The sequence below is a fragment of the Triturus cristatus genome, chromosome 4_1 (genome assembly GCF_964204655.1).
Source record: "Triturus cristatus chromosome 4_1, aTriCri1.1, whole genome shotgun sequence".
NCBI classification, from domain to species: Eukaryota; Metazoa; Chordata; class Amphibia; order Caudata; family Salamandridae; genus Triturus; species Triturus cristatus.
Genome location: NC_140585.1, coordinates 496,893,434 through 496,965,522, shown reverse-complemented (window position 1 = coordinate 496,965,522; position 72,089 = coordinate 496,893,434). Strand labels below are relative to the sequence as shown.

The 72,089-nt window shown below is 42.7% G+C and overlaps 1 long non-coding RNA gene across 1 annotated transcript; it reads left to right on the top strand.

Moving 5' to 3' along the window:
• Positions 1-28,212: 28,212 nt before the first annotated feature.
• Positions 28,213-57,781, top strand: LOC146855148 (uncharacterized). Its single transcript, XR_014980791.1, has 3 exons — positions 28,213-28,268; positions 35,026-35,079; positions 57,487-57,781. It is a non-coding gene; the product is annotated as an uncharacterized LOC146855148 (long non-coding RNA).
• Positions 57,782-72,089: the final 14,308 nt, after the last annotated feature.

Sequence of the window (72,089 nt, the reverse complement as noted above, 5' to 3'; positions counted from 1 at the left end):
CACGAACAAATCGTTGGTGAAGTGCACGGCTTAGGATTCTGCAGACGCACTTCACTGCTGGTCCTGTCCTTGTGCCTGGAGCCAAATGCGAGAGATTAGACTGGCAACTTTATTGGCGTTCCTCCACTTTCGGCATGCTCTTCCGAATACCCTGCTATGCATGACAACCACCTTGAATCTCCTGCAAGCCGGTAAGCGTTCTGGAATCTGACAACCATGAGTTACGGTGGCGCAGTGAAGCTAGTGGGTTCTTAATTTCTGAGCCCTGACAGTATAATAAGAAACTCTAAGACACACACAAACAATCAAGCAAACCTTCTCAACTTTTGTAGGCATCTCAATTAAAGTAGTAGACGGTTAGGTGAAGATCAATGTAGTTTAGGGCTATACAATTTGGTCATGTCGATAATTGTTGTTCAGAGTTACACCAGCATCTAGTGGACTCCAGTCTGACAGCTTATGGGATGGTTTACACTAGGGTGCTCAAAAAGACCTAAAGGTGTGATCCCAAGAAGGGGATGTGAGGCCCACATGAGGGAAGGGATTGGAGCAACAACCCTCAAAAAGAAAACTCCTTCAGGCCCCGGATGTCTGAGAAGGGGAAAGAGTCCCAACCTACTCCTGACAAGCTGGTGAGTGGGAACCCAGGTAGAAAGGTACCCATTGAAAGGAGTAGGTGCCTTGACTGTCAGCTGCCAGGACACAGAAGGGTAGCTTCCTTAGGCTCCAGACTGAAGGCCACCACTGGTAGGTACTCCACTGGAGTGAATAATATAGCTTTGGGGGTGGATTAACCAGAGGGGATCTTAGTAGTCTTTAATTGGGAAGTGGACCCAGAAGGTGAGATGGTGATCCTTGAGGGTGGTAGGAATCACTTCTACACCATCACAGTAAATGGGGTTCCTGTCACTGATTTGAGGGATGTGAGTCAAACTATGGTGTAGGAATGGCTGGTTTCACTAGATCAGTATCTGCCAGGAGAGGTTTGCAGGGTAAGGAATGTTCATGGGCGGGAATCTGTTCACCCTGCGACCTTGGTATCCCTAGAATGGGAGGGAGTAGTTGTCAAGAGAAGGGTAGTTGTCAGTCCAGACCTACCCCTGAACTGCATCCTTGGTAGTGAGCTCCCACAGGAGAAAAAAGATTAAGTTGGTGTAGCCACTGAAGGTGCCCCAATAATCCTTATTTCTGGAGGAACTATCCTCATCCGAATACTACAGAGGCCCTGGTGGAGGAAAGGGTCGGAGGAGGTGACCACCCATAGAGGGAGGACCATGGTGCCATCTCCATTAGGAGAGGACACCAAGACTGGCACAGGTGAGGCCACTGCTGATATTGAGGTGCAGCCTGCACTGTCAAAGCGACAGTACACAGGGGATCAGGGGCCCTGGGCCAGAACGACTCCCTCAAGACAACACCAGAGTATCACCAATGGGGGAGACTGTGTGTCCACCCTAGAAATCCAAGATTGTCAGGTGCCTGCTCATTTCCAGGGTCCAGGCTCTGAGAGGGAAGTAGTGAGAGTGGAAGGAGGGTGTCTGCAACTTGTGGGGGTAATATTAATAATAATTTGATGACTAATTATGGTAATTGTGTAAATCTTTTAGGTGCGGGTTGTGGGGTTTATAGGGGTAAAGGGTGGGAAGCAATTTATTTTCAATTAATCATTAGTTGTTAATTAATATTAATTATTTGACAATTTATTATGGTAATTGTGTAATTTTCTTTCATTAGGTGTGGGTTGTGGGGTTAATAGGGTGGGAAGTAATTTATTTTTAATTTTTTTATTTTTTATTGATTATTAGTTGATAATTAATATTAATTAAATAATTGATAATTAATTATGTTAATTGTTTAATTACATTTTTGGGGGTGTGGGCTTTGGGTTTAAGGGGTAAAGGATGGGGAGTAAATTAGTTTTACTTAATTTACAATTAGTTGTTAAATACTATTAGTTATTTAATTGAAAATTAATTTTAATTGTGTAATTAATGTTTTTAAAGTTCAATTTTGGTGTGGGTCGTGGGGATTATAGGGGTAAAGGGTTGGGAAGTTAATTCATTTTAATGAATTATAATTTAGTTTTTAATTCATAATATTTGTTTAATTGATCATTAATTATGTTAATTGTGCAAATAAATTACCTTTGTTTACATTTTAGATGTGGGTTGTGGGATTTGCAGGGGCAAGGGATGGGAAGTAAATCAATTTGAAGCAACAAATATTTTCTTTTCTTTTATAAGAAGGATTAATTTAATAATTAATTATGTTGTGTGTTTTGTGGGGGTATATTGTGGGAAATACATTAATTACAATTAATTAATGATGGATATTGAATTATTGAAAATTAATTTGTTGATGAACAATTATAATAATAGTGTAATTATTGTTTTAGATGCAGGTTGTGATGTTTGTGGGGTTATAGGGTGGGAAGTAACTAAACTGATTTTAGTTAATGATTAATGTTTTTGTTAATAAATGTTTTCGAAATAAAAAATATTTATTTGAAAGAAAATAATGTTTCTATTTTATTTATAATAATATTTGTAGGTATTTGTGATATGTATTTAATGTTATATGTTTTTTTAATATGTTTATTATTATTATTATTTTTTTAAATCGAACCTATTTACATATTTTCTTATTTACTTTGTTTTTAAAATATTTGTATTCTGTCGAAGATATTTTGTTTGTTTTTAATGTCTTGTTACTTACCAGTAATATTTATTACTCCGATTAGGGTCCTCCTCGTCCCAGTCCTAACTAGTTAAGCAATCCTGTCTCCCGCCAGCCAATCAGAATGCTTAAACATTTTTCAAAGGATATATAAGCCCCTCCCACCCACCGCCAAGCCTGTTATCAACAAGTCTTGACACAAACACAGCGGGAGAGATGGAGGGAACAGGACTGGGACGAGGAGGACCCTAATTGGGGTAATGAAGATTACCGGTAAGTAACAAGACATTACCCCCTCATGTGTCCTCCTCGTCCCAGTTCTAACATAGTGAGGAACTCACAAGCAGAGACCCCAGAAGAATAAACGCAGGACACCAGGGATCCTTGCAAAAGTACAAAACTTAATCAAACAAAAATTAAGGAACAGCAGTGTGCAAAACGCCAAAAGCAAAACGAGCCACAGAGGCTCGGAAAACAGCAAAGCAATAATGCCGAACAAATGTGTGAAGGGACATCCAAGTGGCCGCTCCACAAAACACCGGGACAGAGACCCCCACCTCCTCAGCCCAGGAAGTGGACCCAGAACATGTTGAAAGACCCAGCACCAGAGATGGAAGAGGCAGACCCACAGGATAGGCACACCACCAAAAGCACATAGCAAGTGAAGGTGGAAGGAGAAACCAACCATCGCTGAGCCACACCCCCACATGAGAAAAACAGGGCAGGTGAAAGACAAAACCCCAAGGTACGGAGGAAGTAAAAAATTAAGGGTGCGAACAACCAAGGATACAGAAACAAAGGAATTCCCATTGGCAGGCAAAATAGGAAGGGATCACCTCCAGCAGCAAGTATAAACCGGAGGAAGCTCAGGGAAAAAAACAGGTCAAGCTGCAACACAACCCCATCCAGCAGAAACTTCAAATAAGGGAAGGAGAGAAGCAAAGCACCCAACTCGCCCAACTGCCACGGGGAGGAGACGGACAACAAAATATCCACCTTTGCGGACAACCACAACAAACAACCTCCAAAAAAGGCACAAAAGGTTGCAACTGCAGACCTTGCAAAACAGTAGGCAAACCCAAGGAGGTACAATCACAGGAGAGAGTGGACGTGGAAGCCGAAAGCAACACAGAATCCGACTCACCTAAGGAGCAACAACCTCCAAAGAAGCCCCGAGACCCTGACAAGCCTGAACTACAGCCCAACGAGCAGACAAGGTGGAAGGGGAAAGGTCCATCAAAAACCCACCTCGGAGAAAGACAAGAAAAGAAGCCGGACCACCAACCACGGATCCGACCAAGAGAAGAGCATCAAGAGACAAAAGAGCCTCGACATTCACCACAGTCCTTAAGTGTTGACGGCGGATGCAACAACGGAATGCCATAGGCCACCACAGAAGAACAGCCCAAAGTTTCAAATGGCATTTCCTGGGATAGAGAGCGAGGTTCTTAGCCTGCTAAATCGGTCACTTGAAACTGTCTAGGTCCTGACCAATTTAAAGGAGGCGAGAGTCCTTCCCCTGCTGAATAAACCGGGGGCTGATTCAAAGAATCTTAAGAACTTTAGGCCATCTCCCAGCTCCCTTTTCTGGCAAAAGTGCTGGAACAGCATGTGCTGAAAACCCTATCGCACCACATAGAGGTAAATCAGCTACTCTAGATAAAACAGGCAGTTTTAAGAGCCCATCATAGCACAGAATTGGTAATGCTGGCAGTGACAGATGAACTTAGGACCATGGCCGACAATAGGAAGCCTTATGCCCTGGTCCTATTGGACACGGTCAATCATAGCCAATTCCTGTTACGAATCTCGGAGTTGGGCATCCAGGAGACGTCTTTCTCATCCTTCTTGTCAGACCGATCCCAACGGGTCCAACTGGCTGATCAGATGTTCAACACCGGCGATCTCTTGTGCGGGGTACCCCAGGGTTCGGCCTTGTACCCCTCCTCTTCTATGCCTATCTTCAGCCTCTGGTAGCTGCACTGAGCCGTATGGAGTGGCAAGTTTATAACTACGCAGACGACATCCAAATTATCATCCAGATTGAAAACTCTCCCACGGGCGGGTGCAGAATATCCTGAAGTACACGGTCAACTGGATGACTGCCAATTCCCTCAAAATTAACCCTGATAAAAATGGAGGTCCCAGCAATCACCATGGACACCAATACTTGGTGCGACCTCTTTTGGCCACAAGAGCTTGCCACTATCCCCAAACCAGCCCAAGAGTGTCGGCATAAAAATTAATGCCAAGCTCTCCATGGCTCACCAGGTATCTTCCGTGGTGGGAACATGTGTGGGCCTGTTAAGACAGCTGCGATGACTCGCCCCCCCTCCTTTCTTTTACGGCACTCCAGATGGTAGTGTCAGCAATGATGGTGTCACGCCTGGACTAAGGTAACTCCCTGTAGATTGGCCTCCCGGAGAAGCTTTTAATGAAACTCTAGTTAGTCATGAATGATGCTGCCAGATTGATTTTCAGACTCCCATGGCGGGCGCACGCCACCCCCCCTACTGCAGCAGTTGGCTCCCGGTTAGACAAAGAACCATGTTCAAAGGACTATGCATAGCCCATAAAGCTATCCACGGCCAGGCTCCAGCCTACATCAGGGACCGACTGGTAAGTTATGTGCCAGGATGGTCCCTTCGCTCCTCGGATGCTGGCCTGCCCCCGTTTCAATGTTTCGTCTAAAGGCGGCAGAGCTTGCTCCACAATGAACCCCCAACTCTGGAACAAGCTACCTGCTAGCTTCCGTAAAGAACCTGTCCTCCTACCATTCAGGAGGAAACTAAAAACACTTCACTTTGTTGAAGCCTGTGCGACCACCTAAGCCAAATCTTCATGGCACACCCCTGTAGATGTTCCCAGGTTGGGCTCTCTTTCGCAGGGCTTAGAGACCTGTCGGTAATAATGCGCTCTAGAAATCCCAATTAACATTAACAATAACAAAGATGCCAACGACAGCCACTCAAGAGCCAGGCTGACAGATGCAGGCGACAAAGATAGGGCTAAGACAGGTGCAGACACAGAAGCTGAGCCGGAGTCAGGGAAAACTGGCCAAACCCGCCCCCCTCCAGCAGCAGCAGGAGCGGAAACCAAAGGCAGCAAGGTCAAAAAGGTGCAACCAACAGCACAGACACCTTCACCCCCCCAATCCTCTGCAGCACACCTAGGAAGAGGGAAATAGGAGGGAAGGCATACAGAAAGCCAGAGGGCCAAGGAAACAAGAGAGTAACCCCCAAGCCGGAGGACAGACCACCTCAGAACAAAACCAGGGGAGAAGAGCATCGTGAGGGGATGCAAAACGACCGATCCAGAGAGTCCCGATCTGAAGATAAAGGTACCAGAACAGAGGAACAGACAGATGGCATGAAACAGAGGACAGGAGGAAGCAGCACAAGCCGTCCTTACGAAATTCAGATGCCTCTGAACGTAAACAGCCCTCAATGCCAACAGATGAGAATTCACCCAGACCCAAATCACGGAAGGCAGCAGGTACAGAGACCCGCACCTGGACCCCCAAGAAGGCACAAGTAACAGCAAGCTACCCGATAGTCGAGACAAACCAACAGACTCGTCAGCCAATAAGGACCCCAACACGGCCCCCCAACCCCAAGGACAGGCGACTGAGGTCAACAAGAGGAGATAAGGAAGCAGAAAATGCACCCCCATAACAGGGTGGGAGAGCAAAGCCACCAGACCAAATTAAGAACCAGAACACAGGAGAGAGGAACCAGAGCCATGCAACCTGTATGGGAAGGGTCCCAACGAGCCAACAGAAGAATCACCAAGGACACGAGGCTCAGGCGAGCTCAAGAAACCACAGCCGTGGAGGCAGCCACCAACCCCCGGACCTGCAACCAACCCCGAGCAGGGGCAAAAGGGCGACCCAGCAGGGACCGCAGAAGAGTCAAAACGGCAGAGAACTGAGCCGGAGGGAGACAACAGCCCCCAGCAAAGCGTCGAACAGCCTCAGAGAAACTGAAGTCCCAGAACAGGAGCCAGATTAGAAAACGCCAGATCCAACATGAACCCCAGATCCTGGAATAAGGCCATCAACGCCACCACCGCCAGAAGAGCCACAAGAAGGGTAGAAGCAGAAACCAGACAAAAGCAACATAGGAAAACACAGAGAAACCCAGACTCAGCAAAACCCCCACAGCAGGAGCCAACACCGCAGAAAAACCCATGGAGAAGTAGAGATGCCGAAAGGCAACACCTGAAACTGGTAATGGAACCCGTCCACCGCAAACCGCAGGAACCGGTAACATGCCAGAGAGACGGGAATGAGAAAACAGGCTACTTCCAAACCCAGGGAAGCCAAATAATGGCCCACCAGGATGAGGGGAACGACAGACAGCAAGGGGATCATCCAAAAATGACCCAGCCGCACCAAACTGTGGAAAGCCTGGGGATTCAAAAACTGAGCGGAAGGAACCATTGGGTGCCGGGACCAGGAACTGAGAGAATTAGAATTCCAGGCCCGCTCTGTTACCAGAACCAGCACAACAGTGCCCCAGGGCAAAAAAAGGCCAGCGCCAGAGAAGAAGAGCATCACAGGGCCAATGGACAACGGGCTAACCTTGAAAACAGTCCAAAAGGGGGACAGCCACGAAACGGAAGCTGGTAACCAAGATCGATGAATGACAAGACCCACCAGGCAGAAATCAGACCATACCAACGATAAAGGAAGCTGAGTCCCCAAAATTGCAACATCGCCAACAATGTAGACAGAGAACTCACAACCAGTGAAACACCAGGAGTTGAACACATAACCTTTTGAGGAAGAGACCGCTACCGGAACCACCAGGCCACGGTGACTCCTCCTGGGAATACCAACATCTGACCAACACCCAGGGGCAGCAGCAGGCACTGCAGAGGCCAGGAACCAAATGGAACGCAGCCCCCTGATCACGGTCCCAGCCACGAAAGGGTGGATAAGAAGACAGAGTATCCAGAAACTCCAGAAGAAGGAAAAAAGACAAGCCCCTCCGCACAGACAGCCTTTGGAGTAAGCCAAAAAGCTGGAGAACCACAAAAGGCAGGTAACGGACCAAGGCGTCTGCGCAGCGTCAAGGCAACAAAGCCCGGTCCAGAAAGACTTCCTACCGGCCACTGCCACCCCAGCAGCTGAGGAGAGGACCCTCAGGCCAACAAAACACAGCAGACAGAAACTGAGCCGAGACCTCCATCTGCATAGGAGTGAGATCCCCCGGATCTGGAAGACAGAAAAACAGGTACCCAAGCCCCTAGAATGGACTTGCGTAGCAAAGGAAGTGCAAGCACAAACCCTAAAACGAGAAGCAGAATAAGAATGGATGACAGCAGAATCCTCCGAAAACAAAGATGAGGAAAAAGACATGGAGGTGAAAATAGATAGACCCCAGAAACCAGAGGAAAGTGAGTATCAAACACCATCAGGTGATACCGCTTTCCCAGAAAATGATTAATCCCTCACATGTGACCTCAAGCCATGCGACAACCAGAACCTCCCAAACGACATAATGGAAAGGCAGGTCATGCACCACCAAGGAACAAAACAGGGAGTCACCCCTCCGCAGACTATGAAGCAGGAATAAAGCCGAGAACCTCATGAAATGGACCAACATGACCGGAAAAAAGAAAAACTTTCACAGGACATACCCCCCAGCAGGGAAAATGACCACGTACTCCCACCCAACGGAGAGGAGGTAGCAGAAGACTCAAGCAGATCAGCCCGCATGGGAAGGCATGACAGCAGAATGAACCAAATCCCACAGGCTAGACCAGGAAATCAGCAACAGGCCAACCACCTGCAGCTCCTGAAACATGATGATGCATAAACAAAGATCCTGCAGGCACTGGAGCGGAAACCTCAACACCCCTGGCCACATGCAGCAGCATCAGGAAGCCACAGCACACACCAGGAGGTGCCCAGCAACTCCCCTAAAAAACCTCCCCAAATAACCAAGTCAATAGCAACATGGGACCTTGGAAAGAAAACGTGACAGGCCAGCAGTCTCCTCCACAGCTACAGAACAAACATTATGGCCGCTGGATGCCGCTAGAAGACCCCAGCACTGGAACGACCCGAGGCCAGAACGCAAGAGAAAACTCCCCGCCCCAGCTCAGCACAAGCACGGGGCCGAGGAGCAGGAACGCGGCTGACCCGAAAACCTGTGTGGCCACATGCAACAAAATAATTAAAACAAACACTTCAATAGTAAAGAAAAGAAAAAAACTCACATCAGCAGCCCTTCAAACTCGGGAACCAGCAAACAGGAAACACGGAGCACACCAGCGTTCCGACTGACGTGGGACAACAAAAATTGCAGGCATTGCGGTGGGTGGGAGGGGCTTATATATCCTTTGAAAATTTTAAAAGCATTCTGATTGGCTGTCAGGAGGCAGGATTGCCTCACTATGTTAGGACTGGGACAAGGAGGACCCATGAGGGGGTAATGTTGTACTGACTGGAGTGGGAATAGTAAGTTTTATCCCTACGCCATCCAACACTTTCCCTATTGTTGAGCTCACTGGAGTGGGAATAGTAATTTGTACTCCTCCCCAATCCAACACTTTCCCTACTGTTGGACTGACTGGAGTGGGAATAGTAAATTGTATCCCTCTCCTATCCAACACTTTCCATACTGTTGCATTTACTGGAGTGGGAATAGTAATTTTTACGCCTCCGCAATCTAACACTTTCCCTACTGTTGTATTGACTGGAGTGGAAATAGTAAATTGTACCCTTCTGAAATCCATCACTTTCCCGACTGTTGTACAGACTGGAATGGGAATAGTAAATTTTACCTCTCTGCAATCCAACACTTTCCCTACTGTTGTATTGACTGGAGTGGAAATAGTAAATTGTACCCTTCTGAAATCCATCACTTTCCCTACTGTTACACTGAAAGGAGTGGGAATAGTAAATGTGACTCCTCGCAATCCAGCGCTTTCCCTACTGTTGCACTGACTGGAGTGGGAATAGTAAATTTACCCCTCCAAAATACACCACTTTCCCTACTCTTGCACTGACTAGAGTGGGAATAACTATTTTTTTCTGTTAATTATACATTTTATTGTTGTGTTAAGTGTAGAGGGAGTAGTGAATTTTTGTCTTTTGTAATGCTATATTTTATGTAATTTTATATTTATTGTAGTTTGAATAGTAAATCTTATTTTTGTGTGGTGTGAAATATTTTATTACTGTAGTATTATGTTGTGTTAGGTGGGAGTACCTATTTTTATATTTATTTAGTAGAAATACTTGTTAATGTGGTGGGAAATGTATATGTATTTATTTTAATTTGTAATAATTTTTTTTATGGTGTAATTTATAAAATTATGTGTTTGATTTATCAGAATAATAATATAATTTGCAATATGTTAAACTTTGTGTGTTGTTTCATTTTTAGTTTAAATTAAAGTGATTCCTTTTTTTAATATTTTATATTTTTGGTATGTTTAAATATGCTTAGATATATTTTTGATAATATTATGCTGTACAAGATTTTGTAAATTACATTAATAGCTAAAATATTAGATAATATTTTGTATATATGTATAATTATATGCATATATATTATATATATATTTATATATATATAAATTATTAAAAGAAAGTGTATTTGTTATATTTGTTAAAATGCATTAAATTATTTGTTTTATAAATTAAAGTTAGTCTTTAATTTATTTTAATATTTGAAATTATATATATTTTAAAGTCAATATTTATTACAACATTGTAAACAATATCTTTTTTAACCCCTTCGCTGCCAGGCCTTTTCCCCCTCCTGTGCCAAGCCTTTTTTTGGCTATTTGGGGCAGTGCGCGATGAGGCCCTGTAACTTCTTGACCACATAAGGTATCCACGCCAAATTTGCGTCCTTTTCTTCCAACATCATGGGGATTCTAAAGGTACTCAGGGTTTGTGGATTTCCCTGGAGGGGTCACAGAAATGAGCGAAAATACAGCAAAATTTGTTTTGTTTTTTAAAAAATGGGAAAAACAGGCTGCAAATGAAAGCATCTGAGTTTTTCCCTGCAAATGTTATCAAAAAAGGATTTGTGGGGTTGAAATCACCATTTTCCCAGCTTTTAGGGGACACCAGACTTTTGTCAGAAACCCAACATTTTTTACACAATTTTGGCATTTTTCTGGGACATAGCCTATTTTTGCAATTTTTTGTGCTTTCGACCTCCTTCCAGTTAATGGTAGAAATGGGTACAAAAGCAATAATGGATCCTGGAAAGCTATACATTTTAGAGAAGTAGACAAAATTCTGAATTCAGCAAGGGGTCATTTGTGTAGATCCATCAAGGTTTCTTTATAGAAACTAACAGTTAAATATAGGATAAATTGAACATTAGTTGAAAAAAACAGCCTTTTGTGTCAACGTTTTCACCTGTAACTTCTTTTAATTATGACAGCCCTTTGAAAGCAATATACCGTTACATCCGCTGGACATTACTGGTTGTGGGGATATATAGGACTTGTAGGTTCACTAAGAACCCGATGAACCCAGAGCCAAAAACTGAGCAGCAACTTGCAATGGTTTTTTATTATGTATCGGGTATATAGTAATTATTCTGTAAAAATTTGTACATGGAAAAATCGGTATGAAAGACACCTATGTATTTCTGAAATGGGAACAAAATATAGAGTTTAGAAATAGTAGATATTTCCACATTTCCCAAATTGGGAATACTCATACTAGCATGAGAATTATCGGTCATTTTTTAGAATGACTTCTTTTTTACACAATGTCTTTCATTTGGAAGGCAGAAATGCATCGAAAGTCAATAGGTAATAACAGTTCCTTTACAAATCTGAATTACCCTAAGTCTCACGATAAAAATGGTACCTCACTTGTGTGGGTAGGCATAGTGCCCACGACAGGAAATGGCTCAAAACCCAACGTGAACACACCACATTTTCACAATTAAAATGTACCCTTTTTTTGCAAAGTGTCTAGCTGTAGTTTTTGAACACTAGCTCTGCCGGCACCGAGTGAAATGTTGCAAACCTATACATTTTTGAAAACTAGACACCCAGGGGAATCCAGGATGGGGTGACTTGACTGCCTCCCACCAGGTTCTGTTACCCAAAATCCCTTGCAAACCTAAAAAATTGTCCAAAAAAAACAAATTTTGCCCGCATTTCTGTGGTGGAAAGTTCTGGAACCTGTGTGGATCTACAAGTTTCCACCCACCCCGCGTTCCCCAAAGTCTTATGAGAAAAATGGTACCTCACTTGTGCGGGTCGGCCTAGTGCCCGCGACAGGAAACGGCGCAAAACGCAACGTGGTCACACCTCAATATCGCTGTGAAAAATGACCCTTTTTTGGCAAAGTGCCTAGCTCTAGTTTTTGAACCCTAGCTCTGCCGGCACCTTGGGAAACCTAGCACAAGTGAGGCACCATTTTTACCGGGAGACCCGGGGGAACGCTGGGTGGTGGGAAATTTGAGTGAACCCGGTGATGCCACAACTTTCCCACACAAAAATGTGTGAAAAATTTGATTTTTTCAGCTAAAATTGAGATTCTGGGTAAGGAAACGTTGGGGGATCCATGCAAGCCATACCTCCCTGGAAGCCCCCAGGTGTCTAGTTTTCTGAAATGTATGGGTTTGATAGGTTTCCCTAGATGGCCGCCGAGCACCGGGCCAAAAACCCAGGTGACCCCCTTGCAAAACCAGGTGGTTTTGAGATAGGCAATTTTGATGTCACCTCACTACGTTTTGGGCCCTTGCCTGTCGCGGGTACTTGAGCCTTCCACACAAGTGAGGCACCATTTTTACTGGGAGACCTGGGGGAATGCTGGGTGGTGGGAAATTTGAGTGAGCCCGGTGATGCCACAACTTTCCCACACAAAAATGTGTGAAAAAAGTGATTTTTTCAGCTAAAATTGAGGTTTGCAGGGGATTCTGGGTAAGGAAACGTTGGGGGATCCATGCAAGCCATACCTCCCTGGAAGCCCTTGGGTGTCTAGTTTTCAGAAATGTATGGGTTTGGTGGGTTTTCCTAGATGGCCGCCGAGCACGGGCCAAAAAGACAGTTGACCCCCTTGCAAAACCAGATCGTTTTGACATAATTAGTGGTTTGTTTCTACAGCGTGAGAATTTCGGCACAATATTGCAAGGAAAATGTGACAGACATTTTGAGGTTTGCAGGACATTGTGGATAAAATAACTTATTGGAATTCACAAGAGAGACATCACCATGAACTCCCATGGGTTTACGACAATATCTACAGTTGGTGGGTTATTCTTACATGGAACATACACCTTGGCAGAGAAACTAAAAAGACAAAGATTCCTGCACAGCCATCTATTCCTCAAACACACACACATACTGGTTGGATTTGGCACGAGGGCGAGTGATGGTTCAGTATATTAAATTTTATTAACAAGAGATTTCACAAAAATGAAATGCACTGTCAATAATTAAATGGACAAAAAACTGAACCAATGACTCGCAGCTCGTGAGCTGTAAAGCCACGGCAAGGCACCAACCGCTTTACAGGCCATTCACACACCTTTCATACGTGATACACACAAGACCATTCACACCACCAGGCACAAAACCAACACATCACAACATTCACAAAAAGGGGCAAGGTACACCCTGCTTCAGGAAGACAAAAAAGACAAATATTACTGCACAGCCATCTAATCTTAAAGCACACACACATACTGGTTGGATTTGGCACGAGGGTGAGTAATGGTTCAGAATATACAATTGTATTAGCAAGTGATTTTACAAAAATGAAATGCACTATTAATAATTGAAAGGACGAGAAACTGAACCATTGACTCACAGCTCGTGAGCTGTAAAGCCACGACAAGGCACCAACCTCTTTACATTCCAGATATGGTGGAGTCCACCGGGTAGCTCTAGACTGGGGCCTAAGTTTGTCACTGTTGTCCATCAAAAACTGTTCAGCATACAAATTTGTCTGCTCAACAATCTCACCCAAAAATACATCATCCATAAACAACTGAAAAAACTGTATAGGCAAAAAGTTTTCACAATCCACTCTTCACCCTGCATCACCGCTAAAGGCAGCAAAACCGGCTGCACCATGTTTGGATCAGCCCAAAGTCCAGCACTTCCAGTAGGAAGCCTAGCAGCCTCAGACTGCAATCCAGATGCCTCTTGCACCATCGGCACAGCAGTTTCCTCCTCTCAGACAGGCACTTTATCCGCACTGAGAGTTGCTTCATCCACACCAAGAGTACCTTCATCTGCACTGAGAGTACCTTCATCATCCGATGATTCCATGTGGAGAGAAAACTCACTGCCAGAATCTTCCCCTCCCTCCTCTCCCTCAGACGCACTGTCAGTCTCATAATCATGCTCAGAGGAAGATTCAAGAAGCATACCAACCACCTGTTGAGCAGTCATTCTACGGCAAGCCATAATGCTTTGTAAAATAAGTAATAAACAAAAAGCACCTTTATCAAAAACACATATATACTCCAAAACAATACCACTCACTTGCCAGAGGCAGCTAAACTACTCACCACCACCTACTCTGCACAGACACAGTATGGATCAACAATTTCCCACTAAAAAAGAAAGAGAAAAGAAATTACACATAAGACTATGCAAAACACGTCGCAAAGAATTTCATGCTCAAACCACTAACTAAATATGCTGCCATTATGACATCACTTACAAAAAAATTCATTCAAACATTACAATATTACTCATTTGGAGTAAATACAACAAAAAAAATTATTACCAAAACAATGCAACTACACAAAACTGCAGAACAACCACTGTCGAAACCGGAAACAGGAATCAAAAGCTTTAGACTAGAATAAAAAGGAGAAAAAAACATTAATGTCACATATGCATATAATGCTCTAGACCATCACGTACTGCGCAAAATTTATTGCTTGAACCTCCCACTTTCAAGAAGGAAAGATCGATGGCCCAATCCTTTACAGGCAACGCGGCGAGAATCTGGAACTCAGCCTCAGCTCCGGACCACCCCCTCTTCCTAGTCCTTCAAAACTGACCTCAAAGTTCTCCTCCTGCAAAGACACTTCCAGACTTAATTCACCCCCTCTCTATTGTCTGAATGAAGTCTTTACATTAGAGGAAATTCTGTTCTCTATGCCTATAGAAGTGCCTTCCCAGTGTGTTCCTGTGTTTTGAGTGTCTGCCATTTATTGCACTTTTATACCTCTACTTGTACTTTGTACTCTTTTGTAACTTGCACACATGTCACTTTTCCTCTTGTACCGTATTGTTTGCTACCTCTTGTATTTTGTTTGCTTTTGATAAATGCACAATTACCACCATTGCTTCATGTAACGTAACGTTTGATCTTGTTTTCTGAGTGTCTGCCATTTATTGCAGTATTTTACCTCTACTTGTATTTTGTACTCTTTTGTAACATGCACACATCACTTTTTCCTCTTGTAACATATCGTCTGCTACCTCTTTGATTTTGTTTGCACTTTAAAATATTTAAAAAATAATGTGGCCATAAGGGGAGTGACCCTTGCCTAAGGCGCCGCTCCCACAAACAACCCCAAACCTAAAAAACGAGAAAAAACAAACCCTGGCGCTAGTGGCCATTCCTGCTGCACGATCGAACGATCGTGCAGCAGGAATGCGTAAAAGAGACATCGGGGGCAGAGGCGTAGCTAGAGCTTGTGGCGCCCGGGGCTATCTTTCAGATTGTCGCCCCTGGGGAGGGGGGGTTGCTGGGGAAAAAGGACGGCGACCACTTGAAAGAGGTCCGAGAGACACTTAGTATCGCCGCTAATAGTTACCTCGATCATGCAAGTTACATGCACATACATGACACGGTCCAAGGCTACACAGTTGAATACACTGGTGACTGGCAGTACAAAAGAGAACACACAGACTGCATGATCTATCTGGGGACTCAGAAAAACCGCATGTGACATCCATCAGGAGCTGCGTGAATAATTACCTGGTAATCCCCTCCGCATAATGCAAACATGCACATACATGACACTGTTCAGGGATCCATCATCTACAGCTGACATTAAATGACCATTCATCATGGTCCCCCCATTAAAGCAGTGCACTTTGTGATCTGCATGGTACATGTTCTTTGCAGCAGGCACATTAACCCTCTGTGCTACCTTTCCAGGAGTCAACCCTTCCACTAGACAAATCTCCATATCTCTCTAGGAAGAACATTAATCACCAAAGTTATCATGACCTTTTTATTGTTTCTGAAAACTGCTGGAGGACAGGAAGGAGGCAGCAAGTTTTTTTCAAACCATAATATACTTGCAAACACTACGCACCCACCCGAAATAGGTACCCAGTGAGGTCACACCGTTCGCATTGCCCTAACCTGCTCAAGGTTCATGTGACCTCAGTGACAGAGTCACAGCGACTGGATCACTGTTGCTCTAGGGTGTGCTGCTTCGTAGGCCTGCCCGCAAGACTGGGGATGGATTGTGGTGGACAGGCCTTCCAAGGTTAACCCACAATAGACACCACTAGGGTACACCTGCTTGTGCTAAGACATCAAGCCTTCTAAGGTCTAGTGGGGCCTTCTACGGTCTAGCATGGGAATGTGCTCCGTCAGTAGAGTGGTCTGGTGGACTGGTCATGAAGGCTGAACCCGGTTCCCCAGTTCCAAATTCGACAGCTCTGGCCATAGTGCCACATCCTCTCCCCCACTGAACACCATACTTCACCACTGAGAGAAACTCGCACTGCCTTCAGCTACAACCTAATTGTGCCCGCTATAATCACTTGGGTGTGGCTCAAAACAAATTATGCTCTTGATAAGAGTAATATGCTGCCTAAAAAAAGTAAAAGCAACCACTCATAGGGAATGCAAAATTAAGTAAAGCATGTGAAATGTAAGCAGAAACAACAAGGTTACCCTAACGATCTCTCACTCACTATTCAGAAATCAGCGAGTGGTTTCACCTGAAAAGTTATGGACATGACTAGAGGGCCCTGAAGGGAACCGTTTCACTGTCCATTGCTTATATCCTTACAAAACGTAAGCAGTATGGTATAAAAAGACCACATCCATAAACACAGAGCCATGGTACACATTGTGTTTTCCAATCCACCCATCAACCAGGTATTGTAGTACCTCCAGGAATGGTACACTTTCCCAACCTGGGAACAACAATGCTGTTCAAAGAAAGACGAGAAAACGAAAGTAGCGCTTCACTGGCAAACTCTGTAAAGTGATGCTGGTGTATTTGGATGTAAATAAAACCAATCTGGCCATTTTGCAACCCCTCTGTCTTGCTTTATTTAGTTATGTATTTATTTTTCATATTTAAAACCTTCTATTTCTCTCCATCCTGCTGCACTTTGGAATAGAACATTTCAGAAAAAGGGCATTTCTCGGAAGAGCGTTTTTCTTTTTTGGATCCATTTCACAGGGTAGCAACTAAATGAAATAACTACAGCAAGCCCCGTCTTATCTGAATGCATTTTTCCTCCCCCCACCCTAACTAACCCACCGATCACGAAATCCCCCCTCCCCAGCCCCAAAACTCACCTTTCCTCTCCGACGCGCAGGAAGCAAATGGCTTCCTGCGTGACGGAGAACAAAGGGGAAACCTCCAATGACGTCAGCGCGGCTCGTGCGCTGACGTCATTGATGACGCGGGGTGGGGAGCGAGGGGAGGCAGGGGAAGGTCTTCCCCTGCCTTCCCAGTAAAAAAAAAGGATCGACCACTCACGGGGGGAGCGCCAGCGCTTCCCCCGTGGGTGGGTGTCATGATGAGCTGGACTCGTCATGGGCACAGCGCGACTGTGCTCCATGACGAGTCCAGCTCGTCATGGGCACAGAACGGGTTAAAATATTTTTGTACTTACTTTTTCAAGTATAGGGAGTCGATATTTTCGTATTCTACATTTTTACCTCAATATTTTTGTGATTGATATTCTGTCAGTGAACCCCCAGTGAAATGTCTGAAAGTCGAAACATTCCAAAGCATTTCTAAGTCCAATTTCCGAAACTGACTTTGTCACATTATTGAAGAAAAGCATTATAATTAATTTCTTCTAAGTCCCAACGCAGAATGTAACATATCTGCTTTTTTTTAAATGCCGGGAGCCATGAGTGGGATGAAGCTGAAATTCATTTGGACTCCCTGGAACTGCTAGTTGGGTACTTTGCAGAGTAAAAGTTTCTTGCAGCTTGTTGTGTACCTGTAGCCATGCCAAATAAGAGGTCACCTAACTGACTGTTGGAGTCCACTTATTTCTACTAGGTACCAGTAGGAGCAAGCCACGTACCTCATGGCTCCTCTCAGGTCACAGACAGCAAGTCCAGCCCTCTTCTGTTCTTCCGCAGGTCCAGGAAGTATTCTGAGGAGGGTGCTTTATGTTATGAGAAGGGTGTTTTGGGTTGCCAAATTTATGACTGGCAACAGATAGTGGGGGGTATTCTTTCTGGGCACTGCTTAGCCTCTAATCCCAGTATAAAAACATGACTCTAACTTTAATATTGCAGTCAAATTGTTTTCAGTACCAAAAATATACAAGTACAGGCATAATTTGTTTTTGTGTTTTGGAGTTTTACCTAGCGCAAACTTGACCCGAAAGTAACAGAGCACCAGTTGCCTTACAGACAGACACATACATTTTTGTTATGCACGGGGAGATTATGTGGTTTGCCCAAAATCACAGGATGTTGAGAACCCCACTGAAGCTCGAACCCGGTTCCTCAGCTTCGAGGTTGACTGCTCTAGCAGTTAGGCCACATCCTCTCCCTCATGCCATTATAATCATGTCATCTGCATCCAAGCACATAGATTGGAAACATCACATAATTTGAAGGAAGAAAAGCAGTTGCATGTATAAAAGCACATATCAATCCAATAACATTTACCACATTACCACAAAAAACATATTATTGTAGTTTGCGAAACCTTTAGCTTGTCTATTATTATTCCTCGTTCCAGAGTATATCGTGTCCAACTCTGCAAGCTGTCTTGTAGGTGGCAAGGCCAGAGCACAATGTCTGAACACTGCAAGAGATGTAGTTACCCTTCGTCATCAGAGCACCAATGAACGATATAATACCTGAATGGGGCCAAAGTATCTTTAGGTCTGTTTTGTGGGACTTACAATGATGCTAAGTCAATAGCACTCTCACCACTGATTGCCGCGTCCCTTAGCCAGACATGAGTCTTAGCAATTGGCCATTTCATCGATTTTCAGTAACCTCTTTTTAGCAAGCAGTGTTAACACTGAGATCAGTCTCTGTGTGGATTTTAGAAGGCCCTTAACAAATCTTAGAAGCATTATCACATGGATATAGGCCACACTGGTTTCTGTAATCTCTCTATCATCTGAACAATGTTATCCCAATAAACAGCCGCTGGTGGACACACCCAAGCCAGATGGAAGAATGCAGCCGGATCGTATCCGCATAGGAAATTGGGAGAGCACTCTGGCCTATTGAGGAACGTAAAATCCACCAGTTTGTGTGTGTGGTTCATTGACACCCCCATCATCTTTGTTTAAGTGCAACAGAGTCACTTCACACTTGCACTAATGCTTTCTCCTGAGGCGGCCTTGCATGTCTCCTATCCTCTGTTTGTAGATGCCTGACAGCTACCTGTGTATAATTATATAATCTGGAAATCCAGCCTCTCCCGCCGAGGTCGTTGGGCATCTAGGTGAGTAGAGGAAACCCCCACGGGTTCAGAATGACACGTTAGTTCAGCACACAGTCTGATACGCTGCAGAAGCCTGGCCTTTGTATCGCAACCCCCTTATGTCTATATGATCACCCATTATGGGCAGATGAGGATCTCTACATTGTGTGAAACATCAGTCCACCACATGATGCGATTGGCAGCATGGAAGAACCTCTGTAAATCTGGAACTTCGTCCCTGCCTCTGTCGTACGGCATAGTAAGGGAGTCCCATTTTATTCAGGGGGGTCTTCCTTCCCCAGGCCAATTTACAAAGGAGCCCCCGTACAATAAAGATTTACTAAGAGGAAGGAGGATGTTATTTAATATATATAAATATCTGGGAAGCATTCACATTTTAATTAATACAATACGGCCAGCCATGGAGAGCAGCAGTGTGATCCAGTTGTATCTAACCTTGGGCATATTTACAAGCCCCTATTGCCACAAGAACATCACTTTTAGTGACGTTCCTATGGCGATATGGGCTTCACATTATTTACAAGGCAGCATTAAGCCATAACGCTGCCTTGTAAAAAATGCCCCCTTTCACGCTATACTTAGCATGAAAGCGGAGGGAAATGGGTGTTGTTGTGGGCGTTCCACCGCAACACCCATTGATTTTGACGCTGCCCCATATTTACAAGGGTGGCGTAAATATGGGGCCGCAGCAAATTTTCCTGCATTTACCAAGGCTTGTTCCTGTCTGCTTCGCTAATCAGTTTCCTGCCTCCAAAATACTGTTAACATCCGCTTTGATGGAAATATATTTTCATAAAGTTTTGCCTTTTACTATTACAGCATATTTGTATAACAATTTATCACCCAGAGAGATTAAGTGATTTGCATAGAATCACGGGATGTTGCATGGCACCACCAAGACTCAAACCAGGATCCCCAACTTTCTAGTCAGCAGCTCTGGCCCCTATGCCACATCCTCTCCACTCCTGGATGATGATTGATGTAAACAGCTCTTTATTCATTACATAGATGAAACTGATGCATTACCTACCACTGCTTGTTTCAAAATCTATGACAGCACTTTTCTGATTCTTTATCCCTCAATGACTGCGGGCTCTGAAATCTTTTGCCAAGTGGAGGTTTACGCTAACTGCCAGTCTTCTCTATGCTAATAAAGCCTCATTCAACCATGAGAAAGAGATGAGCATAACTGAACACTTATTGAATATGCCTCTATATATTTTCAGCAGGGTTACTTGCATTGTAAAATAATACAAATATTTTTAAAAATAAAACCTCATTCAAGCGCGAAGACCCCCCAGGACAGGGGTCTCTCGTATTTCTCCTCCTCAACTCTAAGCTCACCCACGGCCTTATCAAACTGCATATGTGGTTAGTGGAGAACACTAATCTGAATGCTCATTAAAAAAAACTGATGTAGACCTTACAGGCCCTCCATACTGTTGAAAAATAATCTTCAGTTCCAATGTTAATATTAAAGAATTTGATAATGGCATCATGTAGATCAGCTCGGAAAGCACTATCCTTAAGTGCGCTGCATGAGAACCGACCCATGTTGTAAATCTGGGATATACAGCTTAACTATCACTGGGAAGTGATTAGATAGGGTGTGTTAGAAATATATAATGGTGGTAACCGAGAGCATCATTTCAGTGGAGGCAAGTTACGGGAGTGAGTGTCATGCACAGTGCAATAATATGAGTAGGTATTGTCTGTGCCCCTCTTTACCGCCTAGACATCCCTTAGTCCATTGTTGACTTACACTTGCTTTATCACCTTCGCAGCATGTGAATGGTCCATACTTTTGGAGGTATTGCAGTCTAGTGTGTGAAACAAGGTCAAATGAAAACAATATTTCCTGCAACTTTCTGCCAGAATATCTTTAAATAATTCTGGGAATTCCATGTTAAGTGAATAGGTGTTTATAAGGGTAATAGGGGAGTAGTGTAGTGTACCTTTTGCATTCAGGAATTGACACTGCAGGTCCGCACTCAAGTGTAATCATTTAGAGTATAGTGATTTCTTAATCAATACCCTGTGGTATGTACTGTATGCAGCGAAGTACTTGTCCCCATTTTAGAGCAAAATTGCTGGTGTGTCTAGGATCTACATGTGTCTCTTCTAGCATGGCTACCTCTATGTGATGTCTTTATGTGTACGCTATAGTCAAACCCTGCTTTTTGGGGTAAACCAAATCTCCTATCTTCCACTGTATTACTTGGACTCACCTTAGATGATCCCACATGTCTACGTTCATCAGCTATGGCGCAAGTCAAGACTCACAAAGTATTACATCGTGCTGGGAGAGCCTATGAGTTTGTTGAGTATGACCAAGGAACTTGCCCCTGCTAAAACTTCTCCAATAATCACAACCTGCACCCCTCCCACACTGAATGCCCTAAATATCAGTGCAACCCCTTACTGATAATTAGCATCCCTTTATCATCATAATAATGCTACTTGCACAAGGGGGGTCAGCACCATCCATCTCCATGCTCTGTAATTAGCACATTGTATGACATCAATTTGACTTGTCCTGATAAAATGTAAACATATTTCACCTTCCACTGTACTGCTTACGAATCCTGGAAAAGAATATTGATATGTTTCACACTCTGCAAGTATGTAACTGAAAGTCAATAGTCTGCCATTCCCACCATTAGATAATAATAACTGATAAAACACCTCATATCAGATAGGGAACAGCAGAATAGAACACTTCCGCCTCTGCCCACCCTATGTGGGAGTTGTTACTCTCTGAAGGTCTGGTGATTTATGAATGTCCATCATTTGAAGTCCAGTTTTTCATTAGTACTTGCCTAATTTCTAGCCTTGGTACCTTTGACTAATTCTTTGGCAAATGTAATTGTTTCCTTTGGGTTCCCAAAGTTTTGCACTCTCGCTTTGTGCTGTACCCACAGCCTGGTGGGTGGAAAATAGCACTGCATACTTAATGACGATTATTCTCAGCAGCATCTTCAGCTCCAGAGTCGCTGTGTGAGCCTGGTGACATCACCATTGTGAAGTCCGGAAAAAACGAGATTTAACTGCCCTGGTACAAAGAGGACCATTTTCTCTGGCTAAGCAGAGTGCTGTGTGCCGCCCTCTGTAATCTATATAGCCCGGCAATCAAGGGATGAGGCGGGGACCACGCAATTGGGAAAGGTTGTGCCAAGGGCCTAGAGATCAATGAGCCCTCTCAAACACCAAGAGTTCAGTGAAGTTGGATCTGCTCAGTAGGTTTCCCAGTAGCCTTTCTACAAATTACATTGGCTTGCTTTAGTTGGTCAATTCAGGAAGGCCCACAATGCACATATTATTACTATGTGATCTTGACTTGAGATCTTCATTCTTTGCTGCAATTTTCCACGCATTGCAGTGCATTCTGTAAGGTCGGCGTTCTGACTTCCAAATCTGACATTCTTGTTCCACCTCATCTAATTTTTACAGACTGTCTTTCGTCATATCCATTTGTGCTGTTAGGTGATCGATTTTGGTGTCTATCACTTTTAGACTGGAATTCTTGTTCAGAAGAGTCGTTTTGATAATGAAATGTGACTGTTCAGCCATTCCTTTATTATCCTGGGAACTTGGAGGAGTTCCCAGCCAGAGGCAAAAACTGGGTGCCTTTTTCTGCTAAAACTTGAGTTTACCCTGTTTTATGTCCACCTTAGCCATTTTTTGTTTATGCTAGGGCTGTTGCCTAGGGTGCACAAGTGACGATGATCTTTGTTCGTAGATAGATATGTTAAGCCCTCTGTGTGCTTAGCGATTCTATGCCAAGCAATGAGCCTTTGTTGTCATAGTTAGAGGTCAATGGAGTGGATCAACAGAGAGCAGAGCATCGAGTTGTTCCCTTACAATGACACTCCCCACTGGGCAGTAACATAAGGGAAGACATTCGTCCACCTCCTTGCAGCACACTGGACAGTTGGTGGGAAGGCAAGCAAGGTTCGAGTTCATACAGGGATGCATGCACACTATTTAATGTGCACTAGTGATACAGTTGTATCAAGTGCATGTTTCTTCAAGCTGTTCAGTTGCCAAGTTTGGGCCAACTCATCTCCTGCACTCACAGAACCACTTTCAGAGTCACTGGGACTCCTGCCCTCTATCCAACCACCTCACTGATGTCACCTATTATTCCTTGGCGCTCCATGCCATGACCATGTCTCACCAGCCCTATTTGCCCAGCCAATGTGTCAGGAGGCCCAGCCACTGCTCCCAGTTAGGCTGTGGCTAATTCTCAAACTCTGCATCATCAGAGTGCCCCCGAGGGCCAGAGTAGGTGGGGGATTGAATATTGCCTCTCGTGGTCCCTAGATCTGGATCACAGATATTTGGACAACATTACCCTGTGAATGCAGAGCTAGGGAGAGGGCTCTGCAACAGCACAGACATATTGGATGGCAGTCTAGCAATGCCCCCCTAGTTTAGTCGAGTTATGACAGCTTTAGTAACCAGAAATAAGAAAATGACGTGGCTGTTCAAATGTGAAAACACATTACAGCTGAGTTGTGACACCTTAATGCCTGCAGCCAAAGCTAGGAGCCAAAGTGAAAGGAAGGTCAATGAGCATCACTAGCGGCAAAAAAGGAAATAATTTTTTCATTCTCATAATCTGTTCTTGTCAAATGATCGGCACTCATCAAAAGGAGAAATTAATGGCAATGTAGTTATTTTTTCCGCATATTTCCCTAGTGGCAAGAAATAATTTATCTGGAGGTACTGCTTATTCTGGGCGACAGGCCTTTTCAGGTCGAGCCCAAACAGAGCTTGCACTGCAATCGATCTGTTGTATCTACTTTGTGGTGTCTGACTCCCCTTTTGCTTAGGATTAGCCTTTTATTGTGTCATTTGAAAATCGTATCCCTCCAATTGGCTAATGGTTGGTCCATGTCCCATCTTTTTTTTAAAGTTGACTCCCCTGGAGTATTGCCCCGGGTACGAGCAGCCATGCGCACCAATCCCTGCCTTTCAATTTCCAGTGCAGTGGTGTCTTCGATGTTGCTGTCTTGTAGAGTGCACTTTATAGTGCCCCTGGTGCACACGCAGGGACAGACTAAAGTGCTCCTGTATTAGGACATACTCTTTGGTCTCCCTGGGGCACAAGCAGGCATCCACTTCAGTGTGCCTTTCTTGTTTTTATTTTGTTTGCGTTGAGAAAGGAACAACTTGTGGCCCTCCTTCCACTGGTTTCTCTTTTGTTGTGCAGAATCTGCAAAAAGCATTTACAAAGCCAGTGTGTCATCAAGGCGAGTCCCATTTGTATTGCCGATTCCTCATTTGTACAGTAGTTATGTAGAGAGGTGACGCTATGTGGTTCTTCAGTTACATGGTGGATGTGTATTCGAAGCTTTGCTGGAAATTATGTTTAAATGGTACGGAAGGGAATTGTTAAATGTTCTTTTCAGTGGCTTCCTCTGATATGTTCACAGGGCATGTCCTTAGGGCACTTCATATGTTTGTGCTAAAGGTGTGCTAAGTTGGGGCACATTATTTCTGTGCACTTCTTGAAAACATGTAAAAAAAATGTTTTACATTTGCGAAAGAAAAGTGACTAGATAAGGTTTTGCAGAAGATTGTTTTTGATGCAGGTATTAAAAGTGCCGCAATGTGTATTGATTTTTTTTGCAGCAAAATACGTGTAGACCATTAGGGTTTATTTCCGCTTATTTCACGTGAACTTAAGGCTCCGCAAATACACTTTTTCTGCAAGCGATTTTTTCGCCAGTATACAAACATGTGTTCCTGGAATTATTGCTTAGGAATTGATTTGCATCGGTGTGCCTGTTACAAATGCCTAAAATAACTGACATGTACTCTCATTCGGCTAATAAACCGGCATTGGGACCTCATTACGAGTGCAAGGGTTGCTGTTGGAATACTTCATGCGAGAGGCATATCATGCAGACCTTGGTGCTACTGCTCTGATTTTGTGCATGCGAAACTGGAGATCCGGGGCCTTATCAGAATAGAGGGGCATATTATCAAGACAGGCAATACAATTATCGCCCTAAAGCGGCGATAATGGGCTTGATAATATGCCCAGAGAATTACAATAGAAGCCCAGGTTCACACCAGGACATGGGCTGCTATGGGAATTCACAAGGGATAATGTTATCGCCGTTCCTTGATAATATGTCCCTAAGTGATTAGGGCTTCACGACTGGCCGTCGCGTTGCAACGCATCACTTCAACCTATTTGTTTTAAAAACAACATTTTACACTATTGTTGTGGTAGAATGTTATAACCAATTGTCCTGTGTACATCAAATATTGTGTATCTTTGTACTGTGGAGCACTCATTAAATGTTCCTACTAACGCTTCAAGATGAGGTGGTCGAGTATTGCTTGTTTCTGCTTTCTTTTGTCATCCAGCACACATATCAGACCAGAGGTTGTAAACCTGGGGAGGACCTTCACTTATTTCAGGGAGGGAGGGGATGGCAGGCACCGACCAAGAAGAGACTCATGCTGTAGACAGTGCTGTAGGTTTAGTGAAACAACACAAATTGGGTGTGAGCTGCTCTGTAATGGGCCCGGAGGATCATCTTTTGGTATTGGTCAAGGTTGGGGCGGTAGGTGTTAAGGACGGGAAGGGGGGTCCAGTTAGGCCTCAAAATCTGCTCCTCTGGACCCCCATTTTTATAAAAGATCTCACTGTGGATACCTCACACTTTAGGGAGACCAGGCTATCTGTAGCATGTTGGCAATCATATTTGTTTCCATTTTGTAAGGGATGACTGAATATAACTGCAGCAAATGTATTGATAAGTATATTTAGAGTTGCCAGTTCTATAGAATAATTGAGAAAAAAATGTTTGTCATTCTGAGTGCCCCCCCCCCCCTTCCTTTTTAGGTCGATCCTAGAGGCAGCGTGCATGCGCTGTTTTGAAAGCTAAGCTGTATTCCGGCTGTGAAGATTGAACGCACCCACGGCACGCCCACCACCTTTCATAGGCTGCTTGGTCTGCCTTTACTATCTTAGGGGCATATTATCAAGGTCCGGCGTTAAAATTATCGCCGCTTTATCGGCAAAAAACTGCCGCTAAAGCGGCGATAATGGGCTTGATAATATGCCGATGTGAATTCCCATAGAAGCCCATGTTGACACCAGAACATGGGCTTCTATGGGAATTCACATCGGCATATTATCATGCCCATTATCGCCGCTTTAGCGGCAGTTTTCTGCCGATAAAGCGGCGATAATTTTAACGCCGGACCTTGATAATATGCCCCTTAATAGTTTTCGTTGGTGTATTTATAGTACACATTTGTCCCGCCTTGTGGGTGTTTTGTTCCTGCCCTGGCCACTGACCCTGCTACATGGATACTTTCTATATGGGCCATATGTTTTCTTGAACTGCACTACTTTTTCTTAACACCCTCTGCTTACTGCTGGCTGGCGCTGCTTGTTTTAATGGCTGCCCTTCTAGATGGTCACACCCTGCAGCAGCTCAGAAAGCTTGCCTTGTACAGATCGGAGTACTACCTGCAGAGAAGGATGGGGCCGGTCACAACAGGGGACACCGACGCCGATAACCACTACCACAGTTCTTAGCAAAATTACATTTACAACTTCAAAATGTATGAAAATGAAACATTTTCCTTGGCCATTATTCTCAACAAAATGATTGTTGCTACTCATTTCTCAAACACAGATGACAAACTGGCAAACCCAATAGGCCTGATACATCTTGATGCAGGAACAAAAAACAAAACAGAGCCACCAAAACATTTTCCTAGGGGTGTAAATGGGGTATCATTATACTAGGTAATAAAGGCGTCTCTCACATCAGTTGTTAGCAAGTTTTTATTAAAGGACAGTGCAACATACAAACAGCGGTCAAGCCCTGGAAAAGGGGGCGGGCAGATGGAGACTCGCCAGACCATTGTCTATAGGTCCGCATACCAACCTGTTCTGTCTACCGAACATACCTGGTATGCCTTTCACCTGCCCCTTCCCTGACTCACCAATAAGCCAGGGTGTAGAGGCGGCCGATGGTGCCCTCTTCGGTCTCTGCTACTCCCCAGAAGCACATGCGGGCACCGCGGAAGGCAAAGTCCCCCATCTCTGCCAGCAGCTTCTCCACGCAACTAGCTCTTACGATCTGCTTCAGGCGGAATTGCACCTGTGCAAAATGCGATGTGAGTGCCAGCAGAGAAGGATTAAAGCTGTCCCTGCTCTTCTAGCTGCCGCAGCTTGGCCGCCATCACCACGGCCGCAACCAGAGATCCCCCCTGGGTGTGTTTCATCACCATGTCATATTCTTGCTCCGGTGTCGGACTGGCCAGGGCTTTAAGTGAGATGAAAAAACTCGGGGACTCTCTTAGGGACGTGGCCGATATAATTAAAGGCATGGCCTAAAACACTTATGCTAAAAATCTGTATTTAGCACAGTGTCCCACCCGTCTGGTATTTTGCTGTTTCTGTTCATTTATCCTGCTATTCAACACAACAAGTAACATTACACCTACAACAAGCCAGGACTATTAGCTTTGTCAATGGTTGCAAATCGCATAAGCTAAATGAGCAACAGCTATTACTTTGTTGTATATAATATTGAAAAGGCTTCTGTTCTTGTGGGAGAGGTTGTGGCGTAAGGCTAGAGATGCTGACTTAGAGCTGAGAAAGCAGGTTTGAGACTGACTCCTGTGATTCAAAACATGAATATGTCCTTGTGTAATGTAACTGGTGCTCATGTTTGCTCCAAGTTTGCGCTATATAAAACTGAAAAATTAGTCTCTTTGAAGCTACATCAAAAGCAGTGAGGGATGGTATTCGCAGAGATAAGCTTTCTTCTGTTTTTGTACTGGCAGGACCCGGCCCACTTAAAGCCCTGGGGCTGGCCCCTGCCTCCACAGGTTTCCAAAGCACCAAAGCTAGGTCCTCCCAGTCGGACGCCGACTGCTCGTCAGTGGACATGGTGTCCCTGCAGCTACCCTACAGTGAGGCAGGTAGGCACTGCAGGCTATCATCCGCCATCTTGGAGGGTGGGAGGTCCACCTCAGCTGTTCCGCTCCCCTCAAGAGGGAAGTCTGCTAGGGGGAGAGCGGTGGGTACAATGTGGACCCCAGTTGGTCTCCATGTGTGTTGTGGCATGGACTATATGTAACAGTTGTGATTTGGCCATTGAAGTCAATCGTTCAGTTTGCTTTTGGTGTCGTTTTTTTTCAATTCTCACCATTTTGGTTTTGGCACACGTGGGACATTTGATTAGTCAGTGCTCTGACGTCAATTCCTTCTATGCAAAAGCGAAGTATATAGCTCAATTAAGTGAATGTTGTGTCACTAATGTATTGAGTTGCCATGGAGACCTAACACAACAGGCTTCCGATTACAGCACCAACTGATTTGTAAAGTGCCAGATTAAACCCTTTGGAGGCCTTTAGGCAGTAGAAATTTCGGGGCCCCAATCGCAAATTATCTCCTAATACCAAATGCACCAGATTTTTTTACAAACTGACAGCGGCCGGAAGATGAGCTTCTAAGGGATAAACTGTGATGTGAATCTGATGTCACGGGTTTATGTACTTTAAGTTGTTAATGAGTACATTACATTGATACCAGAGGCGCAACTAGAGGCAAATTTCGGGGGGGGGGGCTAAGAAAAAATTTCGGGAGGGGGGGGCTGAATCTTTTAAGCCATAGGCAGAGTGGAACTGCAGGGGCTCTTAGAAGGGGTGAAACAACAGCGAGGCCTCATTAACATGCAAATGGTCTTTAAAGACCTGTGAAGTGCTCGGGTGCGGCTGTGTGTGCGCCGGGAAGCTGTCTCATCCCGGGCTGCCACACACGACGAGGGGGGGTGCTGAAGCCCTGTGAGTCCAATGGGTGTTGCGCGCCTGATTGATACAGTATTTTTTCTATGGAATATTTTATGTAAAGTTTTTGTTTCTTTGAGTTGATTTATTTTTAGGTCGAGCGTAGAGGCAGATCGCATGCCCTGCTCTGCGAGGAGTATTGCCGGATTTCTCGTTTGTGGGACAGGCTCCCAAGAAAATATGTAAAATAGTGGGACCGAATATGCATGTTCCAGACCGCTTAGTCAGTAATTAGTCAAAAAGTAATTTCCAAAGTTTTTATGCACTTCAGAACAGAGGTGCTCTGTGAGAGCTCAATCACGTATCAGTTTTGGGCTACCAGTGCGTTACAGGGATTTCACAGCCCTCACAGAACACGTGACTTCTGCAAGCCTATGGCAACCTGATCTCAGCTCCACCCACCCACCGGCCTCCACCCACATGCCTGTGTTCACTATTTGGTGAATGCACGAGCATTGTGCTTTTTATCCTGCCACTTGGTGGCACAATCATACCGTTTACTAGCACCATTAATGTACTCTTTGCACAGCAAGGCCTGTACCTCCCTGTCCGTCACAGGTTCAGGTCTTAGGCTAACAGCTCAGGGGGTTCACGCAGCTGCTGTAGAGATCTTTGTGTAACCTGCAGGTCACAAGTTAAGATCATGTGAGACAGCACAGTAAGTTGTGTGTCTGCTGCAAACATGACACCGCTACCCGCGTGGTATGAGTTTGAATTAATGCATGGCTTCATTCTTCGAATGTTGATAAAAAATAAAAAATATTGAGTTGGGCAGAAAGATTAAGTGGGGTGTTCTAAATAACAAGCCACTAATAGCAACCTTGCTTTAGCCAAGGTCTGTTAGAGCGTCAATAGGATGTACCGTATATCGGTGTTGATAGTGCATGTGTGAAGTTTTTCTCAATGGGAACTCCTCTACATTTATGTGAATAATGCAATTTCTTTACGTAGCTGTTCATGAGGATTTCTGCATGTGGAGTTTCAAATTCAAATTTGGACTTTTGTGCGCCATTACATTTTTTTCAAGGAAAAGTATTGTAATACAATTTTGAAGTTAACTTGCAAGAAAACACTGCAACACATTTCAGCAACTGAAAAATTACACCTGGGTATAGACTTAGGAAAAACAGGAAAGTTTGTGGACTACTGGTAGATCAATAATCATAACCTACATGATATTTGGAAAATTCATTCGAATTTTAGCAGTAATCTGGAAAATCGTTGACAACTGCTGATTTCCAGATGTCAAATGCATAATTGTGCATGCACAGTTGTACCCTGTACATTTCTATATACAGAAATGTGACACAAAAATGAAATTGCACAGGGAAACGTATTTTACATGGTTTTCAGTGGAAAATATTTTTTCCGTAATCTAACCTTTTATCTTACAACCGTCTCTGTTTTGGTTACATACATTCCACTTTCCAGCCTTGAAATGCATTGGCTCCTGCCCGTGACATGAGAAATTTGAGAGCTTGTCTGAGTAGGATACTACTACCTGCAAGTTTTGGGTGAGAACTTAATAACTTGCAATCTTGTGAGTTTTCCCTTACCTGTACAGACCCTCACAAGAATGCCCCAAAACTGCCACATTTACTAGACATTTAAACATGAAGATTCCACCAAACAAGTGGCGTTGATGAGTGGACAGATCCTGTTTGCATGGGTAAATTCTGTCAATTTCTTATTCCATGAGTCAGGAATGGGACATGCAGGTTTTATTTTTGTACATGTGACAGCATGACTTACAACGCAATCTCTTAGTAATGTCTTCAAAGATTTTTCCCCATTGGTTTTATGGACCTGTTAGAACTGGCATCCTTGGTGTGGTTTCTCATAACATTTTGCCTTCTGACCTGTTTTTGACTGTTCTGCTGATCTTCATTTTTGCTGGTTGAAGAGCTGTGCACTTTTCACTGCTGACCAGTAATAAAGTGCATGTGTTCTGTCTCTACAACAATTAGTTTATCCCTGATTGGCAAATTTGATTTACTTTAAATTTGATTTGATTTACTTACAAGCCCCAAGTACAGTGCACTACTTGTGCCCAGGTCCTAGAAAGCAAATGTCACTTACTTATGGTCTTGCAGCACTGATTTTGCCTCCCACACGAGTAGCCCTCTTAAACATGTCTCAGGCCTGCCACTGCTGAGCCTGTATGTGCAGTTTTAAACTGCCGTTTCGACTGGCAGAATAAACCTTTAGCCAGGCCTAAACCTTCCTTTTTAATACATATGTCACCCTATGATAGGCTCTAAGCATCCCCTAGTATGGGTGATGTATTTAAACAGTTGAACATGTACTTTTAAGTTTTACATGTCCTGGTAGTAAAATACTCTTAAATCCGTGTTTCATGACTACTAGGCCTTTCTCTCCCGTAGGTCAACATTGGGGCTGCCTTCTTACATTTTATAAGTGTAGCTTCCAATTGAGAAAAGATAGGAAAAAAGAATTGTGAGCCCCTGGACCCACAATACAAAAACACATATTTTAGTGAAGTTGGTTTTTAGATTGCAGTTCTGAGAAGGCCGCTTTTAAAAAGTTGGCATTTTCTTCCTTGAATCATTTTGTGCCATCTCTCTCTAGAATACATGTCTGAGGTGGGTGATAGCTGGCTTCCTGCATTCCCTCTAGATAGCCACACACAAATGAAGGGTTAGGTATGCCTGAGTGGTTATCTGCATGTTGATGGGTGTGCGTGAGCAGGATGAGGGGGAGGAACTGACACTCCTACCAGAAAGCTCTCTGTCCTGGCCCCACACAAAGGGTTGCATATCCCCCTGTAGTGAGTCTGGAGCCAGGGAAGGGCAGTGTTCTGTGCACTACAAAGACCTTTCTTTGAAGGCTCCCTACTTCAAAGGCTAAAATGGGTATAAGTACTGGACCTCTGACACCATGTACTCAGAACACTGCAGAAACTAAGAAGGGTGAAGAAGAAGAGCTGCTGTGCTATAGGCGGGACTGTCACTTTACTACCTGCTTTGCTGTGTTGGCCTGCTCCTTCCTGCCTGAATGTGAGAAGGGCTGGACCTGCTCTCTACATCCTAATGACTTAAGTTTCTCCAAGGGCTTGTTAGCTTGCCTCCTGTTGCTGAAGTTGCAGAGATATAAAAGATGTATCCTTCCAATTTCATCCCAGCACCTGGACTTTACTTGGTATGAGTCTTAGTCTGGCAAGAGGTGCCAATCCAATTGATGGCCCTTAGATGTGAGTTTAAAGTGCTGCATCTGCCAGAATCTGTGCTTCGATAACTCTGAGGTGTTCAGACACCGAAGTATCGCCTGCCATGACTTTGGGATCAATGCATGACAGCCACTGCGATGTCTGGACCCGGCGTACTGCACTTGGCACTGCCGCAGCGTCTCTGGAATCTCCACTTCAGGGACCAACGCATCATCGGCAGTACATGGAGAAGATCAACACATCATCTCCAGTGTGGATAAATTTGGGGCATTGCCCTCACATTCGGGACTCATCATTTTGTCCACAGAAACATGCCAAGCCACTACTGCATTCATTCAATGACAAGGATTAAGGTACTTTGCTCAGCGGGCCCTGCGTGAGTTATGTAACTGCCCTGTGCTCCGTCGCAGATGCACGGACTCTTGACTTTATTCTAGTCCAGTGTAAACTACAGTAACCCCATAAGCACTATTTACTTTTAAGCACTATTTTTCTCTTATTCTGTAAAAACAAATTATATCTTGAATTGTATGCATTGTATTTCTGTCATTTGGTCTTGTTTTATTCAGAATATCATAATCTATTTTTCTAAACTGGCGTGGAGTCTTTTTGTGGTGTTTTCATGTGTGTGTGTGTGCGTGCACATATACTTTACACATTGCCTCTTTAGATTAACCTGACTGCTCTGTGCCACTCTACCAGAGGCTGAGCACAGGTGATCTTTTAGTGTGTACCTCACTTATCCTGATGGTATTGTGGTTCCTGTTTGGGTGCATACCTCTGCCAACCAGAGGTCCTGTTAGAAACCCTATTTCTAACAGGACCTCTGTTGGTTGAAGAGAAGCATTGAAAGGGAGATGCCATTAACAATACATTTCCGGCTTGTGAAGCCAATGTGACTCCATGATAAGGACCAAGAGCAAGGGACTCACGTCTGAGCATACCTTGCCAACTTATGGCGAACAAAGCAAAAACCAAAGGAAATGATGGACGGAGTGTTGAACATTGCAAGCACTCACCCCCAGTCAACTGATCTGGGTTTAATCCATCACCGTTCTTTAGCCCACTCTGCCACCCCAGTTCAGACAAGGCCATATGCAAATCAGTCTGACCCTGTGCCTCATGGGAACAGTCCAGCCCGAACTGCCAAGCCATATCTTCCCTGGACCGGAAACAAGCTTCCTAGGACCGGTTTCTGGCATTTCAGCCGTCTTCAGCCAGGCTTGCTAGGAAGCTTGTTTTCGGTCCAGGGAAGACATGGCTTGGCAGTTCGGGCTGGACTGTTCCCATGAGGCACAGGGTCAGACTGATTTGCATATGGCCATGTCTGAACTGGGGTGGCAGAGTGGGCTAAAGAACGGTGATGGATTAAACCCAGATCAGTTGACTGGGGGTGAGTGCTTGCAATGTTCAACACTCCGTCCATCATTTCCTTTGGTTTTTGCTTTGTTCGCCATAAGTTGGCAGGGTATGCTCAGACGTGAGTCCCTTGCTCACTTTGCCACTGGATTCAAGCAAGCCTGGCTGAAGACGGCTGAAATGCCAGAAACCGGTCCTAGGAAGCTTGTTTTCGGTCCAGGGAAGACATGGCTTGGCAGTTCGGGCTGGACTGTTCCCATGAGGCACAGGGTCAGACTGATTTGCATATGGCCATGTCTGAACTGGGGTGGCAGAGTGGGCTAAAGAACGGTGATGGATTAAACCCAGATCAGTTGACTGGGGGTGAGTGCTTGCAATGTTCAACACTCCGTCCATCATTTCCTTTGGTTTTTGCTTTGTTCGCCATAAGTTGGCAGGGTATGCTCAGACGTGAGTCCCTTGCTCACTTTGCCACTGGATTCAAGCAAGCCTGGCTGAAGACGGCTGAAATGCCAGAAACCGGTCCTAGGAAGCTTGTTTTCGGTCCAGGGAAGACATGGCTTGGCAGTTCGGGCTGGACTGTTCCCATGAGGCACAGGGTCAGACTGATTTGCATATGGCCATGTCTGAACTGGGGTGACAGAGTGGGCTAAAGAACGGTGATGGATTAAACCCAGATCAGTTGACTGGGGGTGAGTGCTTGCAATGTTCAATACTCCGTCCATCATTTCCTTTGGTTTTATTTTTATTTTATTTTTTTATTAAGTTAAGGCACACAGCGAATATAATGTCATTTTTGGATTTAGAACCAACCAAGAGGTTTGCTTGGTAACCTCTTCTTAACCCACATAGATTCCTCTCCAACTAATAATGACCTTGACACAAAAACACCCACTCCAGGATATCTGTTTTGAATTTATTGCAAACTATGGAGAACCTCAATATTGTAATGGCAATTATTCTTCACATACGCAAAGCCATGCAGCACTTGTATGGCGATGCTGTCTACATTCCTAGAATAGGAGAGGTGCTTTACACAGTAAAAGCATATAAATCCTGGAACATACTGGTAATATTCACGTGCAATTCTGGAACAACCTGCACAATAGCAATACCGTAAGGATGGCCTAAACACTGTGGCACAGTATTTAAAAGTAGTCTTATTGCAATGCACATTTTAAAGAAATATAGAATGAACCAACCAAAATCTTTGTACTGACAACTTGTTCTTTTGGACCCTTAAGTATGAATTAACTAGCATGTTTTGATATAAAGTTTCAAATGTATTTATTTATTAAATCTGCTGCTTTGTTATTAATATTAAATAATAAATTTTTACTGCAGGAACACCAGTGCTTCAAAATAGTATGAAGTAGCTTTATCGACCAGCAGTGTGAGGTGAGGAGCATTCTACATGCTTGAAATATCTCTCTCCACTAGAAAAATGTCCTTCTTACAATCTGTTTTGACTCATACATTCAAATATGCAGTAGAAACTTCAAGTGGGTCACCACAGCTGACAGCTAGTCGTAGTATTGGATAACATATGCAGGTCAAGGTTTACAAATTGTATACATCAATCTATTCATGAGGTTTTTCAATGGTCTGCGGGGTCTTTTACTTGCTTAGGTTTGGTCCTTCTTTTTTCCAATCTTTGTAAACCTTGACATTTGTTAGGATGTATTCTAAAAAAAACAATGTTCGTTTTTTTCTATTACATCTATTCATTGCTGTCACAGATCACTACAAACTATGATGCCTTTTAAAGAAAATCTTGATCAAATTGTTAATTACTGTTTTAGTAAAATAAAACTGAGTGGTACACAAACCCCATCATTTCCTTTGACACGTGATAAACCACATTTCTATTTGCAAGTCAAAACATTTTAAATTACTTTCTTTTCAACACTCATTTTGAGAATTAGAATCCAGACATTTATTATTTTAACAAGAAATTCTTATTGACATTCCATTGTAGACAGAAATTGTGCATACTAGAGAACACGATAAGGCCAATATTGTAAGCAGTAAAGTGAGATTGGGTATACAGCGGAGAACCTTGGACGTTACTGATGCTGGGCAAAATACATGAAAACAGATGGCATCCTTGTACCTCAAACTTCCTCCACACCAACACATCAAGTATCACTGAACAGCTTCTGGGTAGATGGCCATGTAGCATGTGTCAAAGTACCATAAATAGGTGCCAGGTTATCTGAAATAGGATTAACATTAGGCCCAAGCGAAATCTGTGTTAGGCGGATGTAATTAGCATAATTTTGCTTTACTTTAGTGAGGCGAAATTCACTAAATTATGCTAATATATTACATCTCGTGATTTCATGAGGTTTGCAATACAGTACGACAGAGTGTAGACGCCTGCTGTTCGCTTTGGGTTTTTTTTTGTTGCACTATTTGTTTTAGAATAGAAAGTCTCCTCCAATCCAAAATGGACACGAGCACACATTTTGCGCTAAAATACAGCACCAACTGCTAGTTTTGCAATTTGTGTAATTACTGGAAATTTTGTGAAATTTTACCAAAATTATCAGTAATTACACAAAAGCATATAATGCAAATTAAGCACATCCCAAATAAATATGAGTTGCTGCTGCTGCCAGAACCACCTTCCTAAGAAGTCTCTTCACATCAGTTGGGTCAAGTAGCATAAAGCTACAGAGCTTGTTCTAAGATTCTCTCTTTCTTAAGGCAAGGCTGAAGTTCCCCGTACACTTTTCCTAGTTACAATACATCAATACCACAGGTAGTATCCCATGGTGCTTTGCAAAATCACAGCATTCAGTCAGGCCACCTCCGCGTAGGTAACTTTCCATTAGGCAGCGATGCTCCCAAGCTTTTGGCGAGTTGGCCTTGATTCCCAGGCTTGGTTTGATGAGAAAATACAACACCTCTCCATTATCACTATCAACACTCAATGTATCCTCAATGTAACAGAAACATGAGAAAGAACAAATCTAACATGCACATGATATTCAGCTATTAAATCTAATGTGAGAGCTTCCAGGGAAAAAGCCTTTCAAGCAGACAGAAATCGGCCAACATAAGAAAAGAGCACACAGCCCTCACAAAATTACATATAAAATGAACACTTATACTAAGCACTTCTAGATTAACACGTTACATAAGCACATCAACTACGTGAATAATTTTCAGTGGCAATTACCATTTCTACATGTTAATGTTTACAGCTTATCACATGTAAATTCAACGTTAATCTTTTCACGTTTACATGAACATATCCCTAACACACCACAATTCGCGTTATTACCGTTCACGTTCTAATGGCACACGTTAGTACAACAAAGGGATATATGTGGGTTTGGACTACTTTTGATTATGATGCACCTCTACAAATGAAAGAGCAAAATATGCACTACTTCACCTTCAAACACACTAGAATGGTAATACAAAAAAGTATGCCAATGTGGCCACTGTGAGTCATGGCACATACTTCATGCATCACAACAGTCACTGAGGCCTACGCCATCATGCATGCACTTGCATGCATATTTTGTATCAACAAGGACAAATCCTTACACCCTCCAGGTCAGGCGTGGTGATAACATATATATCACAGGTCCCCTGGGACTCATTTGCTGTATTACCATTTGGAGGAAGTCCTGGTAATCTAATCAATAAACACTAACTTTTGACATGAGCAAAGCAATCACTTGTTGAATACACAAAATGATGTCCGAACCTCACCTCTCTTCTTAGTGGAAATATATTCATATCATCAAGCAATAAAAGTGCTACGCAGGGCCTCAGAAGCCATTTTGGAACTGCATCTGCTTACATTGATTTGTATGCATGTGGACGACGCAACACATTGCAAAGTATCTTAGCTATTTTTACTTTCTTTTAGGTCGAGCATCAGCGCACATGCGCTGTCTGCAAGACCTGCAATAATAGATGAAACCACGCAATTCCCGCCTCCTGTTTAGGATTGGTCCAGTCCAGAGTCACTCTTCTTTGGCTGCCTCCTGTCTCGTTCCCGCAGCCGATAGCTCACTTCCTTTCAAGGCTCAGGAGCACCGGTAAATTATAGTGTACTTATGCTTGCCTTTGTTATCAACAGTTTCTGAGAACTTTTTAACTTTATTGTTGTCATGCTTCTGGCCAGTGGCTGCTTCTGCCCCATTTTATTCCGCGTCATGAGTGCTTTCACTCCATTTTCATTCCGAGACACGCACATAAATTGTATGAGCGCGGCGCCCGCTTCTATATATTTTATGGTGCGCACATAACTTGAATGTATCCAGGCACTGTTCTTTATATTTAGCACAGCAGCCGCTTTTATCAGCAGTCAGAGGGGAGAGTAAGATAAGCCCAGCAGCATCCTGCCCTTGACCTGCAGCTAAGCACACAAAAGCTGGAAGCTTTGGCCCTAGATTAGGAAGTGCCTACTTTAAAAAACAATTATTTTATGGTGCGCTCATAACTTGTTTGTTATTTTGTTTGCAGGAGTGTACAACCCTGATCCAAGACCCTATCCACACTCTGACCAGAATGTTTTCAAATAATATCAGAGTTGATGATGGTAGGAAACCTTGGTCCTTCTCACGGGTGACTCCATGAAAGATCAATAAATCGCACTATGCTTGATACCGAATGCCTGGTATTGGTACTTACCAGCCTCCTCTTGGAGTAAGGATTGCAATGGAGTGCCCCAAGGTCAGAGAAGCCAGTCATTTTCCCTTAAAATACCCTCCAGTCCAATGTCTCTCCAGCCCATGACATGAGAATCCAATCACAGGAAGATTGAGGACCTGGGTTTTTACTGGGACTAAAGTTCTGGATCACAATGGTTTGTAGAGGGAAACATGAACCAGAAAATGATGTTCCTGGTGGTGAGGAGTCACCTTGGGATCCTAAGCACGGGCCTTGCTGCCTTCTTTACCACATAATTTCACCAAACATATTCCCCAAAATTCTTATGAGGTCTAAAAGTCTTTTGCTGCTAAACTGTAAAGTTTGCAGTGGTTCGTACCTTTTGTTTTCAGGAGGGTAGGTGTGTGTCCAACTAGGCCCCTCACTACAATACTGCTGGTATTGGGGCCCTGGGTTGCTTGTTTTCGGGTTTAGTGGGGACCTGGCCTGACAGTTTGGGATGGACTGTTCCGATTGGAGCAGGGTCCAGCTTGATTTGCCTATGTCTTGAGTCCAAACGCAGGTGGCATGGTTAGCAAAAAAGTGGCTGAGATCAATTCACGTATGCATCTATCCATCCATTGCTTATTCGTCTTCCGAGGCATCAGTGCACTCTCGCAGTTCTCCCATCACTTCCACAAACAGGTGCCGCCTCCTGCTCACCACCACTCATGGCGCTATGGACAGTGCCGCTGTGCACCAACACCCCTAGCGGGGCAGACTCAACGCAGATTCTCGGCACTTACTGTGAATAAAACTAAAACTGTCTCCCTCACTCCCGAGGCAAGCTGGGCTGCGCCAAAAAACAACGTATCTGTCTTCAAGGCGCTCTAAGCAAGGTTGTGTAAATTGCTTGTCTGTTTTGGCAGGCTAAGTTCCCAGTTTTCACCTTTCCCAACGATTTACAGTCTGCCTTTATCCAACTCCGTGAGTAGTTTTTTTCCTACATAACAATAAGATGTTCACAGCGTAGCCAGATGTTTTTAACTGTAATCAAACCCAGTCATGTAGGAAAATGTAAGCAGAATCGTTTACTACAAAACCGAGCTTTTCCAGATACATTGGTTAGCTCGGAAGAATCATTAACCATCTTTTCTGCAAATACGATATAGATTCATTTTATTGAACAGTTTTGAATAAAAAAGGATCCAAGCAGCTGCAAATGTAGCAGAGCAAAAACAATAAGAAACCTTAAAAAAGTTGAAATAATTTTCATAAAACCAAGCAATGGTTTAAAAAAAAAAAAAGCATTTGCAATGCAATAGTTCTCGCAATTACAGAGTTTTAGCTATTGCCATTGTAAATGACAATGCCTTTTATTTATGTGTAGATTGTTAAAACGATATTACGATTTACAATGATATTAGCTTACTTAAACTCTCGCAAATGCGAGACCTATTGCTTGGCAAATTATTTTTGTTTTTATGTTCCTACATGGTCACCATGTTAAAAAACTAACATAGAAAAAATGCAAAATTCTTATCCAATGCAGTTCAAAAATAGTAAAAGAGTGGTGTAAGAGCACGAAGAAAATATAAATAAAGCATTAAAAGGAAATGAGTACGTGAATAGCATTCAAACGTAGTTCACATGAGTGAAATTGCATTGGCTGATAAAAATGTTGATGGACAATCCAGTATCTAAAGCCAGTTCATATATGGAAAACACAAGGGGCCCCTGATAAAAGGATAAACCCTGACAGGGATATTAATATTTGGGAAAAACAATAAACACCGGGTTAAATGTTATAATAGCCTGAAAGAGCTTATGAACTCTAGAGACACAAAAATACATACAAATATTATGTGAAAATATATCTGAGTTTTTATTACTTTTCCTTTTGTTTTAAAAAAAACCTATTTTGGTTTCATTTAGATAACAATTGTTGTTCAATCAAAAATGTGTGTGATAGAATTTGATGATATAAGCTGATAGCCCCGAAAAGATGATCGAGATAAGTCGCCGACTTGGATCCGAGTTCCTTGTGGTCTTCATCAGAGCATACAAGAATACAATGATCATCGAGATTTCGATTTAAATTAAAGCAAACAATTTATGGAGTCTTCAATCAATTGATATTTCATGAATACTTCCAGTGTCATCTGATATGGTTTTGATCATATGTCGTACTGACAACTTGTGTATGCTGCCAGTGTCCTCGGACATGTTTTGATCCTATGTTCCATCTCATAAGGATATTGCACATGATTATGAAATTGAGAATATCATAGACACATCTGTATCTTCTTCTTTGCATTCATGACATAATTTCCTCAGGTTGTGTTTTCATTGATAGGTGGTTCTAATTCACATGGGAAATATTTATCATGTGTATTGTATTTGCATTTGTAGTAAAATCAATTTTGATTGAACAACAATTGTTATCTAAATGAAACCAAAATAATTTTTTTTAAAAACAAAATGAAAAGTAATAAAAACTCAGATATATTTTCACATAATATTTGTACGTATTTTTGGGCCTCTAGAGTTCATAAGCTCTTTCAGGCTATTATAAAATTTAACCCGGTGTTTATTGTTTTTCCCAAATCTAAAGCCAGTTCACACACAGTAACCAATGACTGAAAGAGGCTGTCTAAAAGCCCCTTTATGTATTTGCATGGAAACCTGGTCTTAATCTGGCGAAGCAAGGAGAAATGTGTAATTTCTCATCGTTTTTAGGTCTCGTCTGAGCTAGCGCTTGCGCTGCTCTGAGCGAGATATTTTGTAAGTGGGATTTTCAAAGTGCTACCCACAGTCTTTTGGCTGGCCTAAAGCTTGAGTGCACGATCACATGCACGTGCACAGCTGGCATCTAATGGCTCCTCAGCTGCCACTCCCCCCTCCCTTCTCCATAGCTTTGGCTCCAGCCGCCAACTGCCTTTCTTATCTACGAGCCGTCATGGCTCATTAAGTGCTTTCGCGCGCCAATGCTTGTTTTAAGAATGCAGCAATACTTCTAAAATACAGCAGAGGGCGCCATTGTTCTTTCTTTTAATAGGTCTCACCTTTTTAGGTCTCGCCTGACCAGCGCTTTAGCGCTGCTCTGGCGAGACTTATAGTAAGCGCGTTTTGGAAGTGCAAACAGTGGCTTTGCAGGCCTCCAACTACAGTGCATGTGACCCGTCCGGGCGCGCGCACCATTTGGAGTCCTGCAACCACTTGTTTGCTTTCACTTTAGCCGTGATTCATCGCACCATTTGGCAGCCTGCGTGCCTGCCCCCACTCCCCCTCCCACTTCGTCAGCTTCAGTGCGCGCTTGTTTTTTTTTTTACTTTAAGCGCGTGCGGCCAATGCTTGTTTAATGCTTGTTTTTACTGTTTCGGGGGTTAGTTTCTTAATCTTATCTATGACACCATCTACTGTTCGTCGTGAATTATTCTAAAAGCAAAGTGTTGTGGATTGTAACAAGCATGCTGCCACCACTTTCATGTCCGTGAAACCTTTATTTATATTGCGAACAGGAAGAGAGCAGACTGGAAGGAGCCTTAGCTGCATCTGTCCGTTATTTTTTAGTTGTTTTCAGTTCACTGGCTTCAATCTGCCTGCTTTCATCTTCATCTTGCCCTCTTTTAATACATCATGGCGGTTCTTACTTTTTAAAGTGCATTTTCGGATCTTCTTGGCGCTTTTACTGGCTCGTATCGCAGCGTTTTATTTTAAGTGTGTAGGTTCTTAAATTTTCATGGGACTTTTGCTGTTGCGACATTAGCCCATTGTGTTAGTTGTGTAGAGAGTTAACCTGGAACAAACAGCCCCCGGGGGCCAAGCACTTTGCCAGGGCCGGTTTTGGTTCCCAGTCCGGCCCTGGACTTTAGGATCCTGCTGTCATGCATTTGTATCCCACAGATGCTGCAGACGGATAGATTCCTATCTTTCTCAGTTGGCTTGTTTACGCTTAATTAGCCCGGCCTGGTTTCCTTTCTCAAGTGTCGGGCATCTCACAGAAAGTCACACTTTAGCAGACTTTCAGGCGGCCTTTTTTCACAATACATACGTTTATTCATTACATTATGTTAACCCAGTTAATAAAGCAATGTGCAAGTTATTTTAAAAAAAGATTGTAGCCTATTTTTACAAATTGATTTTGATTTTATTTCACGCTACTAATTCTTGTTGTGTGTAGCTGCAAACATGCGGCTACAGATGTTCTGTTAGACACGTATCTACTGCCGCATTCCTAGTTCTTAATTTGCAACAAAGAAAATATGCACTAAACCTTAATTAGTGTTTTACCTGCTGATGTTTCCGAACTGCTTAATTTGTGACGTAACACATGCTGTGTTCCTAATCAGGTAGCAGCTTTATATTGTGCATATTTTAGAAGTTTCACTAACATCCAGCTAATAAATCCAAAAGTAGGAACGGATATTTTTGGGGACGAGCTTTAATGTCTAATTCTCTCAATAATTGTTAATTGATAACTAACGCTAATTTTGGGGCTTATGTTTGTTGCGTCTGAATTATTTGGCACAAAATCAGTCCAGCTGAGCACGCTACTTATTTTTTATACGTACCCTTATTGTACATTTTTGTGCCGTTGCTCTTATTTGGCGGCTGCTTTCTATAACAATTTTTAGGTGTTACCATGCATAAGAAACAAAATTGAGCCTGTATTATTGGGGAGGGCATGTTCTTGAAAGGCGAAAATTGTAAAATTCAGCACTTTCTGTTCAATACATTTTTAAATTAATTTCTCTCTTAATGTAGGTGTGGTGTACCCAGCTGCGCTTCCTTGTTGTTTTTGGCTTAGCTACAGCCTCGTTAACAATGCTGGTTACAGCTGCTTTCAATAAGCTTAATTTGTAAGGTGATAGGTGCCGGAGCTGTTATTAGGCAGCATTTTTTAATAATTTGTTTTGTGTTACCCTGCCTACGGAACAGCACAGAAAACGTACAGTTTGGAGGGCATATTGTTTACAGGCCAAAAGCTGACACGTTTAGCACTCGTCTTTATTTTACTTTAAAAGGCAAATCCAGCCAGCTGCAGTTCCTTGATTGTGGCTTAGCTACATGCACGCTTTCACAGTCCTGGTTACAGACCCTTTCTTAGAGCTTAATTTGTGACAATAGAGGTGCTGGGGCTCTTATTGGGCAGCAGCTTTTAAAAAAATGTTTTTGGTGCTAGCCTGCCTAAGAAACAGCACATAAACCGTGCAATTGGAGAGTGCATGTTCTTTGAAGGCAAACAGTGAGAAATTTAGCAGTTGCATATATATTAATTTTAAAGGAGACTTAACACAAAATGCACCTGTGCCCAGCCAGCTGCAGTTCCTTGTTGTTTGTTGTCTGTGAGTGAATGTACATAAAAACATCTGACATTACGTTTATATTAATTTTGAAGACAACTTATCACAAAATACACGTGTTTTCAAATTTTAATCAGTATGCGTTTTTTACTTTGTGGTATAGGAGTTAGCTGTTCCATATGACAACGACAATGCCCGTGTTTTACATAGGCAGCAGGCCTCGACTTATTGGCTCGTTGTATAACTTACAATAAAATTCAAACTGTCCCTTTTTTTACACAACCTTATTCCACCAGAAAATGGTGTTGCTTGGGGACGTGAGGAGGCAAAACATGTACTTTTTTCGTAATATGTAACTTTTATTTCCCCAGTTGTGCCTTTTCATCACCATTTCTGGCTTAAAAGCGGCTCTTGTGCAGCCTTTGGAATCTGTGCAGCTTCAGCTGCTTTCACGGTGCTGGTTACATCCGCTTTCCAACGGTTTAATTTGAGATGACAAAGGTGCCGGGGCTTTTATTAGGCATTAGTTTTAGGTGGCAGTTTTCGATAAAATGTTTTTTGTGTTAGTCTGCCTAAGAAAGAGAACAGAAACCGTATTTTATAGGAGGACATGTTGTTTAAAGGCAAAATGCAGCACCAATCAGCACTTAAGTTTTTTTTACTTTTACAAGCAACTTCCATCACAATGCAAGTGTACCTAGACAGCTGCAGTTCCTTGATTTTGCTGGCTTAGCTTCATCCGCTTGCACGGTGCTGCTTTTCACGTTTTTAGGTGTGCACGTTAAACTTTATATGTGGCTTTTTCAGTGTCTAAACTTTTGATTACATCGCGTTCACTTTTCTCACCTCAACATTTTTTTTTACTTCTGTGTTTTACACACTGTACGCGTATCTCCCTTCTGTGCAAGCAATCTATATGCATTGTACAACACATTTGTATAAATTGTTCTTTATATGTGTATCACCACTAATGTGTGTCTTACAACTTCCACATGTATCCTATTACAAACGTAGCTTTTACGCCCACCTATATGTAATCCAAACGGCCATATGTGCTTTGTATATTCTTTACATTCTATTGTTCATGAGCGCATTTTACTTCACATATAATGTTTATATGTTCACTTAGCTGAAGTTTATTTTACTTTGTTGTCTATCAGTTAAAGTACATAAAAACTTGAGACAATTACTATTTGCGTGTATATTAATTTTAAAGGGAACTTCCCACAAAATGCACGTGGTCTATGCAGCTGCAGATACGTGTTGTTTAGTGGTGACCTCTGTTGCCTTAACGACTTTAGGATCCTGCTGTCATGCATTTGTATCCCACAGATGCTGCAGAGGAATAGAGTCCTGTCTTTCTCAGTTGGCTTGTTTACGCTTAATTAGCCCGGCCTGGTTTCCTTTCTCAAGTGTCGGGCATCTCAGAGAAAGTCACACTTTAGCAGACTTTCAGGCGGCCTTTTTTTTCACAATACATACATTTATTCATTACATCATATTAAGCTATTAGCTAATAGTACTGTAAATAACAATGCCTTTGAATTATGTTTTAAAACCCAAAACATAAATAAAACGCATTGTCATTTACAATGGCATTGGCTCAAAATCGGATAAATGCGAGACCTATTGCATTGCAAATGCTTGTTGCTGTTTTAATGTGTGCTGCGTTGGGCAGCACACATGAAAACAGCTAAAGGCCAATGATTGTTTATGTACAGGAAGGTCCCCCTTCATGCACATAAGCAATTTTGTTTTAGAAAAATGCCGTTTTGCAACTTCTCTGTGTGCTGCATTAAGCAGCACACATAGACGTTACAAAACAGTATTTCAAAATTGTTTATGTGCAGGAAGGGACACCTCCCTGTACATAAACAATCTTCCCCTGCCCACTGACACGCTTGCACTATGGTGTAAGGGTGCCTGCGTTGGTGCTAAGCTGCTAAACTTAGCGCCAGCGCGGGGGGAAACGCAGGGCTGCACCATATTCTTTTAAATATGGTGCAGCCCTGCGTTTCAGATGTGACGGAGCGTATCGTTAAGCCAAGGAGGCTAACAACACCCTCTGCCACTTCCCTTGTACATATGCCCCTCATTTCAAACAGTCATTGCATTGATGTCAAAAATATATTTATTAATTCTCACACAATAAAGAGATAAAATGGTTCACTACAAAAACGTGCTCTTCATATAAAAGAACATTAGAATGGCATCCTAAAAAGGAATAAAGAAAACTCTGCAACATTAGCAGGTCAAAGATCCAGTTCTTAGGCCCTGATTTACTAAACTTTCACGTAATGCTGCAAAGGAACTTGCTGCGCTCTGTTGCATTAGTTGGAGAGAACAGAAATACATATATCTTTCCTTTCACAGCTTCTACTCATTGATATAATTCCTTATTCTTAGACCTGGTCCTCTCAGCAGGGTCACCCCCAAACTTTTGCCCTTCACCCCTTCTGTTTTCTGTACCCGTTTTTGTTGGCTTTTAGGACTCTGCCTTTTACCACTGATAACCAGTGCTAAAGTGCTTTTGCTCTCTCGTTTAAACATGATGAAATTGGCTAACACCAAATTGGCACATTTAATGTATTTGTAACTCCTTCGTAAAGTGGTACTACATGTACCCAGGGCCTCTAAATTAAGTGCCTGCAACACTCTTTTTGCCACACATTTAAGTAGCCCTTTCTCAGGTCTGCCATTACAGCCAGTGTGCACAGTGTTAAACTGCTATTTCGACCTGAAAAAATAAACCTATTGCCAGGCCTAAACCTTTTATAAGACATATAAGTCACCCCTAGGGTAGTCCCTAAGAAGACCACATGACAGAGGGGATTGTATTTGAAAAGTTGAATATGTACTTTAAGGTTTTACATGTCCTGGTAGTGAAAAACTCTTATAGTTGTCATATTTGATAAGATATGGTGCACATCTGCTCTCTCCTTGCACTTGTGGCAGCCTTGTGCCAATGCAGGCACCCTTGTGTCATGTTGCAAAGAAGGATGCCTGCGCATTGGAAAGGATAGTTTACCTTACCTTCCTGCACAAAGCTATCCTCAGAGGGGTATTCCTCTTTTCATGTGTGCTGAGAATGCAGCAGACATGCAAAGAGGAAGTAACACTGAGAGAGGAAGTATCAAGGAGAAATATACATATTTCTCCTCATAACACCAAGGTTGGGTAGGTGCATTATTTTAGCGCAAACGTAGGTTTACTGACTTTAGTAAATCTGGGTTTGTGTCAAAATACATGGATGGATGCATGTGAGCACCCATGCTCCACCTATGTAATGCCTCCCCAACACTGCCTCACTTTAATTTGTGGGTGAGAAATGATGCAAGGCCATGCAAATATCGATTTTGTAGCATTTAAAATGTTATTTATGCACTTGTGTTGCCATGTGTCTCCTTGAGTGACACAATGACAACACAAGTGCTTAGTAAATCTGACACCAAGTTCCTTAGTTCTGAACCCTGTTCACATTTGCTACTGTCTAAAGTCAAAATGAGAGAGCTCCCAAAATTGACAACTATGAATACTGATGGATGCTTCCTAATGTGCAGGTTGAATAGTCTCCATGTGCCACCTACTATGAATACACAGTAAAAGAAGCTAATAGACAAATGTCTCTCCCTGAAATAACAATTGTGTTACATTTTGTGGTGTTTTTATAGGTTACACTAATACTATGGGGCCGATTACGATCTTGTCTGGAAAGCATTCCTAAAAATCGGTCCCGTAATGCTTTCCGGACGACTCAGATCGGGTGAGGTCAACTGAGCAATTTAGATGTATTCGGATGCTTCTGGATATGATTCGGACTGACTCCCATTGACATCAATGGGAGCCTGTGTTCCAAACGAGAACACAGGCTCCTATTGAAGAAAGGGCTGGCTGGGGAAAACCTTGCACCGTGTGGCGGGCACCCCATGGTGCCTGCCACACTGTGCATGGTTGGAAATGGGGGTCCCTTGGGTACCCCCACAGACCCGATTTGAAGGGTCCCGGGTGAAGGGCGGCCTGCTACAGGCCCCCAAAGACAGATTCCGGCAGCGGATTTGTTCCAGAGAAATCGGAACGGAACAGCTGTCCGAATCGGTCATCATAATTGCTCACTCGAGTCCATAGAGATGTACGATTTGGCTCCAAAAGACACAACCTGTCCGAATATCTTTTGGAACTGATTCGGACAGCCCTACCGGTTTACAGGCATCGCAATCGGTCGTTGGGAACTGTGTATGATTCAGTCAGAAACAAGGGTTCCGAATCCGATTCGGTAAACCCGAATCCGATTCCGAGCCCTTCCGATCTGGATCGTAATCAGCCCCTAAGTCTACTGTTGCATCTGAGAATGTGTTACTTTGGTTGCTACAAGGCTTGAGTCCAGATGCTAATAAAGCTTCATAATCAGTGAAGGTGAATCTCAACCTAGTTGAGGCATATGTTGCGTCAAGCCTTTTCTTCTCTGGATCCTCCCGAAGAACTGTTATATTCAATTAGCTCAATAAGAGGGTTAATGTTATATAAACCCTTTGAGGCAAATTAGAAGGCTCCTCACTGGGGAATTAATATTTGTGGGCTAAGTTAACTTGTCTTTTGAAGTGTATATTGATGAAATGTGTCCCGGGCTTAACATTTTATTCATACAGGCACTCTTCCTTTCTTCAATGAAAGTATCCATATGAACGGGTATCAACACTTTCCTACTATATTACAAATAGGGCGAGGTAGTCTAAGAAACGAAACTACACTTCTGCTTGCCCTTTTCATTTTATAAACTGGTCCTTAAACATTCACCCCACCGAGTGCAAGCTGGTGGCCTGCTGCCAGGCCAGTCAACGGTGGCTGAATTGCAGATAAAAGAGTTAGCCACTAATATGTGACATTGGGGAGTGGGCATTGTTTAGCAGGTTTAGGTCACTATCAGCGATGTATGTTTAAAAAGCACAAAAATACTGGGCAGATGGCTTTTCTTACTTTGGGTGCAATCTGCATTAAAGTGATAGTTGAAACCAACTGACATGACAGGGTAGAGACACATAGAGAACAGCATGACTGGTTAGGATTTATAATTGCCTTAACTCTCATAAATAATTCGATTAACTACAAATACATTTGTTTCCAAATTAAAGACGGAGTTAGACCTATTTGTTAAAAACACAATCTGAATATTGCATGAAATTCTTAGTTGTAAACCTGTGATACTCCTATTTAATTTCCAATATTGTATTAATAAATCGTATTATTTTATTTAACCGCTTTCAGAAATGGGTAAGATTTCATCATTAGTCACTAAAAACAAATCCTTGACCACATTCAACAGTAAAAGGGACAACAGATAGATGAGTGACAGGAAAATGCAAATCTCACAACGAGCATCCTATTTTTAAATGAATATCGAGTTTATGTCAGCTGTGGGCTCCTCTCCTATTATGTGCCTGGAGATAAGTGTTCCTAGAACTGCCGTGATATGACGCCATGTGATTCAATATTGTGTTTTGGTATATATGTTTGGCAGCCCCCACAGCCACTTATTTCAATGAACTATGACTAATATCTCCTAAGACAATGAACCTTGACACGTGACGTGGTTCACTAGATAATATTATTGAAATGTGCTAGCTGTAGAGCTAACATGCACTAGGATCCGACCTCTGAGAAGCCTGAGAGATTAGGATTACTACTGCGGTGTTCTTGCGAATGGCAGATGTAGCAACTAGAAACAGTATCGATCAAGCTTTACCCCGATATCAGTGAATATAATTGTCTATAACCTTTTTCATGCGAGCCGACACTTGTACCTAGTTGGCTTTCTGAAGATGTAATAGTCAATATTGTACATACTTTTAAGTTAGGTCTCACTATTTATTGTTCTTTCCTTTCACAGCTTCTACTCATTGATATAATTCCTTATTCTTAGACCTGGTCCTCTCAGCAGGGTCACCCCCAAACTTTTGCCCTTCACCCCTTCTGTTTTCTGTACCCGTTTTTGTTGGCTTTTAGGACTCTGCCTTTTACCACTGATAACCAGTGCTAAAGTGCTTTTGCTCTCTCGTTTAAACATGATGAAATTGGCTCACACCAAATTGGCACATTTAATGTATTTGTAAGAAGACCACATGACAGAGGGGATTGTATTTGAAAAGTTGAATATGTACTTTAAGGTTTTACATGTCCTGGTAGTGAAAAACTCTTATATTTGTTTTTCACTATTGCAAAGGCTACCGCTCCTATAGGACAACATTGGGTTACCTTAAAGTGATAATTTTTGTGTGGAAACAGGTAGAACTAAATTTTAAATCCTCTTTAATTGTAAAGTAGATTTTAGTTACAATTCTGAAAATTCCATTCATCGAAAGTTGACATTTTCTTGTCCTAAGCATTTAGTGCTTGCAGCCATGGTCCATGGGTCACATGACTAGATGTAGTTGTCAGCTGGCCTTTGGGTTTTCCTCCCAGACAGTATCACAATAGAGGGACTAGGTGTTGGCAGGATGGGCCATCCTTATTTGATGAGGGTGCAGAGCTGTCACCTGTCACACATGCACTTCAGACACAGCCTCAGCACACACACAAAGAACTTCACACTAGCATATTGTGGCTGCAGACAGACTAGGACCAGGGCAGGGAGGCAGGAAATTCCAAATTCCTCTGCGGAGGGTGGGGCAAAGCTAGCACCAGGTATAAAAGTAGGACTTTCAGACCCACTCTTCAGATCTCTTCTGGACATGCTGCCCTGCTGGAAGGATTGCCCTGAGGAAGGAAGACTGGACCTGCTTCTTTAGCACAGAACTACCATTAGGACTCCAAGGGCTAGATGACTGACCTCCTTTTCTGAGCTAAGGGACATAACAAGCTCCAGCGACCTTTCCTGCATCTGCCCAGCTGCCAAAACTCTACTGGGCCTGCCTGTGCCCTGCTGCTGGCCACTGTTGAAGTGATTCCTGATCCCTAAGTGTTGCCCCCAAGGTCCTGGCACCTTGGCTGGCATCAGAGTGTACTCCTCCTGGCCTAACTGTGCGTTCCCTCAGAACTGACCAGAAACATCTTAATGCAAATCGACCCTGTGTGACATACATACCACAGCACCTTGCAGATCCTCATCAGAACCAATGTAGAGTGATGCAACTCAACGTAGGACCTCACATCGCAACCCTCGCAACTGCTCATCGGAACCCATGCACCTCGGCGCAACTCAACCCAGGACCTCACATTGTAGCCCTTGCAGATTCTCATCAGAACTGCCGTAGCACAACGCAACGCTCTTGATCAAGAGCATAAGGTACAATACTCAGTGGGACTAACCTGGTCCTTGCAACTGGCCAGCACTCCATCGCGGTTGGTCTGAACTTGTAACTTTGTCCTGGTCCAACACAACCAGATACACACAGCAGGTCACTTTGTGCTTTTAGGCCCTATACTTACCTTAAAACTTTGAATTGCATATCTCCAGTTCTACTTATTGGGATGTTATCATTTTGTTGCCGAATAATTTATTAAAGTTTACTCTATTTTTCTAAATTAGTTTGTGATTTTTCTTGTGTTGTGCTTTCACTTTATTGCTGTTTGTGTGCTGCTTAAATACTTTACACATTGCCTTAAGCCTGACAGCTTTTGTGGCAAGCTACCAGATGGTTAAGCACAGGTTAATATGGTGACTGTTTGTTGTTCACCCTGACAAGGAATGTGACTGTTGCTTGAGAAGGGCTCACTCCCCCTTCAACGAACAACCCAGTACCTCACAATTATTTTCCCTTATTTTCCTTTTGCATTCAATGTAACATTTTGGGCTTACCCTCTTACCATTTGTCCTGCGGTGGACCTTTTTATCAACTGAGAGGTGAGGAGAGACAACATTATATCAATCAACTAACCAATTTGGCTACACAATAAAGAACAGGAATCAGTGACTAAAGTTAAGAAGGTTTATTACAAATTAGCAATCAGAATAAGGTACACAAATCTTGGTACCATGCTATAAAGATACAGAATACAACTGGGAAAGAAGTTTAGGCATTTCAGTATTAAATAAACAAGAAGTTCAGTTACTTCGGTCCTTTCTCTGATCATTGAGTAAATCTAGAATCGTTTACGTTAAAGTCCAATCTAAGAGGATGGATTATTAGTCTAAGGAATCGCAAATTTCTGGGGACTACAGAAAATGGAAAAATATAAAAAAGTATGGGAAGTGAGAGAAGTAAAGGAAGGTGTCAGCATTGCAGAAGCTCGATCGAGAGTCTTCTTGGGTCAGGGATGTTTTGAGTGTTTAGCCTTTAGCCTCACTCAGCAAGAATCAAAGGGAATAAACATAGAGGTCTAAACCTCTCAAGTGTAAAGAAAAATGCTCTAGCATCAGACAGTTTTGACTCCAGCTATTCACACTAAAACATTCAGGTAACACTCCTCTGTTCGCATCATCAGGAGTTCCATTGTTCTTCTCCATTCTCACATTGTAAGATGTAACATCGGCAAATTATTCCATACTGAACATGGGAACGACATCCACCTTGCACCACCAAACCCATGTGGTAACATTGCTGAATATGACTCTTCAGTTAACGCTTTTGCTCTCTGTTAGATTTGGGGGTCTCTAGTTGGCACAGGTAGGTACTTGTCACAAATAGGGACCCTTGCCTCTAGTCAGGGTAAGGGGGTACACTCCTACAATAACCCCTGCTCACCCCCTTGGTAGCTTGGCACGAGCAGACAGGCTTATCTCAGAGGTAGTGTGTAAAGCATTTGTGACCACATACAGTAATCCAGTGACAACACTACAAATGGACACCACACAGGTTTTATATCAAAAATAAGTATATACTTTATATAGATTTACCACAAGACCATAAACGACAGGATGGTAGTTTGAGCTTAGTTTAGTTCAGTTCTTAAGATGCGACACTTTGCGTCAATGTACCTTACGATGCGTTGCGCTTCCACGACAAGCAATGTTGCAGCGATGGAAATGCGGCAAAGTTCTGGTGCAAAGAAATAAAGACGTGAAGATCTTCCAGGCAACACCCTTGTTCAGAAGTGCGACGGCAACAGCTTCAGCTGCAACTCCAGCGGCGACACACTTGTTCAGAAGTGCGACGGCAGCAGCAGCGACGGCGACGCGCTTCGGCTTTGTTGAGTCGCGCTTCCAGCTCCTTGTGACACACAGTCCCTCAGAAGGCCCAAACAGCAGCAGGCACTTCCAAAGAACTCTGGGGAGCTGGGGGTTGAAGTCTGTTGTCCCTGAGACTTCAGCAGGAGGCAAGCTCTGTTCCAAGCCCTTGGAGATCCTTACAAGTTGAAATAAGCACACAAAGTCTCTTCTCCTTCCTTTGGCAGTCAGGCAAACCACTGCAGGACAATCCCCCAAGCAGCACTTCAGCTTAGGGATAGTCTCTCCTCAGTTTCTTCAGGTTCCGCTCCTCAGTAAAGGTTTATTCTTGTTCCAAAAGTGATCTAAATTCTTGGGATCAGGGTCCCACTACTTATACCACAACATCCTTTGTTCTCTGAGGGGAGAGGGGCCTTTGCCTAGTCCAAACCAGTTCCTGAGCACTCTGTTTACCAGACTTCTCCTTTCCTTTCACCGTGTAGGGCAGAAACATCAGACGCCCCACAGGAGGTGGAGCCAGCATTGTGGAAGGCAAGTACAGCCCTGGAGCACTTTGTTGACAGGATTCCTTCTCTTCATTCACTGTGCAGGGCAGAAACATCAGGCGCCCCACAGGAGGTGGAGCCAGCATTGTGGAGGGAAAGCACAGCCCTGGAGCACTTTGTTGACGTGATTCCTTCTCTTCTTTCACAGTGCAGGGCAGAGACATCAGACGCACCACAGGGGGTGGATCCAGCACTGTTGGGGGCAGGCACTGTCCTATTCAGGTCCCAGGTGCAACTCCTCCCTCCCATCTAGATACAGATCTCTCTATTCACCATTGGGCGGACTCACCCTGTCTCCTGGAATCCCCCAGCCCTGTCACTCAAACTCCAGACAAGGAATACACAACCTAGCAGAGGCAGGTTTGAATGGTTAGACAAGAAAATACCTACTTTCTAAAAGTGGTATTTTCAAACACAGAATGTTAAAACCAACTTCACTAAAAGATGTATTTTATCATTCTGAGTTCAGGCATACTAAATTCGAATTTCTACCATGTTCTCTGAGTCAGTTAAGATTATAAACATGTAATAATCTAACAGCCCATTCTGGCCTATGGAGAACAGGTAGCCTTGCAATAGTGAAAGACGAAAATGGCTGTAATTCACTATTAGGACATGCCACACACATCAGGGCATGTCCTACCTTATACTTACAATGCACCCTGCCCATGGGCCTACCATAGGAGTGTCTGGTATGAAGAAAAGGGAAGGTTTAGGGACTGGCAAGTGGGTGCACTTGCCCAGTCAGCATGACAGTACCAGACTGCACACAGGTTCTGCAATGGCAGAACTTAGACACATTTTACAAGGCTGCTTCTGTGGGTGGCACAACCAGTGCTGCAAGCCCACTAGCAGCATTTGGATTTACACGCCCTGGGCACACTCAGTGCACTGTACTAGGGTCTGACAAGTAAACCAAATCAGTCAATTATGAAATCACCAATTCATACATCAATTTAGAATAGGGAGAGCATATGCACTTTAGCACTGATCAGCAGTGGTAAAGTGCCCAGAGTCAGAAAACAGCCAACAACAGGTCAGAAAAAATACAGGAGGAAGGCAAAAAGTTCAGGGATGACCCTGCAAAAAGGGCCAAGTACAACACTCTCCATGTTGTTTTGTCAAGGTCTTCTTCTCAGGCTCTCTGTCACTAATAAAGTGTTGTATCTATTCTATTCTATAACTAACAATGTGTGTGAATACCTGCAAAGGAAAGTCATGTCTACAGCAATGGAAAACAGTATTTTATGCAGAATGGAAAAGAGGCCTAGTAAGGGCAAGTTAACTATTAAATCAATGGTGCACATTTATTAAGCGTGTGCACATTTAAACACTAATGAATTTAACTTGTCAGAACATTAGATTCATATTGCATATGGCACACAGTAAAAATTTAATAATCACTTGTAAGTATTACCAATGACTACATTTTAAATGAAATATAGGTATAACATTAGTCCACACATTACATAAATCCATTATCGTTTCTAGAGTAAATACATTCTAAATAAGTGAGGATAGTTTCTATTCAACCATCTAAACAGTAAATCCCATATAATGAGTTAAGGCACTGAGGGGCATATTAGCAACAACTTGCGATGATTATAGCAAACCGCGCTTAGCGCGATTTGTTTTATGGCCTCCTATCGCTGGAGTCTATCGTGGAGATAACGCAGTATTACCAATGTTTATCTCCACGGCGATTAAAATCCAGCGATAGCGGTGAATCCCATCGTTAACGTGAGATTTCCAGCGATAAAAATCCTATCGCTAAGGAAAATCTTGCTATTAGGCAGGTGGGGACTTCGCCGTAGAATCCACCTCCCATTGACTAATATGGCTAAGTCAGGTTTTTACCAGGTGTAAAATCCTGGCGCTAATCGCGGTTAGCGCGCTTTTTTTATCGCGCCGCGGGTATTGCTAATAGGCGATAGCTGTGTTAGCGACTGCTTTCAGTCGCTACCAGTTTGGGTACGCCCACTTTGCATGTCATTAGCGACAAATAGCGCTGACATGCAAAGCGGGCCCCAAACCGGTCGCTATCGCCTGGAAGCTGTCGCTAACTGCTGTTAGCGAAAGCTTGGTAATTGGGCGATAACAAAACAACATCTTTATTGGCAAAAAGTGCCGCTAAAGCGGCGATCTGGCCCTTGCTAATTTGCCCCACAGTGTCATGTATAAATTCTCTAATTCTACAGTGAATGCAATTCAATAATAACGTCAAGTGCAACATTTCTTATTAATGTTGTTAGGCCACACAGGAAACATGTGCTAAGTGTACATTTAGGTTATGTATGTGTGACTTCTAAAGGTGTGGTCAAAATGTATGCTGCACCATCCTCATGGATCCTCCAAAGAGATCATCCCTAGAGTTGCACTGTACATAGTGGTCTGAATTTGGAATATTTCTCTCCTTTATCTAAACAGCATTGACTATGTTACGAGCCACTCACCTGAATCCTTGGTGGTTCTAATAGGGTGACGCTAGATCCCTTGATTCCTCCTAGGGTCTATATCCAGTGGCAGGAAATTACACTGTACCGATTGCAGGCCCCAAGGGGAAAGGGGGTTGGGGTTAAGAAAGGGAAACAAGATGCTGTGGTTCTCCTCAGTGGCGAACAAAGCAAATACAAGGAGATGATGGACGGAGTGCTGAAACTTTACAGACACTCACCCCAAGTCACATATCTGGGTTGAATCCATCATCATTCTTTAGCTCACTTCGCCACCTCAGTTCAGACCCAGCTATATGCAAATCGGTCTTGACCCTGTGCCTCCTGGGAACAGTCGAGTCCGAACTGCCAAGCCAGGTCTTCCCTGAACTGGAAACAAGCATCCTGGGACCGGATTCGGGGTAACACCCCTCATCAGCCAGGCTAGCTTGAATATAGTGGCAAAGTGAGCAAGGGACCCACGTCTAGGCATACCCTGCCAACTTGGGGTGAACAAAGCAAATACAAGGAGATGATGGACGGAGTGCTGAAACTTTTCAGACTTTTCCACCCCAGTCACAGATCTGGGTTGAATCCATCATCGTACTTTAGCACACTTTTCCACCTCAGTTCAGACCTAGCCATTTTCAAATCAGTCTTGACCCTGTGCCTCATGGGAACAGTCCAACCCGAACTGCCAAGCCAGGTCTTCCCTGAACTGGAAACAACGATCCTGGGACAGGTTTCGGGGTAGCACCCCTCATCAGCCAGGCTAGCTTGAATCCAGTGGCAAAGTGAGCAAGGGACCCATGTCTGGGCATACCCTGTACTGGGGTAAATGTATGACATTGTTCTGCATTCTGTCCATCAATTGTTCTTTTTGCATTTGTCACCCCGAGTGGGACGGGTATTCCCAGACACAGGCCCCGTGCCCTCCATGCCACTGGAGTCAAGCTATATTGGCTGATGAGAGGTGAAACCCTGAAACCAGTCCTAGGATGTGTGTTTCCAGTCCAGGGAGGACCTGGCCTGCTAGTTCGGGTTGAACTGTTCCCATTGGAAGCAGGGTCAAGACTGATTTGTTTATGGCTGGGTTCAAACTGGAATGGCACGGGGAGCAAATAAACAATGGATCAGGCCCAGATCTCTGTACTGTGGTGAATGTATGACATTGTTCTTCATTATGTCCATCAAGTGTTCTTTCGCATGGTTCTCGTCCGTGGCAGCTACAAAAGGCCTGTCACCCATTTTGTGCGAACGTCTGATCAGAGGAGTATCTGTGAAATGCAAGAACTGTGTTTTAACTCATAAAATAGTTATTAAACAGAATCATCAAAACGTATTTGTATGTCCTTTGTTCGTACCCCAACAGACATCTAGTACTGCTCTGTCTTTCCGGTCAGAAGGCTTGTGTCATCGTGAAGTTGGACCATGGATTCTTAATGAATAGCTTGACAGATGTCAACACTATTATCTTGTAGCGTCCCAAATGTAGCGTAGCGTCCCAAGAAATCTCTGCATACCCACTTATCATGCCCTGAGTCTAGGTGTCCCAATTGTAATCTGTGGGTTAAGCCAGGATCCACCCAGCTTGTACTCCTAGGGAGCCCTGAAAGTTTCACTACAAGGGAGGTTTATTCTTAGCAGAGCACTGCCAGTGCAAGAGTCTAGTGCGTGCTTCAAAAATCAAAGAGTAATTTTGTTTCTTAGACTCTACTGCTACTGAGCTCAGAGCAGAAGAAACAAGAACTGTTTTTCAGCAAAAAGACATGATGTCAGATTGTTTCTTTGTTGTCTTTTTCTTCTTCTAGGAAATCCGATGCTAGAGTGGTCACTGGGTCAGAACAGGATTGGGGAGCATCTGCAGCCTGAAGAGGAATACTGAGGATGGCCAGAACAGCACAAAGAAGGGGCTCAGCGAAGGGAAGCGAGTGTGTGTGGGACAAAGAGGTCAAGCAGGAAGCCGAGGTGGGAGCAGCCTTTAAATAGAAGCGGCTTCATGTCTCTAGAAAACACCTGCTGCTGCTGCTGAATTGCATGGACGCAAACATCTTGCAGGCCTTCTTGTGCGGGAGTGCATATTTCCTGTACCTTTATGTCACTGGACAGTTGTAACGCAAAGCTACATAAATTAATTTTTACTAATGACTAGATTATGAAAAGGGGGATCTTGTTATATAAAAACACAGCGAAAGTATTATGTGTAAAACCTTTGATTCTCACTGATATTTTATGTATTATGCGATAGAAAAATTATGCGATTTCTCCCACCTCTATCTCTCTCTACCAACTTGAAACCAGTGTGCCATGGGACAGAAATAGGCCATTGACTGCTGTTTTAACTGTGAAATACAGCAATAACCTTGGTTCAGTGGACCCCTATGGTCTTTCATCCGCAGTATCACTGCCCCCACTGCACCAGTGGAAGCTACGCCTCTGCTTGGAGTCTGGAGGAGGAAGGGTTCTCCCATCCTGGGCAATCTCCATCTAGCGTAGAAGTATTTCTTCTTAGCACTATATCTGATTGATGATTTATGATATAACATGGGAACTTAGGTTACATTCATAAGTGTCCCCATTGAAACAAAATGGAAGCGAGAGACAAGAGCAGGTCTGAAATATTCTCTCTTTACATCATATATCCTAAAAAAAAATACTAAGAATAGCAAAATAGATATTCTGACCTATTTAGTCATGTGCAATGGCAATAATGGTCCTGTTTTATCATGCTTTATCATCAGGTCTGCTTCTCATCCAGACTAACTTTTTGAAAATTATTATTTATTGGTTTACACAGGAAATCCAGTTCAAGGGAAAGAACTGCACATTAATCAACTTACAAAATGCAGAGACGTGTATCAGTGGTACAGTTTAACAAATACATTGGAAAAGGTGCTGATACAGATCAGGGTATCAAAAATATGCCCACTACCACAGATAGAGTAATCTCACAGTTACACGCACATACATTCTTCATACGCTAGGGCCCATTTCACTAACATACACTCAAATACTCTACCAGCATAAGACCTGTGGGAAGGAAAACCCTGCATCTATATCTAGGACGATAGGATCTGATTATAGTGGTTATCCTTAATCATACTCTATACAAGCTATACAACAACAGTAATCAAAATGTACTCAATAATTGACAAGAAAGAATATTCAACACCATGTTTAAAAGTTATATTGCTTTATCTAAAATTAGTCAAAGTAAATCAATCAGAATAAATCATTTCTCATAGTTACCTATTCTAACTAAGTGTCAGAACGGGTCAGGACCAGTCTCTTGGTAAAGTCTCTCAGGACAGTCCTCAGCATCAGGCCTCAGCAACGCAAGTTCACGCGGCAAAGGCGACGAAAGAGTGGGGAGAGCCCTCCCTAAGCTAATAGTTTTTATAATGTAAAATACAATGGAAACTCACATAAAATTTGGCAAGAAAAACTGTATCACTGAACAGAACGAGAAGGAAGAGATGTAACTTTGCAACATCTTGAAATCTCCGCTCAGGAAAAGTCACAATACGTAAACTACGGAACAGGAACCAAGAAACAGAAACTATTAAAGTATCCATCTCGTTCATTTCCCTCGGCAACCCGGCTTCAGCACATTGTTCATTTCAGAAGCTCCTTTGTGCACCAAGGACAAATCTTTTCTTTTGGAGATCCTCCAAACTGCTGATGTCCTCATGGAAAGTTTTATAGAAGGACTACGATCAGTTGTCTTCAACCGATTTCCAGCAGGGGTCTCTCTTGCCACATCACAGAAATATTCACTCGAGGCCAGGCTTTCAAGTCAGCCGACAAGAATTAGGCCTCCATAGGCCACAATAGACCATCTCAATTTAAAAGAAATAAAAACAACGTTAATACAACATAATGATTAAACAGTGTTAACCCCACTAATACCCTTATGTGTATGCATTTATCTAGCTTTGCAACATATAAAGCATTAATTCTGACAGCGTTTTTTTTGTGCTCAAAATAAATAGCACACAGCAATGTTTAAACATGAAAACTTGCATGTTATTGTAAATACATGAACAGCACAAATAAGCTAACCCTCATGGAACTTTCTCTTATGTTAGAACAAATGAGTTGATTATTGAAACATACCTTCACAAGACAAATAATTAATTGTTAATTATTAATGAAATTAATAAAACGCATAGACATGCCAGAGCTTCAAAAGCCCAGAATTTTCTTAAAAGAAAACTCTGCTCCAGCAATCCCCCCTTTGGTGATTTTATCACCAAATAAACCCAAAAAAAAAAAAATTTTAGTCCCATTTTAGGAAATCAGAAATGTCTCTTCCCTTTAGACAACATTTAAACACCAGTCACTCTTTCATCATCTCTCTTTGTCTCTAAATAAACACTCTCCCTCAATTCTTCTAGTTCAATCTCTTCTGGTTCTCTTTTTGAAATTTTCGAATTCTTGTTTTTCTTTTCATTTTTCAATTTCTCTTTCCCTCTCCTGTTTTTACAACACACACACACCAATCTTAGTATCAGTAACGCAACAATTATACAAGACAAAGGAAACAATATTCTACCTATAATAGTACTACCAATTTTGGCAATAAAATCCTTAACAGCTATCATTTTATTAGCTAGTTTAGTCCATAAACTCCCAGTCTCAAGTGGTACTAAATCTTCATGCAAATCAGTAATATTTTTGATATAGACCTTCAGGTCTTTACTTTCATCAGGAATGTAAGTGCAACAATGTTGAACTTTCAAAATTCCACAAACTCCACCCTCCTTAGCCAAAAGAATATCAAGGGCAAGTCGATTTTGCATAGACATGGCACGTACGGCACTTAATTCCGTATTCACCAAAAGAAACCCTCCTGCGGTATTTGTCGATAAGCGATCAACCACTGTGGACAGTTTCCGGATTCCATAAGCATTTAAAGAAATTCCCACTGCTGGAATTAAAACCCCAAAAATGTCACCCACAATTTCAGACCAAGTTTCTCTCTTAAAGCGTGTTAAAAGGTTAATGTCTTCTACATCTTTTACTTTATCCGTATGAAAAATCTTAGGAAAAACCAGGCCCACATAACATGTGCCATACCAATGGTCAGGCAACTTGTAATAAGCCTTGTTCCCACACACATAGTACACTCCTGGAAAAATCGTATCTTCTCCACCTCTGAAACCCCAACCTGTCGCAATGAAGTATGTATCATGGCACTCACTAGTTCCCACAAAATATGTATCATATTGGGATTTCCTTCTGGTAATGCATAGTTTACCCTTCTGCGGTGCATCTAGAGCCAAAGTTGGACTAGCCCCATTCCTCAACTCCTTTCCCATCTCAATGTCCCAAATTGTCTCACTCACTTCATATTTTCCCTCTTTCTCATGCATGTTCATTCTCCTTTCCTCAACCATATTCAGGAAAGCTTTCTCCTCTCCTTTTAAATTGCAAGTTAAATTATTCTTAAAAATATAATCTAATGTTAGTCCTTTTTCTTCAATAAAAATCTCACCAAAAGTGTTAGCTCCTTTAGCTGGATTCAGCTCTTTGTTCATTGGCAAGTGCCCAAAAATACTATCTCTGTTAGACATCTTATAATCTATTTTCCCTAACAAATAAAAAACACTACTTAAAATACTACAAGAAATACCATATGTAGCTGGTAAATGGTGATAAGTAACACCCTCTGAAACGGATGCAGGTAATTGCATGCAGACATAGCAATCCCTCACTTCCATTGTCTTCACATATTCATATAACAGTTTAGAAAAAACATTACTCGAAAAATTATTAATTGACCTATCCTTGTGTATGTAACCACTATTTCTAATTGGAACTACTTTTTGTGAATTCTTCTCTTCATTAGTCACATTTGCTATATCCATTCCAAATTCTACTCTAAAAGTAACTAATAAAATTAAAACACCCCATAGAAGCATTAATAATCCAGTACAACAGCAGCACATTTTGCACCACCTCTTTAAAAAGGCACATCTGTTTCTATTCTCTTCTATGTTAGCCATTTTAGTTTAGCTTCTACTACTCCACTACTGTTTGAACTTCTTCAATTCTTCTGCAACTCTTCAGCTTTCAGTTTATCCAAATGACTTCCTTATTCACTTGATCCAAGCGAATCCTTCTTTCACTCAGTTTGGATACTCGTCATTTTTCACTTCAATTTCTTCAACATCAAACTGTATCAGATCTCCAACGTCGGAATCCTCAGTACTCGACTCTTCTCCAATGTCAGTCAAGAGTACTTTCAGAATTTCACCAGTATCTTCCTCAACCACTTTTCTCAAGACCACTTCCGGATTATCTCGAGTCACTGTTTCTTCTTTTCCTTCCTCAGACAGTGTCACATAAGACCATTCCGGTGATCTGTACTTTTGGTTGGGTCTTTTAACTCTTCTTATTTCTACTGGTTCTTTTGATTTCTTTGATTCTTTTTCCTCAGCTCTTGAGGTTTGGCTTGATACTTCATTCACTTGTTCAGCTTCTGATGAATTTGCTCTTATTATTCTGTATCTCACCCTCTTTACTCAGTTGTTAGGCCAACGATCTTCTTTCACAACCTTTTTCGGCCTCAATTGTTTAACACTCTTTTCTCCAATCGAAGTTCTTTTTCTCAGAACTCGACCTTCTGTTTGTTCATCTTCATCTTCTGTTTCAAGTGCCTCTTGTTTCCGTTTCCCAGTAGCTTTTCTTTTCTCCACAGATTTTTCCACCACTGTTTGAGACTTCCCTGCTTCTGTTCCTCCTCGGGTTTCCGACACGCAATCTTCTTGCTGTCTATTTGTCCCTTCACCTATCTCCTCATCAATGTTCCCTACACCTCCTCGGGGGTCTTCCGCAATCTGTCCCTCTCTATCTTCTTCTGACCCTGTTTCTTCAAGGATAATCTCAAGTGGTTCTTCAATCTCCTCCTCTTCTGATTCAGGAGTGGGCTCAATGTGTTTCCTCTTTTCTTTTCTTTTACTCCCACTGCTACTTGAAACTTCAGGCTCTATAACAGAATTAGATTCTCCCTCTGATACTCGCAGTGAATCTCTTGAAGCTCTCTCCGCTTCTTTTCTCACTGATTCTGTATCTTCAGGATCTTCACCATCACTGGAATCTGACTCTTCATAATACTCTTCACCAGTTCCCTCTCTCGGGCTTGGAACTCTCAGAGTATGACTTGCATGTACCCAGTGCTTCACTCCAGCACACTTTACTGCAGTAGTTGTAGTCAGAATGACTTGTCTCGGCCTTCCCCACCTTGGAATCAAGCAATTTCTTCTTCTGTGCACCTTAATCCTTACCCAGTCACCTGGACTCAGATCATGGGCTTGCTTCTTCTCAAGTGTGGTAGCTTCTTCTCCAATCTGGTGAAACACAGAATGAACTGCGTCAGCCAGGCCTTTACAGTAATCCAAAATCATGTCATCAGTTATTGACACCAATTTATTCACAGGCACGAATGCATGGCGCATAGCACGTCCCATGATTATCTCATGCGGGCTCAAACCAGTAGTTCTATCTGGAGTAGATCTCATCGTCATCAGGACAAGAGGTAACACATCCGGCCATTTCATACCAGTGGCTAGACACATTTTTCCAATCCTATTCTTGATTGTGCCATTGATCTGCTCAACCACACCAGAAGCCTCTGGTCGGTATGCACAATGTAACTTCTGCTGTATTTTCAATGCTTCACAAATCAAACCAATGAGTTCATTTTGAAAGTGTCTACCTCTGTCAGACTCAATTGTAACTGGAAACCCGTACCTAGGAATCAACTCCCTTAACAGTAACTTTGCCACTGTTAATCCATCATTTCTTCTAGTCGGGTAAGCTTCCACCCACCTTGAAAACAAACAGACTACCACTAGAACATATCTCAATCTGTTCACTTGAGGCATCTCAATGAAATCAATCTGCATTCTTGTAAAAGGACCTCCTTCTCTGCCTATTGTCCCCAAACTCACTACTGTCTTTTTCCCAGTGTTAAATTGCTGACAAATCAAACATCTTTGACAAATGCTCTCTGCAATAGTTCTAAACTTTGCATTGTACCAGGTCTGCTTAAAGGACCTTACCATTGCATCCCTCCCCAGATGTCCCTGACCATGATACATCCTTGCCATTGACGACAAAATTGAGTTTGGCATTACTGGTCTGCCATCTCTGTAGACCCAAACATGGTCTGTTTCCCTTGGAGCACATCCTGCTTTAACCCAATCTTGTTTCTCTTCCTCTCCTGCCTCATCTTGTAACTGTTTTACTTCATCCCACGTTTCTAGGACATTAGTAAACATCACAGAAAGGAGAGACATTTCCTCCATCCTACTCCTGTTAATAGATTGGTTGGTCTTTGCGCAATACTGTGCCACATCATTGGCAAACCTGTTACCAACAGTGATAAAATCATCCCCTGAAACATGTGCGGCACATTTTACAACCGCTAACTCCTTAGGCAGCTGTATCGCCTCAAGCAATTTTCCAATCAACTCAGCATTCTTTATCGGGGTTCCACCCGATGTCAAGAAACCTCTTTGTAGCCACAGTTGGCCAAAGTCATGCACCACTCCAAATCCATACTGACTATCAGTCAACACGGTTGTTCTCATATCTTTCCCAATCTCACAAGCTCTTGTCAATGCCACTAATTCAGCAACTTGCGCAGATTTCACTCCTTTCAATGGTGATGCTTCCATGATTTCTGAAACTTTGCACACTGCATACGCTGCACATAGCACACCATTATCATTTCTCAGGCATGATCCATCCACAAACAACACATGGTCATTCTCATATAAGGGAATATCTTTTATGTCTGGTCTCGGTTTTGTACAGTACTCAAGCACATCCAAACAATCATGATCATCTTCCATCTTTATACCCACATTTTCAATATCCGGCAAGAGTGTCGATGGATTCACATTCACACATCTTTCAAGAGTCACATTTGATGCTCCCAGAATCACTTTTTCATATTTGGTCAGCCGACTATGTGACATATGCTGAGTTCTGCTTCTTGTCAAAAGAATTGCCACATTGTGAGGTACAAATACCCTTACAGGATACCCCATTATGATCCCCTCACTCTGTTCCAGGCTTCTGCATGTTGCAGCTACAGCCTTCAGACAACCTGGTAACCCCACGGCTACAGTGTCAAGTGTCGATGAAAAGTATGCAATAGGCCTTCTCAATTGCCCATGTTTCTGGATTAACACTGAAAGTGCACATCCATTCCTCTCACTGCAGTACAGTTCGAATTCTTTTTCATAATCTGGCATACCCAAAGCTGGAGCCTCACACATTTTAGTTTTGAGCTCCTCAAATGCTGCCAGTTGTTCTGCATCCAGATCTAATGGATCTGTCATTTCACTTTTTGTCAGCTTAATCAGTGGCTTTGCTATCAGGGAAAAATTAATTATCCACTGACGACAATATCCCACCATACCCAGGAACATCCTCACTTCTCTCTGGGTTTTCGGGGCTTTCATTTCTTTGATTATTTTGATCCTGTCAGTAGTCACTTTTCTCAGACCTTTTTCAATATTATGTCCAAGATAATGCACCTCTTTCTTGCAAAATTGCAATTTGGCTGGAGATACCTTTAACCCTCCATCTGCCAGATGATTCAGTAAAGCTATGGTATCCACTTCACAAGCTTCACGTGTCTTTGATGCCACAAGTAGGTCATCAATATATTGTACTAGCACTGAGCTCTCAGGCATGATCAAACTTTCCAACGATTTCTTCAATAACTGATTAAATATCGAAGGACTCTCCGTATACCCCTGTGGGATACGACACCATGCTAAAATACGCTGGCCAAACCTAAATGCAAAAATCGGCTGGCTGTCATGATGCAATGGAATTGAAAAGAACGCATGACACAAATCAATCACTGTATACCACTCAGCATCATGTGGAACTTGATACAGAATCACTGATGGATTTGGCACAATGGGACAACATGCCACCACAATTTGATTAACTTTTCTCAGGTCTTGCACAATCCTGAACTTGCCATTAGGCTTTTTCAGTCCCATTATCGGTGAATTACACGGACTACTCAGTAGTTCTCTCAGAACTCCCTGCTGAATCATTTTCTCAATTATAGGAGTTATCCCTTCAATTATTTCTGGTGTCATTTTGTACTGAGGAATGTTAGGATATGTAATTCCCTCTTTCACTGCAATTTTCACTGGATCTACATTATTCATCAATCCCACATCCTCTCCTGTAAAATCCCAAACTGCTCTTTTCACTGTGTCTCTCAGCACTTGAGGCAAATCCTCCGGATTGAACACTGGAAATGCACCAATTAACTCATTTTCTCTATTCTCTAGAGTCATTCGATAGAAAACATCATCATCCGGTGTCTCAAAAGCTATTCCATCTGGTGTACAAAAAATTGTACAATTCATTTTACACAATAGGTCCCTTCCTAACAAGTTCACTGGACTCGTGTCACAGACAATAAATCTGTGCATGTCTGAAAATTTCCCTATCTGTACTCTTACTGGTTCAGTAAGACGTGTTCTGATCTGTGTATTGGCTACACCAACTACTTGGATTGCTTCATCCGAGAGAGGAAGATTTTTAACATCTGTTGACCTGACAGTTGATCTTGTCGCACCTGTGTCTACTAAAAAAGTAACACCTTCTTCATTTATTTTCCCATCCACAAATGGTCCTGCCTGGTCTATTTCTAGAGTTGCACCAAGTATGCACTCTTCTTCCTCTCCTCGGCACCGTCAATAATCACCCTCAGACTCACTCCCTTCACTTTTTAACAAGTACTGCTGTACTTTGTTAGTACGTTTTGGTTTGTTTACCTGCTCATCATTGAAGAATCCTGAGTCCTGATTGTACTTTTGTACCCCTCTATTCTGCGGTAAGGGCGGTTTTGGCTCTTGACTTTGCTGCTGTCTCACCACTTTCTGCTGTTGTTGCTGCTGGTTATTCCCATCATTCTGCACCTGTTGATTTAAGGATTTACCCTCAATATTCACTAATGGTGGATTAGGACATTCAGATCTCCAATGTCCCAGTTGGCCACAGTTGTGACATGGGAACTTCTTTTTCGCCTCTTCAAGACTTCCCCTTCCTTTTCCTGCAAATCTCGGTCTATTTCCTCCATTATTTCCTGGATTATTTGCCTGTTCCACTAACTGTGCTTCCTGTCTTTCTGCAACTTTCACTTGTGCCCACATTGCTTTTTCTTTCAGCTTTCTCTGTTTTGCTTCAATTTCATCACTGAAATATTTCGCATGTCTCAGAATCTCATCTACCTTTTTACTCTGCCAATCCACTGTATGTTCACGAATTCTCTCACCAATTTCAGGTCTAAGACCATATACAAACCTGTATACAAAATGACTCAAATCCTTGTCACCCAGGTGTTCATCTCCACTGAATTGTTTAAATGCCAGTATCAGCCTTTCGTAAAAAGCATGAACTGATTCTTTTGCTTCCTGTTGTGTTTGATCTATCTTAACCCAGTCTGTCTCTTTTGGAGGAACTTTACTCTTCAGGTATACCATCACCTGATCATACTTCCTCATCACTTCTGGATCTGGTGCCCCTGTTCTTGAATCTCTTGGATATTCCTCAGTAGGCCAACTCACAACTATCTTACACTCAGTCCACAAGTCTGCTGGAACAATTATATCAAACAGACTATTCAGATCAACCCACAGCACTTTTGACAATTTCACAAACCTATCTACCTGCCTATACCACTCGACGGGCTTTTCTCTCAATCGAGGGAAATCATTCGTAAATGATAAAATATCCTGTCTGGTCCATGGAACATGTACATACCCTCCTCCAGGTATTTCTCTCATGGGATAATTCTCCACTGGTTTCTCTTTTTCTCTCACTGGAAATGCTGAAACAGTTGTTCTATCCTCAGATTCCTCTCTTTTCTTATACCACCTATCCTTCCACTTTTCTACATCACCCCATCTACGCAGTAATGCCACCATTTCTTTAATCTGTCCTGTTCTACCAGAAGTATTCAAATTTTCAATGTCTTTCTCTGTGAAATCCATCCTGTACGTTTTCTGCAAAGCCTTTACTCTATCAATGTCAACTCCTTGCTCATTTGCTATCGCTCTTAGTCTATCATGAGTATTTCTTGCTCTCCATGTTATGCTCTTGCACATAAACATTAATTCACCATCATGATGACTCTTCAGGATCTCTGTTGGAACTGTTCCTGTCACAAGCTCTTCTAATTCTATACGTAACTTAACCACATCAATAACTTGTGAATCTTTATCCTTTTTCTGAAGAACTTTCATCCAATCGTTTAAATCGTCCACTGTTATTTCTGCAGTTTTTCTTACTGGAACCACTTTTTTCTGCGGTTCTAAAATCGGCATCCCTGAACAACTAGGTTCACTGACATCCAATAATTCACTACATGTGTCATGTCTGGTTTGCCTCAGGTCACTTCTCCCTGTCCTTTTTTCTGAATCTCCTGAAGGACCAACTGAATTTGTCGATTCATTTGCAATATATGGAATTACCAGTCCATTCAAACCTGCTCTCTGTTTGTCAAACACAGGCATTACTGGACCTATGGTTACAGGTACCGTAACAGCTTCCAGATTCTTCGTTAACTCTCTAATCCTCTCAGCTAGTTCTGTTGTCGTTTTTGCTAATTTCCTAGCATTTTCCTCACTACCTCCATTCTCTCTCTCTCTGAAAGAACTACTACCCCTTGATTCAGGTGTCATTTTTTCTTTCTCAACTGTATCTCTTATCGGAGAAACAACTGGTGTACTCTCATCTGGCTCTGTTCTATATGGAGGTGGTCTCTTGTAAATCATGTCATTTAAGACTTCATCCTCATATTCTCCATACCTTCTCATGTCTGACTCAGAAGCTCTTTCTGTCGAAGGAGCAGAAGCTTCAACTGTTCTCATTGGATATAATCCCTCTGACATACAAGCATCTCGCCATCTTTTCATTCGATCTTGATGTGTTTCCCGATCACGTCTCCTCCCAAACATGTACCTATAATACCCTCCAGACCTTTGTTTTTCTCGGTCATGAACTTCTTCTTCCCATTCCACTAAAGCCTCGAACTGTGTAGGTCTCGGCTTCGGGTCTAAGCATAACATCTTTTCCCGTAAGTTTCTCAACATGGCCAGATTAAATGAACCATGTTCCGGAAATGCTAGAACACCATCTTCTTTAGTATACTTAACCCAATTCTGCAACCATATACAGGTATGCAGTCCATATTTCACAGCCATGAAGGATGCAGGCGTTTTCGCTGGAGGTAACAACTCACCCTCTCTTGTTTTAACCTCTTTATCCTTGCTAAACCACTTTTTAACTTTTCCAAAAATGGTCTTTTTCTTTTTCTCTTCTTGGTAATACATTTTAGCAAGCGCTTTTCAAATTCTCTACTTTCTCCGTATTATAAATATACAATATGAGTTTCTCAACCAATAGCAGCGCGACTCACACTAACGCACCAATCCTGGAGCGTCTACGTCACTAAACAGCTTTTCCAATCCCTGCGCGACTCCCACTAACGCACCAATCCCAGCGCGAACCCTATTCTGATTCACTATCCAATCAGTGCGCGGACCTTCTGACGTCAACAGTCGCTGCAGTCTCTGTCTCCTGTCTCTGTCACTCGTCTACCCCTCCTTTACAAAACTCTCAGTAGACTTCGTGTATCAATATTTCTACAAAATCTATTAGTTACAACATAAAAACATCTCCATTGTCTGCTTCGCTAACCACAGAATAGTAAAAGAGAGTCTATTTTCAAGAATCAACAACTTTCATACATCGCATAACCGTTTTCCCTAGGACTTATCCAAAGAGTCTTACAGTCAATAAATGTATATGCATTCACGCACATTCATACAAGGAAAATATAGTACATGCACACAGAATCCTGCTTCTCGAGAACAGCACAACCTGTCTCTGTACAGAATTATAACTTCAACAACTAAGCAGCTTACCTCTGCCCAGTTCCTCAAACAAGCTCAGAGAATACCTATTACTCCTCCCGCGATAAGCTTTAACGGAAATCCTTACGGACCCCTGGGACTTAAGACCAGAGTTTCACAGATAACCTTCACTATAATTCACACTCCTTGTATACCAGAAATGTCTAATAGTAACATACGACAATGTCACTGATTCCGAACCCAGACAATGTGAACGCGCAACTTCAATTGTCACACGTAATTCCTTACAATCCCGTCTTTCCCGAGAGCAGCATATACACCTTACTCTGCCCTACTACGGAACTGCTTCCACAGCTTCCAAATTCCAGAAGCACTACATATAACTCAACATGACGACTCCAACATATAGTATTAGTACATATACCAATAACATCAAAAATAAATCAATAATCAATAAGCTAGTTTACAAGCAATCTTATCTTATCTTATCAGATCAAGACAACCATCTATAACCATCCTCTGCTACCAGAGAAATTGATACAGATCAGGGTATCAAAAATATGCCCACTACCACAGATAGAGTAATCTCACAGTTACACGCACATGCATTCTTCATACGCTAGGGCCCATTTCACTAACATACACTCAAATACTCTACCAGCATAAGACCTGTGGGAAGGAAAACCCTGCATCTATATCTAGGACGATAGGATCTGATTATAGTGGTTATCCTTAATCATACTCTATACAAGCTATACAACAACAATAATCAAAATGTACTCAATAATTGACAAGAAAGAATATTCAACACCATGTTTAAAAGTTATATTGCTTTATCTAAAATTAGTCAAAGTAAATCAATCAGAATAAATAATTTCTCATAGTTACCTATTCTAACTAAGTGTCAGAACGGGTCAGGACCAGTCTCTTGGTAAAGTCTCTCTGGACAGTCCTCAGCATCAGGCCTCAGCAACGCAAGTTCACGCGGCAAAGGCGACGAAAGAGTGGGGAGAGCCCTCCCTAAGCTAATAGTTTTTATAATGTAAAATACAATGGAAACTCACATAAAATTTGGCAAGAAAAACTGTATCACTGAACAGAACGAGAAGGAAGAGATGTAACTTTGCAACATCTTGAAATCTCCGCTCAGGAAAAGTCACAATACGTAAACTACGGAACAGGAACCAAGAAACAGAAACTATTAAAGTATCCATCTCGTTCATTTCCCTCGGCAACCCGGCTTCAGCACATTGTTCATTTCAGAAGCTCCTTTGTGCACCAAGGACAAATCTTTTCTTTTGGAGATCCTCCAAACTGCTGATGTCCTCATGGAAAGTTTTATAGAAGGACTACGATCAGTTGTCTTCAACCGATTTCCAGCAGGGGTCTCTCTTGCCACATCACAGAAATATTCACTCGAGGCCAGGCTTTCAAGTCAGCCGACAAGAATTAGGCCTCCATAGGCCACAATAGACCATCTCAATTTAAAAGAAATAAAAACAACGTTAATACAACATAATGATTAAACAGTGTTAACCCCACTAATACCCTTATGTGTATGCATTTATCTAGCTTTGCAACATATAAAGCATTAATTCTGACAGCGTTTTTTTTGTGCTCAAAATAAATAGCACACAGCAACGTTTAAACATGAAAACTTGCATGTTATTGTAAATACATGAACAGCACAAATAAGCTAACCCTCATGTAACTTTCTCTTATGTTAGAACAAACGAGTTGATTATTGAAACATACCTTCACAAGACAAATAATTAATTGTTAATTATTAATGAAATTAATAAAACGCATAGACATGCCAGAGCTTCAAAAGCCCAGAATTTTCTTAAAAGAAAACTCTGCTCCAGCAGTGCCAATATACCTTTGGGGCGGGAAGCTCTGGGCTGTGTAGTGTTGTGCTGGACACGTTCTAGTGTCTCAGCAGGCAATTAGTTTGCCAGCCATTCCCTTGAGGGCTGGACACACTTGCACCCCACACCCATCCATCACAGTCGTCACGAGTGAATTGACCCTGCCAACAAAAGGGCCTGGGTGCAGCTGATCGTGGCCAGTTTAGTCACCATACGCTGAGTGTCTGTGTCAATTATTTCGTGGCATGTGGGCCTAGGGCCCACAATGCTACAATGGCGACAAGTGCGGTCTGACCCCTCATTTGCTGACAGCATTGCTGCTGTTCTTCATAAAGGGAACGTGGGCCCATGTCTATCCCCCCTACACCTGTCACCAGCGCAGCAGCTACTGAGAGCCGTGCCAGGAGAAGTGTTGCTGCAAATGTATGTGCTACGAAGGCTGATGTGGCCTGCATGCAAAGCCACAATCTGCAATCTGAAGCCACCCCCTCTTGCATCTGCTGTCAACACGATTAAGGGAGATCGGGCGGAAGACAACCATCCAGCAGTAAGGCCACTGCAGCCGTGGGCGTGTACATGCCCCCGCTGCCAACCACTAGCGGAGCACTGTGAAGTGCACATGGAAAC